General features: G+C 38.5%; 2 protein-coding genes across 2 annotated transcripts; one reads left to right on the plus strand and one right to left on the minus strand.

The window, feature by feature from the left end:
- Positions 1-2,097: 2,097 nt before the first annotated feature.
- Positions 2,098-16,066, plus strand: ZNF518B (zinc finger protein 518B). The gene is given in 3 exon segments (XM_030947343.1): positions 2,098-2,300; positions 9,205-10,960; positions 10,962-16,066. Coding segments are annotated over 2 exon segments (3,225 nt in total). The 5' UTR covers positions 2,098-2,300; positions 9,205-9,400; the 3' UTR covers positions 12,627-16,066.
- A 288-nt stretch (positions 16,067-16,354) lies between these two features.
- On the minus strand, positions 16,355-45,365 carry CLNK (cytokine dependent hematopoietic cell linker). Its single transcript, XM_030947435.1, has 16 exons — positions 45,323-45,365; positions 41,948-41,982; positions 39,343-39,505; positions 37,558-37,634; positions 37,218-37,263; positions 34,922-34,950; positions 34,563-34,582; positions 32,984-33,112; positions 30,076-30,103; positions 27,257-27,275; positions 26,120-26,183; positions 24,950-24,990; positions 22,421-22,554; positions 22,024-22,101; positions 21,737-21,892; positions 16,355-16,483 (listed from the first exon to the last, which is right to left on the minus strand). Exons 1-16 carry the CDS (start codon positions 45,345-45,347, stop codon positions 16,355-16,357), a joined length of 1,173 nt encoding a protein of 390 aa, XP_030803295.1. The 5' UTR covers positions 45,348-45,365.
- Positions 45,366-72,089: the final 26,724 nt, after the last annotated feature.

Consider the following 72,089-nt stretch of genomic DNA (forward strand, 5'->3'; position numbering starts at 1 on the left):
GCTTTATCTGTGTTGTCCATGGGTGTCCTTTATCTTTTGTGGACAGTTCTATGCTTCCAAGAAGCAAAGTCCTTATTTCCAGGGCTGGGCTGTCCTTTAGTTTGTTTTACTTGAGTATGAACAAACTCAAAGTTTACAACTCAAATTTTACTCTCCAGTAAAATTCCACTATCTCATTCCATTTCACTGTATCATGTGAACTAATACATGGTAACAAAGTGAATACATGTTCACATTACAAAGACTGATTGATTTAAAAGGTAGGGAAGTAAACTTTCATAACACTACATAATCACCTCTGCAGGATAGCTGACAGCAGTCAGTAATTGCAAATCGTCCCTGGTGGCTTTCATGGGATCCACACACGCAACTTCCAACTGTAACTCTGTAACTGCTCAAAATTTCAATGATCACTCATGATTTTTAGCCCTTTGTTTTATCAATAGCAATTTTTTTCTTTTTTTTTTTTTCCCAGATAGAAGCTTCCTTAGCTGTTTCTTTCATGTAGTTGAGAGTAAAGTACCTTTGATCGTCCTTTTTACCTTTCACTGAACCTTTTCCACTACTATTCTGTCTTTCCTGAGCTGAGGGAACTTAAAAACTCAAAGAGCTTTTAAAATGTGTTTAACCATAAATTTACACAGCAGCATTAAACTGTTTTGTTCTCTGCTTTTTTTTCAAATCTCAGCATAAGGCTTATTTTTATCAACTCGATTAAGCACTGAAGTGAGATTTTCACAGAATCTAAGGCCAAGATTTTGCTCCTGCACAGTACTAGTCAGCTTAGAGCTGATTTTTTATTTGAAGTCAGGATTGTTTTCTTCACTGTGCATCACCTTAATCTATCCAAAATCTAATCTGCCATTTTACTGTCTATTCAGCTGAACAATGTCCTTGCCAGATCTTTAGTGGGTTTTTGTCCTCAGGTCCCTCAATAGCTTGGTAGATCAGAAGGCTGTCACCTGAGTGCCCAGCTCCCTTTTCAAGTCACTTGTTTGTTGAGCAGGTCCAAGCAGAGATTGATCCAGCAGTGCACCCATCATCTCTATGCTACAAGGACCACACACTCCACCTTTACCCAGACATTCATGCCAAGACACTTGGTCTTAGGCCATTACAGTTTTGTTTCTTTAACAGTCTTTGTTAAAAACCTTCTAGAAATCCCAACAGGCTCTATCAGCCAGAAAACTTTCTTCACAAGTTCAAAGATATTCAGTAAAGTACAGGGTTCCAAAGTGGCATTGAGAATGCTTTCTTACACTGCTAATCAAAAGATTTAACAGACTCTTGAAGGCAAGATCTCACTTTGGAACGAAAACAATTATAATTGAGAGGATTCTTTCCCCCCAGACTTCCCTGTATATAGCTTTTCCTTTTCTTTTTTTGTGACCTGAAGAGCCTATCCCAAAATCCAAGATCCCTAAGGATGTATGTCCATGCCTAGACAAGATCAAGCACTCTCAAATGATTCCAGTAGAGAACAGATTGGAAAATGTGTCACAGCAACAGAGCTCAACTTTGAAGACATGTACCAAAAAACTTTATTCCAAAGACCTCATCTGGCAAGACTTTGGGCCCTGAGTCAGACATGGTTTGTTTTTAAAGTGCAGTGATTTGATAATGCAGTGACATCAAAGGTACTTTATAGGGCAATACGCAGTCAGTTAAATCCTCTTTTTCTCCCTCCAAATTTTGCTAAGAACACTTAATTTCAAAAGACATCTGGATTTCATAGGAAGGATATGAAAATATACAACCACGTCATTGCAGCACTTTACTGAGTGATGCCCGTGAAATGTGTGCCCACACCATACCCTAGCGAAACCCAACGGAATCGAAGGGATGTAGAGAGGCTATGGGGAACACAGCGCATCCTTTGGCCTGTTGTGTCAGCGTGGCCAGCGGGCACCAACCGGACCTGGCAGCCCCTCACAGGGCGCAGCGCGGGGCTCCCCGGGCTGTGCCCTCCGTGGGGCAGCGCCGGTGCCGCAGGGCCGGCCCGCGGGCAGGTGCCGGGCTCGGTAGAGCTCTACGCGCGGCAGGCGGGGCGCGCTGAGGTCAGTTCCGCCGCCGCGCGGGCGGGGGCCGGGCCGGGCCGGCGGCGGGGGGCTCGCTCGCCCTCCCTGCCGGAATGAGCGCCGCAGGGCGGGGCGGCAGCGGCCGCGCAGGACGCGGGGCGGCGCTGCGCTCCTCTTGTGTCCGGAGACAACGGCAGCGACAGCGACAGCGGCGGCGGCTGGCGGGGTCAGCGCCCAGGGACGCTGCCCTTCCTCCATCCCCCTCGTCCCGCTCCGAGCCAGGTAAGGCCCCGGGCCCGCGGCTCCCGCCGCCCTCCCTGCGCGGGGCCGCGGGGCCGGAGCGGGCGCGGCGCGCGGTGCTGCCCCTGCGGGCCGGCGGCGGCAGCGCGCGGCGGCGGCGGCGGGCGGAGGTTGCGCTCGGGCCCGCGCAGCGCCCGCCCCGCTCCGCATCCCCCGCGGCGCCGCGCTCCTCGGGCCGCCTCGGACAGCGAGCCGCCGGGGGAGGCCGACCTTCCGCGGAGAGCCGGCAGCACTGGTGCGTGGGTGGGCTGGATGACCAAGGAAAGGAGGTTTTTTGGTGCTCGCTGTCTCGTGGACGCCATCAGGCCGCTTTGGACTCGTCTGGACTAAAGCTGTTGTCCAGGTTTGTCGTCTTGGTCATCCTGAAGAAAAGGAGCTCTCGGGTTAGTAAATGTATTCATGAGCAAAATAGAACGTCCTGTGTTTTGTGTGCAGATAAGGTTCTTTTGAGTGTTTGGGCATAAGATTGGCTTAATTGAACCCCATATTGAATTTTGTTGCAAGACAGTCTATCATTGAAAAGTGTTACATTGGACACTTGAAGTAATTTAGGCGTATAAACCGATTTTCTTCTAAATAAATAATCCAGGGTTATCGTATATGTAGCCAAAATGTCCTGCAATCTACATTTAATTTAAAAAGTCTGCTTTACAGTTAAGAAGCCTAGTGGTGTTTTACAGGATTTTTCTAGCAGTCTGTTGTGCATTGTTACTGCAGTAGGTGGTTACAGTCAAGGCTCTTTTCTTGCACGTACAAACAGTATGTGGCTAATTTTATCAGGAATTAAATCTGTGGAAATCAATTTTAACATCTACATGAGTTCTTTGAGATGAGGGTGTGGAGGAATATGTGCTTTTAATGGGACTCTTCCCTCTCTTCTCCCATTTTCTTCAGTGCCATACTTCCTTGCTGTATTTCCTACAGGCCTTCGAGCTCAAGAGTAGGGTAATGCTTTATACCCAGTCAGTATGCTCTGGGTATGCAGAAAGACTTTGAAAATCGTTGTAAATCGTGTGAAATGATGAAATGAACAGCACAGATTTAAAAAAATTGATCATACATGTAATGATAAACAACTCTACAAACGTCTCTGAGCACTCTAGAATCCTGCTTTTGATACAGTAGTTATTTGGTAATGCCTTGTTTAGCTTTTTGCAGGAAGACCACCAAGCAGTTGAATGATGTGACAGAAATGTGTCTCTTTCAGATACAAATAAAGCTAGGCCTTGTTCCTAGAGCCGCAGGGAAGCAACCTCCATTTCAGTAGAATGCTGCATGGTACATACATGTACCTGCATCCATACAATGCCAAAAAACGTTAGTAGACAATTTTTCACTTATGCATTCAAAAAATAGTGATTTCCTTTCAATCGGTGTTTTGCATGACTTTGTAAGTAATAAACATTTTAAGTGTAATTGATTTTTTTCTGTAGAGTGAAAGAACTGTATATTTTCAATAAAAATGAGCTCTAAAAACTTGGTGCATGGTCCTTGCTCTTCTTAATTGTCTGCATTGTCATTCTTCATTCATTTTGCTTTGAAAAACCTCTTGTGAATTTCAGCTGAAAACCAAGAACTGTTACAACTGTGTGATTAGCTGTTATGGTGAGACAAAATGGCTTTTTAAGAAGAAATACTTGTAGACGAAATTTCTTTGGTGCATTTGAATTGTTTGTTTTTAATACAATATTAATTATTTTAATTAATGCAATATGTAATACTTGAGTGAAGCACTCTGGCTCTCTCCCAGTCATTAGGCCTAAAATTAGTGACTGGTAATTGGCAGCTGTGTAGTTGGGTCAGTAGAACAGTTAACTCTGCTGAACAGAGATAGTTGATGTTAAACAGTCAGTGTATATGTATGTGTATATATATATATAATTGCAAAATACAGGCAAGGTAATTTTAAACATGCATAGAGACTGAAATTTTTCACAGTGGCTCAAATTTTGTACACTGCATCCTCCTGATGCAGTGATGCACAGTGTCCTCCAATTCTGTTTAAACTTGTTTTTCTTAGGGATGACTTATACGGGCTTTTCAGTACCAAAGCACACCCTGATTATTGGCTGCAGTCTGTTATCTTTGTGCATGAGAGTTGTGTGCTTTGCTGAAGTAAGGGCTCATTTATTTGTTCACATAGGCTAAATGCATCCTGCTCATCACACCCTTTTCATTGATAGCAGCATGTAGTTTGAACTAAAGGAACCTAAAGCCTTGGAATGTACATATTCTTCTTTGAAATTATGAACAAATTTTTGATGTATTTGGAGTAAATAGAAATTTCCAGCCTGACAGTGGCCACATCCGTGGTTTGTAACCTACTGCAGTGCAAAAACCCTTGTACTGATTGAATTTGGCTTAGTCAGGCTGCAGAGGATGTTTCGTCCTATTTTCTTTTGTTTCAATGCATCTTTGTTTTTTAACCTTTATGTAGCTGGGATATCCAGAGTTTGGAATGCCTTCTAATTTCTGTGCATCTCTTAGTCTCTTGTATCTTGAGCAGCAAAGTTCAAGATATGATACTGTCATGTGAAGGGTGAAAATGTTTGTTTCATTGAATGTCTGACCTTTTAATGTCACTGAATTGCAGGTGTTTGGTAGGAGTGAATGGGAAAATTTGGTTTATCTTTCTTGTGATGTCTTTTTTCCATTTGCTTTTCTTTTTTTTTCCTCTCCAAATTACGTTCTCTATTTTTTTAATGTTTCCTAATTTGGGTACTTTGTTGTATTTCTTAATATATTCTTTTCTTTTTCTGAATTCATTCCTGTGAAGACAGTAAGTGGAATTGACTTTGACACTCTTAGTGTCTGTTATTTAATTTTTCACCCATCCCATTCCCATGTTTGCTATTGAGACTCTTTGTAGACTTCGAATTCTTCCATTAAGGATATTTTTGAGTTGATCTATGTGCAGTGCATATGATTATAACTCGAAAATTGATTATCTTTTAATTAAAACTTCTGAAACATGTTTCTGCCAATCCTTCAAATACCAAAACAAAATCTTTAGGGGAATTCCTCCCCCTCCCCACCTTTCCCAGTGGTATGGAGTGAATGTGTGTAATGTTCACCTCCCTGTGTACATTGATGATCTTGGCTTTCTGAAATAACTAGATTTTTTTTTTTAATACAGGCATGAAATTACAATATAATTTTGGGCTTGTTTATCCAAAATAAGTATAAATTGGAGCTGTTTGTATCAAAACCTTTGTTATTAACTGGTCAGTGTTCAGGGTACATGGTGAAAAACTAGCTAGGAAGACAGCAGAGATGTTACTTTGACATCAGCTGGTTATTCAGTTCTTTACCTTTTACTGGGTCTAGCTGGGATGGAATTAAATTTCTTGAAAGCAGCCTGTACAGTGCTGTGGCTAAAACAGTCTTGATAACACACAGGTGTTTTGGTTGTTGCTGAACAATGTTTGCACAATGTCAAGGTTTTCTTCCCCCCTGCCACTCTATGGAGTAGACATGGGGGTGGGCAAGAGACTGGGAGGGCACAAAGCTGTTCTTTGAATTACCTCTGTTAAATTTTTCTGGCATAGTCTTGGATTGAGAAGCCCAGAACTGTTAAATTGAAGTCTTCTGAAAATGTTGGACTGTGTTTCTTGTACTTTCTTGCCCTTTAAAGGTTGTGGATTCTTTTTCATGTTCTCCCATAAAGTGAAATCTACAGAGTTTAAAAAATACAAGAAAATTCTCTGGGTTTATACTTTTTTTTTTTTTTTTTTTTTGGTCAAGGATGTTGATGGCACAAATTCTCTATACTTTGCTTTCAGTTAGTTCACATAGAGGGCAGGTTCAGTATTAATGGATAGATGTTAAGAGCAGAAGAAGGCAAATACTGATATAGCTTCCCCGTTTCCTTTCAAATGCCATGTTACTTCTTTCTTAAAGCTGTATAGAAATGCATAAATCATCTTTGGTCTGGATCTTAAGCTTATCAAGAGCTCTTATCATCTTTCTCCTGAAACAAAACAGTGGATGTCCTGAACATAGGCCTACCACCACACTTGTGTGTCATCAGGTTAGTCTTAAGTCTAGAAAGTGGTAGTAGCCAAGGAAGGATGTTGCATCTGAACTACCACAAACATTTTGCCCTTCAGTCTTGTTTAGAATCAGGGTAATAGAGCACATAATGTTGTCCACACTAGAATTGCTTGAAGAAAATTCTCCAGATCATGATATAGCAATCAGGTATACTTTCCTCCTTCCTGCTAGGCTGCCATTGATTTGTTTTTCAAATTGTGTGTATTTTCACAGCTGTCTGCATTGCAATGAGACGAGATTACTACAGTTCTAGAACTACCCACTAAGGAGTTTTAGTGTACACCCATCCATCTGCTTAAGAGTGAAAAGCTTGGTATGTTGTCCCTAACCAGTTTTCTAACTTACTTTTGCTGATGTTTGTGGCTACATCAGAACACTTTGAAGAGCCCTATATTTAGGGCAGCATTGATATACTAGTTACAGATATTGATGGAGTATAAGGAAGATCATGGAATCACTGAGTGGTTTGTGTTGGAAGAGACCTAGTTCAACCTCCTGCTATGAGAAAGAATGCTTTCCACTAGACCAGATTGCTAAGGGCTCTATCCAGCCTGGCCTTGAACACTGCCAGGGATGGGGCATCCACAGCTTCTCTGCACAGCCTGTTCCAGTGCCTCACCACCCTCACAGTAATGAATGTCTTCCTAAGATCTAATTTAAATCTACCTTTCTTCAGCTTGAAGCCATTCCCTCTTGTCCTATCACTGCATGCCCTTGTGAAAAGTCTTTCTCCAGCCTTCTTGAAAGCCCCCTTTCAGTACTTGAAGGTGCTATAAGGTCACCTCTTTAAGCTGAACAACCCCAGCTCTCAGCCTGTCCTCATGGGAGAAGTGGTTCAGCCCTGTGATAAGCTTTGAATGGGTCCAGAGGAGAGGCACTGAACATCTTCCTTGTGTTGGGGGGCCCAAAGCTAGATGCAGCTGCAGTTCAGGTGGGGTCTCATGAGAGCAGAATGGGAGAATTGCCTCCCTCAATGTGCTGGCTACGCTGCTTTTGATGCAGTAGTATGGTTGCTTTCTGGGTTGTGAGCACATAAGATGCAGGAAAACCTTCTTGGATCAGATATTTAGTCCTGTCAAGCCACTGGGGAGATCACAGAATTGTTTAGACTGGAAAAGACCTACAAGATCATCAAGTCCAACCTGTAACCCAGCACTGCCACGCTAACCACTAAACTATATCCTTGAGTGCTCACTTTACATGTCTTTAAAATCCCCAGTAATGTTTACTCCATCCCCAGGAGGTAACTCCACCACTTCCATAGGTAATCTGTTCCAATTATTGACAACTCTTTCAATGAAAAATTTTTCTTAATATTCAATCTAAATGTGCTCTTGTGCAACTTGAAGCAATTTCCTCTCTTCCTGTCACTTGTTACCTGGGAGAAGAGGCTGACACCCACCTGGCTACAGCCTCCTTTCAGGTAGCTACAGAGAGCAGTAAGGTCTCCCCTGAGCCCCCTTTTCAATACCCCCAGCTCCCTCAGCCCCCCCTTCTAAGATTTACTCTCTGGACCTTTCACCAGCTCTGTTGCCCTTCTCTGGACTCGCTCAGGCACCTCAATGTCTTCCCAGTATCGTAGTTTAATTTCTTGATTACCATATGATTATTGTGATGGGAAGCTGCTTAAGTGAACTCAGCACTGTGCATTTGGACTCCAAATCAGGTCCTGATCTCTGTAGGTACACTTGGTGAGGATCTGGACTTCAGAAGCAGAACCCTTTTTTAGGGTGTATTGGACGAACAAGTAACCTCATGCAATTGAGTCTGTTCGTGATTGCAAGTGTGTGCAACAGTATAACTAATGATGTTAGAATAAGAAAGGTGTTGATTGGACTTCATGTATGTCTCAAAAGCCTAATTTGATTGTTTATTTTCTAAATAATAGTGGTTTCATAGTCTTGCCAAAAGCTTAAAGGCTGAGATCTTCTTCCTGTTAAATATAGTAGAGAGACAGAGTGCTGGAACCTGTGGGCCAAACATATTGCATGTGTTAATTTGGTGTTTTACAGTGATATTACTGATCTCCTTCTGCCTTATGTTGCATTGTTTATTTTGCTTGATTGACGTTCTGTTTTATCAGGATGAAGTGAATTATTTATATGCTTGTCCACATATATAGAAGTGATTACACTGTAATATTAATAGGAGAAAAAGTAATTAATTTTGCAGCCACAGATTGTTTTGACTTCATTGCTTTGAGAACATGTGAAGCATAAATCACATCTTGTTACAAATTAGTGTTCAAGACTGTTTGTATCTGAAACATTGGCACTGATTAGAAGAGAACTTCCTTCTGTATGTCAGGAATTTCCATGCTAGCTTAAAAATTCTTTTATTTAAAAACAGACTAGTAGTTCTGTGTTTCTAGTAACCGTCCTAGTCACATTCTGTTTCCCTGCTATTCATATGTGAATGGAACTTGCATGTTTCATGATATCTTGTCTTGAGTTGAGGGCTATATATGAACTGAAATCATACTCTGCTGCTCAGTTCTGTTATCAAGTATCTTGTTTGGCTTATAAATATGTTTCTTAAGTGTAAAATTTTTCATGACATGGGAGAAATACCATAAACTCTTCAGGTTTTGATACATAGCAGGTAATTACACAAATTTGGGAACGTTTTGAATGACAGCAAATGTTAAAGGATTATTTGATTTGGTATGTTTTAGAGTTATTGGTTGTATATACAGAATACAATCAGTGATATATTGAGAGTAAACTTGCACTCTAATTCAGCTGTAGTCCACTAATAGTTCAATTATTAGTTCATTGTATTTCAGTGATCATTGCATCTTAATTGACTTAATGTTTTGCTTTTTATTCTTTAGTGCTGCAAGCTGATCGCCTAAGAACATGGAATATAATATGGATGCAGATGCTTGAACATAATTTCTTCTGTACTCTGCAGATTGGTAGCTTGAATCATTGATTGATAAGAAATTATACACAGGACTAATACCAAGGAAATATTCTGTCTGTTCATGTTGGGTTTAATGAAAATGATGCAGAGTTGCTTCATCTGAAATGCAGTTGAAAAAAATGAGGGAAATTTTACCAAGATTGTACTCTGGCCAAATTAATGATAAAAATAATTCTTTAACTACATCCCCAAAGCAATCTGATGATAAAATAAATCTATCAAAAGGGGCAGATGACCAAAACTGCTGTTACCAAGGAACTGAGGCTGAGAACAATAAGTTGTCACTGATAAGCTGTATAAAGTGCAGAAATGTTCAGAAAATTTCAATGCAAGATATAGAGAAGCATAAGAAGCTTGAGTGGACTGAAGACAGAAATTTCATCTGCAAGAAGTGCAGTCATATTAAACCACCAGCTTTCGATTTTGTTCCTGAAGGTGCCAATGCTGCAGACTATGAAAAACATGAAAGAAAAACCCCAAGTAAAACCCAGAAAACGTTTAAGGTAAAAAATTTTCTGCCAGGCAAATACTACTGTGATAAATGCAGATTTTCAACAAAGGATCCTTTACAGTATAAAAAGCACGTAGGGCAACATGAGGAAATTAAGTTTCTTTGTTCCCACTGTAGTTATGTATCCTACACCAAAGGAGAATTCCAGAGACATTTGGTGAAGCACACTGGAACCTTTCCATATCAGTGTGAGTACTGTGAATATGGTGCTGTTAGACATGACTATATAGTTAAACATACGAGAAGAGTACATGAAGCACCCAGAAAACGCCTGTCAAATACTCTCTTGAACCACAAGCAAAAGAAGCAGAATCAAAGCACTTTATGTAAAAAGCAGAAATACAATAAAATTCCTTTCCAAAATGAACTTTCAAATTTGTCTTCAAATATGGTTTGTGAGATTCCAAGTAAAGCAACTAAAACAGTCTGCTCATCTCAAAATGTAGAATGTAGCATAAACACATCATCAGTCCAGGATAAGACAATATTGGAACCATCTGAAATGAGTGTATGCGAGAATCAAAGTGTGGAGGTTGAGGTTTATTCTCCAAAAACAGAGCCTTTACAACCTGGGATGCCTTTAACAGTAATTGCACCATCTGAACTTGTAGTTCCTTCCAACTGTTTAGCTCAGATAGTAGAGCTAAAAATAGTGAATGGAGCACAACAACTGGTTCTTAAACTAATTCCTATGAAAGAAGCAACTTACAAACCTGTGAACTGTGCAGAAGAGGAACTTGAGAATCAAGGTATAGAAGGATCTGAAGAAGTAAAGAAAACACCTTCAGTCTGTCAAAATGAGTTACTAACTATGGAAGTGAATGTAAACAAATTATCCAGTGTTAGTAACCAGCTTAATTTGGATAGTACATATGACAAGAATTCTGAATGTTTTTGTTCTTCTGATTCTCAGCTCTCAGCCTATAGCTCTGTATCTGTACAGAGGGAAGATACATCAAAATTATGCTTTCATTTGGTGAAAGGTATTGATGTCCATTCAGGTGTTATAGAACTTTGTTCTCAATCTCTGGTGAAGAACAGTGCTGAAAAAAAAAGTGATCTTAAATCCTCAAGGGGGAAAGTAGATGGAAAAAATAACTTACATAGTGATCTGTACTGTTATGAAGAAGGCAAAGATACATACCGTCCAAAATATCGCTTCTGTTTCTGAAGGTAAAAGTTCCAAGAATGTTTCAGTAGAAGCTGCTCAGGAGGGCAAAAAGTTTTCTGCTGTCCATAAAGAAAAGGATACATTGTCTGTGAAGAGGGTTGACCAAGAACATAGGAGTCTACCAGTCAGCTCTACTGAAGCACATATAGCTGGAAAGGGTTTTGATAAAAAATTTATTACATCTTCTGAAGGAGGAAAAAACTTCCACATTACTAAAACTCCAGCTTTTGAGGATATAACATCTGGCTTGAGCAAAGTAAAGAGAACTGAAACCATAAGCCAAAAGAGTAGTCATCTTCTGGAATCACTTGAACTACAGAAGATGGAAAATAAAGGCAGTCCTTTTGAAGGACCTGTTATTTCATCTGTATTTTCTCTTAGCTCTGGGACTGAAAATGTTCCAGAGGATGTCAGATGGGATGACACAACACACAGGAAGAAATCAGCAACATTGCTGTGTAGAAAGATTGCTCAACTCATGTCTGCTGCTGAACCTAACATGAAATCCATGCCCTTGAGATGTCAGGCTTCTAGTAAGAAGTTGCTTTTGCCTCAAGAAAGTTCAGGAAGCTGTGAGGGAGCTGTTTGTGCCACGGAAGTGGAACAACCTGCGACTTTGTCTGAAGCACATGGTGGAAGAAGTGTGATTAGTGAAGAACACAGTGAAGATCAGCTCCTTACATTTGCAAGAACTTCTAAAAACAGGGTAACTAAAAATTCCCATGTTGCTACCCCAGTGTTTATCCCCAAAGGGACAATGCTGAGAGTGCTGAATGCTACTAGCAGTCAAAGCTCATATGGAATAGAAAACAAGGGTGAAACATCAGCTCCTGTGCATCGCAATGAAATGTTTCTGCCTCGTCCAGTCCCCGTCAGTGTTTCTGAGGCACTCAGCAGTAATTTCCCATGTTTGCCTAATCAGAGTGAACCAAGTGCTGAGTCCCAAACTATATCACTCAGGCAACGACCAAAGCGAGAGGCAAGTGCTAAAAATAACAGCAAGCAAACTAGTGTAGCATTTCAGAAAAGCAGTGATGTGAGCAAGCAAAGCAAGCCTTATTCAAAAAGTCCCAAAAATAAGGCAAGACAAACAAGCTTCAGAGAACTTCCTAAGAGGAAAACAAGAGCTCAGTCAGAAACCACTTCAAGTTCTGATATGTCATACCTGTTGACAGCAAGGCGTCTTCGACTTCTTCCTCTGAAAACGAATCAGTTGATAAAATGCCCTCGTCGTAATCAGCCAGTTGTGGTATTAAACCATCCTGATGTTGATTCACCAGAGATAATTAATGTCATGAAGACTATCAACAAGTATAAAGGTCAGGTCCTGAAAGTAGTTCTGTCAGAAAGGACGAGTAGTTGTCTTGGTGTCAAACGTTATCGAAAGCGTCTTACTCTTCAGAATGCTGAGACAGGAAACCAAGCAAAAAAGCGGAGTATGCTAAAAATGAAGCTAAAAAAGACCCACAAAAACAACTACCAAGTGGTGGAAACTTCACCAGCTGAAGCACTTCGGTGTCTCTTTAAGTGTTGGTTTTGTGGGAGAGTATATATGGACCAAGAAGAATGGATAAGTCATGGACAGAGACACTTAATAGAGGCAACCAAGGGCTGGGATGTTCTTTCTCTTCAAGCAAAAAAACGTTAAGTGAGAGCCTAGGGGAGGTTCCCCTCTTGCTTTTAATGAGTGACACTAACTTGCTTGAAATGGAGGCTGGAAATAACTGCTTTATTTTGCCAAAAGTCCTCTGCTGTTAGCAAAGTGAAGGAGGAAGTAGAGGTACAGAGAGATAGAGAAGCTGATAGTGAGGATTAAGCACCACTTTGCACTCTTGTGATTGAAATTTGTATTGGTGGTCAGCTTCATCTGTTCCATAGGAGAAATTTGAAGAAGATTTGCTATGCAAACATCTTTCTAATTACCTTAGGATACTGTGCTGTACGTGGTTTGTGCTAGGTCTGTATGGATTAAAATCTTAGATGATGAGATCTTTGTTAAATTTACAGGATTTAGTTTGCTTTATTACAGCATGGTGTTTCAAAGATCGAGCACATCGGTATGGAAATGCACTTTTGGTCCTCCATGGACAGCAAGTGTAAGTCATAGGTTTTAGTGGCAAATTAAGCACTACACATAAAAAGTAAAATTTAAATGCAAGTGCTGTGTTTCAGTGAAATAAAAACATGTCTGCTGACTTCAGAGGAGGTACAGGGGTGTAAATGAAAAAAATCTGTGGAATCAGTTACTCCTGCCTAGGTCAGATAGCACAAAAAATTTAATTTAGTTTAGTACTGAGTCTTTACGTAGACTGTATTGTGTAGATGAGAGGGAGCAGAACACTGTGAGGATTCTGTGCCATCAAGCCAGAAATACCTTCAGGCTTGGGCTGATAGTGAAAAGCGCTTCTCTAAATGGCCTCAAGGCTGTTCTAAAATAGTATTAGCCAAACATAAACTCTATACCACCTTGTGTGTGATAGAAGCATTTACAGACTCAGTATTTGGTTAGAACTCTAGTTGGTGAGCTGATTTACTAGGGAGCTTGTTGAAGACTCTTCAAACTGAAAAGCCACATTGCACAGCTTTTACATGACAGTGTTGAACCAGATTTTCAGTGCAATCTTTCATCGTATTTAAGAATTTAGATGTTGTTACAATTTATTTTTTGTAGGCCTCAAATTCATACAAGCATGTGCCTAGTTACAGATTATGTCTGATACGTACTGACTTCAGTGCAGTGTAAACATTGCTCAGTTGCTTAAACACTTCTCTAAATCAGGGCCAAATGACAGCTTTTTAGTAAAAAAGAGGGATGGATGACACTGAAGTTACTGTTTCTGTATGTGAGCTGTGGATGTTTCTCTTGTCAATTTTAAATCATTTTAGAATCATATAGAATGAAGTATATTGAAGCACATACTTAACAATTAAAATAATGTGTTACAGTTTTAGAAATACGAAAATCAATACTGACTCTAATGCTGGATGTGTGTTCTATGTTTGAACTGGGACTTCTCTGGTAAACTGGTAGTCCCTAACTCTTTTCACTGATGGTGCATTTTTGTAAACAGTTTAGCTGGGAATATTTTTTTATATCCTCCAGCAGATTATACATTGTTTTGATAAAATATTTATCATATCTACATTAGAATGTAAATATTTTAAAACTACATCTGACTGAGGTTTACTTTCAAAACCACTTATTCCTTTCCCATAATTTTGCAATACAGTGTTAAAATCCTTCCGATAGCTGGTGCTTTAAGTCAGCTCTTTTCATCATGTACACATGGAAAATTTTTGTATCATTTGTATCAGACTAAACTATTCCACAGAACAAACTTTGTTTTTCCTGTTTTGTCAATAATAAGGAAATGACAGTTCTCATTTTGTATTCAAATGGAATTATATTTTTTTAGATGGGTACACTAGAGGGTTTTTTTCCCCAGTTCATATGCTTTGATGCCAAACCTAACAGTGCTATTTGCATTTTCAATGGTGAAAATAGTTTCCATTTTAAAATTATAGCATAACATATAAAATGAATACTGAAATGGTTAACATGAAAAACCCCATGGTTAGCATTCCTCCTTTGTTTTAATTCCTTCAATACAGGTTACTGGTTGAATTAACTTTGTTTCTGTAGAAGCTACCAAATTAATAGTTTTGAATTTGCTTTGTAAGAGTTGTCACTGGCAAAATCAGAACATTGCTCATGAAAACTGTACTGGGGGAAATGGAGAAAGTGTTGCTGCTCAGCTTTGTGGATTCTGGGTGGTTTAAGTACACTAGTAATGCTTGTCTTCTGTAAGCAAGTTTACTGTTTACTTCAGTAAACATCTGCAAAGCTCTGTATGTCACTGCCATAATCTGTTATCTAAATTTTTAAACCTTGGGGTTTTTATGGTTTTTAATTTAGATTTTTTTTTTTTTGTTTCAACATGAAAACCTTTTGTAAGTTAAATTGTATTGTGGTTATGAAATTCTTAAAGCAGATTATGTCATGCTTTTTGTTATGAACTCTGCTAAACTCTATTTTAGCAGCTTCTGTTTTGTTACTTTTTTTAGATAAAATTATGTCAGAATAATTTCCTTCAAGTTTAACAGTGTCATCAGGTTGAGAGAAATAATTTACAGTGGATGTTTTCTTCCCTTTTGACTCAGCATTGACAAATAAAAAGGTTGAAAGAAAATAACAATCAACTGCTGAATTTTTTTAGAGCTAGTTTTACCACCACACAGTACGTCATAAATTGGGTTGGAATGTTGTGGTTTTGGGCTTGAGTGGTTTTGTTCTTCTTGTTCATATTCTATAAGGATAAAGTAACCGAGGTTCTAAAGTAACTAGGTTATTGTAATATACCTTTTCTGGTATATTACAATAACCTAGTCAAACTTCTAGTGTGGTTAGGAAGGTTATCGATGCTGTGCAGAAAAATCCCTTCATGTACATGTGGAACTGTAGTTTGCCTTATACATACAGAATTTAGGTAGGCTTCCAAAACTCAAATTGTATGAATAAATATTTCTGTATTTTTTTCTGGAAAAACAATCACATTCTCATATTATTTGCTCATAAACACTAGAGCATGTTTTTTTGTTGGGTTTGAAGTACATCTACTCTTTCTACTTAAGATTTTTATCTCTACATTTGCATATGGTATGAATTCAAAGTGACTGTTTGCATAATGGTCTTACCATGTAAGTGTTTGATGGCTCAGGTATGGCATACAAGTATCTGCTACTTAAGCTGAAGAGTAAGTGCTCACTGAATAATAGAATTTACATAACTACAAGTAGCTTTAAAATCTCCAGTGCCTGTAAGCATCAACTGACACTAACTTCAGTGGCAGCTGAGCACAGCTTGCTGTTGAGCAAACATATGCGCACCACATGAAATTGTTAGACAGTGAGAGCTGTGACATGCAGTGTTTCATGTGTATTTTTAAAAGCAAGAATATTTATTTGATGACTGTGGTATACTTTATTAGGTTTTGCTACTTAGCAGAGTTTAAGTGACATTTAGGTAAGCAAGGGCAAGTTTCATTTTCATTTGAAGTTAGAAGACAGAGTGCAAGATAAGCAAATTGGTCAGTCATTTTCAAGGTATCAGGAGTCGGTCTCAACACCTTCCTGTGAATTAATATGTTGACATATTCTTTACTTGTATCCTCAAAGTGAAAATGCAACAATCAAAAAATGGAGTAGATCTGTAGGATGCTTCATTATATTATGGGGAGCTCCTTGCTCAAGAGGCGAATCGGATTTTTGAGATGTTTCAAGAAGTGTTCTATTTATATCTGTACGGATGAATCAGCAACAATGAGGCAGCAAAGGTCAGCCTGCCTTGAATGGATGTGTGAGGTAGCATTGTCCATATCAGCATGCCTTGAATGGATGTGTGAGGTAGCATTGTTCTCTGTGGTTTCCTGACTGATCCCTTCCGTCAATGAGTGTTATGGGAACGGATCTGTAGAAGTCAATGATCTCTTCCACGGAATTAAATTTCTGTGGGGGGAAAGATGGTAATCAGTGACTGAAAGTGAAGTTGCTAGATGGTTTAATCTATAACAGTAAAAGACTTGCAAATGACAATATTAAAAATAGGTAACATTTTGTGTGGAATTATGATTAGATGAAAGCAATTCTAAAAGGAAAAGCACTATATTTTGATCCTCATGTTTCTTTTTTGTGTCTCTGTCATGTGCAGGACAAAGCAACTAGCTCCTTAGGGCAAAAAGGGAGCATGTCTAAGCCCTGATAATGCAGTATCACCTATAAAAGGTTGTGATGCCAGATGTGATGATAGATATTGAAATGATGAAGCAACTATAAATTGTTACTAGTTTTCTTCCTGCCCCAAGTTACACTTAATAAGCAGTACATGATATTTTACACTGCAAGTTTCAATGTACCTTATTAAATGTACATTTTGTTTTCACGTTCAGTTTATTGAGAGAGTTTTTATAGAATCCCTTTCAAGTATGGAAGAAGAAGCATCTTGTTCTCTCACACCCAAAAAAATTACATTCTCCAGGCAACTCCTAAAGTGATAAAGGTCTGGTTCAAGGTTGCTGACCTGATCAAACAGTAAGAGAAAGCTACACAAGGTGTTTATTCTCATCTGCCCTAGTGGAAGAATCCCATTCCAATGATTAGCAGTCCTTCAGTTTAAAAGTTCTCTTCCCTGTGTGTACCTTCTAAGCTCTCATCACACCACAAAGCTGTCATCATATCAGTGTTTTCCTCTTGAGCTAGTCGTTGTACTTATTGGTATTAAACCACCAGAACTGCACACAGTAATGAAAGCTTACTTTGACATTAATACTCATCACCTATTTATATAACATTTGCTATAAGCATGGCTGGCTCTTCATTCTACATTTGGTGGTATCTCATGGTAGTGTCTATCACCCCACCTGATTGACACCTAGTTTATAACAAAAGAATCTGATTAAGGATGTGATTTGGGCAAACTGTTCCTGTATTAAGATGAAAATTGTTTGATTTCAAAGCTAGTAAGGTAATTTTTTCAAGTTTTGTTTTGATAATTTTTACATGTATGCATTTGTTTTACTTTGCTGTTTTGTCTTTGCTTATGTTCAAAGTCACTGTTGCTACTGAAAACTGAGGCAAAACTGTGGTCTGTATTTCATGCCTTATGAAAGTAATCCTTACTTTTTTAATTCTAAATTAACACTTCCAGCACCAGTTCTTTTCCTGTTTTTGAATGTTTTCTGCTGATTGGGAAGTCAGAAAGTCTACAATGATTGGTCATCTGCTTTGGAAATTTAATTAGGCTTCACTAGATTAATGCCACATTGTTCATTTTTCTAGCTCTTTGGTAATGGGTAAAAAATGTCTCAGAATTTTATGTCCTCAGCTCTTCTAACGGAACTCCACATTTTGTTAGGTGTAAAGACACCTAAAGACATAAAGATGAAGAAAATTCAGTATTCGATTAGTTTTCCTTCACTGTGTGAAGAGACTCAGCCCATCTCTGCTGTTGTAGGAATTTCCTATCTGCAGGTCTCCAGACTATTCTGGGGAGGTGGGAGTAGGATCTCAAGGGTTGCTTATGAAAGGTGTAGCTCTCAATTGTGTTGGGGAGGTGGTGTGACTCTGGGCTATGTTGCACATCCTGAATGAGACCTGTCATCCCTGAGTTGTCATTTAAGCTGTGGACAAGATGCTTATCTTGTAAACCTCTCTGAGCTGAAGGTACTGTTTGTTGTGCCACTTTTCCTGGCAGTAACTGTTGACATAACACTGTCACTGGGAGGAATGTGGAAGTGCTCCCTAATCTGCTGGGATGGGCCAGGCCAGTTTGGTGGCTGCTGAAGGTGGGTGCAGCTAATCCTTATGGCTCACATGGAAATGAATGGAGCGAAATGGTGTGACTGCTGTGACTTACAGTTTGAAGATGAAAGGTTATCTGCAAATGCAGTGCTGAGGATGGAGAAAGTATCTGTGGCTGGAACAGGGAGATCAGAGATAAACATCAGGCTCTGCTCTAAACTTCTGTGTAAACCAGGCACCAAGCTGAAGAGAAGCCTACTTCAGTCTTTCATTTTTACACATTTTTAACTGCATTGGAGTTAAGACTGATGCTACAGACATGCTAAAACCGTGTATTTTGCATGTGGCAGATCTAGTTTTGAAAAGGAGATAAAAATATGTAAACTGTGTCATGATCAGCTTTAAATATGAGCAAGGTTTGTATTTCATCATTTTCAAAAGAACTCTGCAGATGAAAAAAGCCAGTGTTACAGGGATCTCTGGATCTTTAATAGTGAAATTGTCTGGAGTAGAGGAAGGCAACAGCCAAGTAAAGGGTGCTCAGTTTTGAATGTAAGTTCCTAAATTCTGTGTATGTGTCATTTGGGGATCTGATCTTTATAGCTTTATGTAATTTGGCCTTTAGAAACCTCAATATGGTATATTAAATATGTAGGTGCAAACATCTGTGGCTATATTGCTAGCAAAAGATGTAGCTCCACTACGTGAGTAAGGGATTTTGGTTTTTTTACCCTTCTGTTTATATTAGAGTTTGTTACTAATTTAGCTGCATGGAACTTGAGTTACTTTTACCATAAAAATCTGATGATCAACCCCTTTTTTTCCCTCCTTATGACCTTACAGGGCTACATGAGAACTAATGATAAAAGCACTCATGAGAGTTAAATGAAATAAGTTTTAAAAAATAACTGTTAATTTAAAATCTTATTTGGTGATACAATATGTTAACAACTTGTAGGCTGTATAGTAAAAATCGGAAGTTGCAATAAGATATGGAAAACTTTGAATAATTATATTTCTGTGTGAGGAAAAATGTGTTTTTAATGGATGAAAATAGACTAATTCAAAAGTGAAAATACACTGCAAGACCAAACCTCTGAATAAAATCACCAACTGTGGAAAAATGTAATAGGTCTGCACATGTTCATTGGTGTTTAGTTTTCTTTCTCATTGGCTGGTGAAAAGGGAATATTCAGCTAATCTAGATGGAGCAGCAAGGTCTGGCTGCACTGCAAAATGTGGTGTAACAAACGGTATCCCTGCAGAGGGGCAAAGCAGAGTGCTCTGGAAAGCTTTGAATGGGTACTAAAAAATTTTAGCAATTTTCTGTAATTCACAGCCTTACAAAGTGTTGTCACTTTCTTTGGAAAAAACCCTTAGATAAGTGCAAAAATTGAGGTGAGAGTTTTCAAGAAAGAGCCCTTTTGAGGAACCCTATGAGACAGCCTGAGATGGAAGAAGCTCTTCTGAGCAATGTTGGTGCCACTGATTGTTCATTACTGCATATTTGCTTTGTGTCCTGTTCTATTTTTGTGTCTACTGCTGAGAATAATACGTAGGAGTGGAAGATTGCCATGTTTGTGATTCCCTGGCACAACACTTAGTTGACCAGCAAAGCAGTTCTGATTTTTTCTGTTGTGCTTGATCCCGGGGAAGATTTGAGTTAAAGAGAAAGAATCCTCAAAGAAGAAGGCATAAGGTAGGCAGTCATGGTTACAGATTTGGCCTGGTAGAGCCAAGTCTTGGATGTTCTGTGTGTTGTTAACTGGGTGTTTGGAATTCTTATTTTGGAGTTGTACTTTGCAATTTGACTAGTCAGTCCAGACCCACTGTTTAAGATATGTACTGTCTGTGCAGAAGTTGGAACAAACAACAAAGTCATATATTTTGGTATTTCCTGAGATGGGAGGAATTGTGTTCTCCTTCCTTTTAGTTCAGTAAAAATTGTTCATGTACTGTTCAAGTAATTTTCCAGTTACCTTAATTGTTAAAGGTGTTAACCTAATGAAAATTTAGTTCTGTGTCTTTATTCTCTAGTGAGAATACCCATATACTACATTATGCGGTAGTGTGCCTTATTTCTGTCATTGTGTCTGTTCTGAGCCTGTTTGTATTAGAGCCATTACAGGAAGACTAAACAATATCAGAACCATGGAAAACTAAACTTGCTTTCTCCTAAGTCATACTAAAATTCCAGGAAATCATCTGGGAGTTTCAGTTCAGAAATGTAGCCAGTGCTTTACAGAATGCTGATGGTCACTACAGCAGCACCAGGATGATGCAGTGCAGTTCTTGATTTGTGCAACCATTCAGCTTCCAAACTGTTTCACTGTGCTTGCATAATGAAGGAGTTTTTCCCCCCTTTATCATTAAACAAATGTCCCTGAAGAACAACTTGCCAGTAAACATTTTTCTCTTGTGAAAGCTTATGAATCCTATCCCATGTTTTCTAATAAAAATTCTAATATAAATTTTAGACCCATCAAATGTCTTAAATTAGCTCGGGTCATTTGTGATTTCAGGCTTTTTAACTATACAAAAGGTAAGTTCTGAAAAGTGTTGGCATTCATGAAAAGAGTATAATTGAAGATTCAGCTGCAGAGTTTTTGCTGGTTCACCTGAGTTGGATTTCTGTTAGTGATTTACATAGCTAATGACCCATAGGAGTTTGTTGCTTTGCTTTTTTGTTCTTCAGCTGAGCATTCATTAAGCTTTACGTTGTGTTTGTCTTTTTCTAAATCTTTTTTTGTTTGGTTCTTTTGTTTTGCAAGTATCAGATTTTTATAGGGTTGACTTTCAGTTTTAATGATTTTTTTTCTTGTGTGAAAGACTTGCAGATACAGTGGTTATTATTTAACCATATATATAGAATTAGAATTAGACTTTTATCATGACTGTAATTGAATTTAATTATGTAAAGAAGTGTTGCTCATCTAAAGGGATTTTCTAATTGAAATTTACCATATCTGAAAGACTGATTGCTAGGGACCCACATGATTTAATTGCTTCTGAATATCCATGACAACTGTTATCCTATTGCTTCATATCACCAGGTCCTGCTGTCAGATTATGTGGAGCCGTATATATTTGAAAATGCCTGCTTAAATTATCACGAGTTTAAAAATATGCTAAAATAATATGTATACCCAAAAAGGTAGAATTGCTCTTTCCTTTTTAGTTTGCAGGTGTTACTTACAATAGATAGAAGTATTGTAAGTACTTAGGAGATTTTAAAATTGATTAAAATATGAATTTCAGCATGGCATGCAAAATTTGGTATTAAATTATGTTGAAGCTGCTTGAAATTTGAAACATACTTAAAATGAGGGTACTGTAAAAGAAACTTTAATGAAACAGCAAGTTTGTTATGTGGGAGAGTTTGTAACTAATATTTAGCATTAAGAACTTGTGAAGTCTAACATAAAAGCCATGGGCTGTAACAGCAGATGGGATTTTACTTACACAGTCTCCTCTGAGCCCTGTTCCCAAGGCGTATTGTTGGCTTTCTTCCAGGAATCGTACTTTAATGTTGTATACTCTTCTTCCATAATAAACAACCAACACGTATGGTTCAGCCTTTGACTTCTTTGAACAATCTCTAACCAAGAATGTCTCATCCTGAATGATACAGATTTAAATTATGGATTTTATGGTTGGTTCACAACAAAACTTGTAAGCCATTGTGGGCAGCTTACAGAAATTTCCCCCCAGGAGTTCACATCCCATGTTCTGAGATAACTGGTACTTACAGTGTTTTTCTGTAACAGGATCTTCTCTGCTTTATGGCGATCATATTCTCCAACATACCACTCACATTTGTTTAAATCCTTAATTTAAAGATAGCATAATCGGTGTATAGAAATTAACAAAAACTGGCAGGAGACAAAACAGATTGTATCTAATCTGCATTTAAAGCATGTGTAGCACAGTATATAATGGTAATGCATCTATATTGAGAAGTCCTGTTAGGAAGTGTTAATCAAATTAGACATTTAAATTCTTATCCATGGTTTCAAGAGCTCATATTGGACTTTCTCAATGGTGCTGAACACCCACAGCTTTCAGAGGGAATCAGGGGTGGTGCCATGTAGTATGAATCCTGTTTCCTAAAGACTTGTATTTTTATGTAGCAAAGCTGGTCTTTACCTTTTCAGTGGATTTGGTAAGAGATTGCATTTTCTGTTCTGCAAGCAAATGTTTTGATTTGTTTTTGCATGCTGCATATGATGTAGGAGGTGGTGGCTTCTTCACTGTCAAATTATCTACACTTAATGTGGAACCTGTAAAAGTAAATTCAGAAGGAAAAAAGTTGCATTCTTAGAAGCTATAATTTAATTTTACACTATGTTTTACTTAGTAATTTTGAGAATAGCACTTTTAATTTAGAGTATTGTGATATTAACCTTGAAAATTTAGAGCTGTCTTAAGAGTGGTCTTATGCTAATGCAGCATCAATGATTTCAGATTAATGCCCCCAGAGATTTAACACATAAGATTCCTGATGGTTTTTAATTGACTTCAATCTGACAGGCTATTGTGGATATAGCAAAATAATAAACTGTAAATAAGACAGCAAATGCTAAATTAAATACTAAATATGGGACAAGGATAATGGTTCATTCTGTTCTACTTTCACCTTTTAAGCCCTTTTATTTTAGTTGGATCCCAGTTGCTGTTGGGTTGGATCATATTAAAGCTTCTCATTATTCCAGCTAGGATTGTTTCTACAAAGCTGTTGAAACCTCAGATGATTCAGAAGTTCTGCCATGCTGCTGAATTTCAGTTTTCTCTGTGACTTGTTTGAGTTAACACATTCAGGACCAAGGGGTGAGGTTGCTGTTGCATTAAGGAGAGGCTGTTGGTCTTTGGCTGTGTGTGCCTGTTCCATGCAGTGCTGCTGGCATAGGGGCCTGGAGTAGCTGAAATCCTTCTCCCACAGTAAATGTGATTTGCTGTCTTTACAAGCTAGACCCAGCTACCCAGGTCTCTGTGCAGCTAAGGAAGTGCACGGATTGGGTCAGGAACACAAGAAGTCCTGTAATACAGGAGGCTTGGGCTGACTGAGGATGCAGAAACAGGCTGAGAAAAGCAAGGGCTTCCTTTCAATGTAAAGATCTAATACAATTTTCAGATATGTGTCATGGAGAAAAATTGTTAACATAAAAACCACCATATTCTGCTGTATAACAGAAAACAGTTTTGTGTTTTAATGCAGTACTGGTGGAAGAAATTATCCAGTCTCCATTTTAAAAGTAAATGAGAAAAATGTGTTTATCAATGGCTTCCATCTTTTTCTTCTGGTTACTGTCACCAGAGACAGTGCTGTTTGTCAGGGTGGTATTTCATTGTGCTTTATCTGTTCATGCTTTATCAGTTTATTATTGTTATGCTGGTGTGTAGCATATAACAATATTAAATTTTACTAGGAAGACTTTCTTTTACACAGGGGAAGTGGTTTTCACTGCCTTTCACTGTTCTATTCATATTTGTACCGTGTTCTGATTTATAACTGCATTACTTTTGTTTTTAAACAAGATCACTGATAGCAGTAGACAAAGAGCCATGCTCTTCAGCAGGCAGTCAGTCTGTTCAGTAATGAAACCACTGTTCAAAGGGCCTGGCACCAGACATCAACCTTTTGTTTCTGCAATCACTTTGACTTGTCAAAATGTGACATATTCTTACTGTTCAGCTTATTGGATCATGATTTTAGCTTTTTTTTTTTTTGCATTGCATTTTTACTGGCTGGCATCCCCAGAATTTTTTTTAAAGAGAACCCACTGCTAGGACCGGAGTTGCTTTGTGGACCTGTGCTGTGTACTTTTTGCAAATTTATTTTTCTGGTGTGTCTTAAGGTGTGGGACAAGAAGGGTAAAATTAAAATTCTCTTGCAATGCTTATGGACCAAGTCTGGCTGAGATGGAGCTAACAACACCTTGTCAAGAAATAAGATTTAATAAAATTAATATTTGTTCTTGCAATATCCTTTAAGCCAAATATAGACTTTAAAGGCAATTACAGGGTAGCAGGGGAAAGGCTACTTGTTTGTTCTCTCCCTGTTGCTTGAGGAGGGCAAGGAATTGAGAGAGGAAAAAGGATACTCTGCTGTCCCAGAGAGCCTAAAGGAGCGAAAGCCCTGGTAAGGATGGTAGGAAGTGTCTGAAGTGGCAGCAGCAAACAGAGACCTAGATGAGCTTTATGGATTCTGTAAAGAAGGGTTTTTGGTAGGTGTCCAGAGGAGAGTGTGTGCAATTGCACCCCAGCACAAGAAGGAAGAGGCTCAATGGAGGGAGTCCCCCAGAATCTGGGAACTGGGGCCTATGAAGCAAAGCTGGGGGAGGTGGGCTTGGTTAGCCTGGCAGTGACCAAAGTTAATTTGAATCCTAGTTGATCTGAACACATAATGCAGTCCATATGTTCTTCCTGGTGGTATTTGCTTTTACCATAAGTTCGTGTTAAGCACTCATAGGTTCTTGGCAGAGCTTAGGGGTTTGTTTTTTTGATAAAAAAGGGCATCTGCAGAGGCAGTTACAGGAGAGTAAAAGTATGCTATGTAGTCAAGGAAGTGCATTGAAAATCCTCAGTGCAGACATACAAGCATAGCAACCTGAATCTGTTTCTTACTCTTCTTTTTCCATGTTTAGTTTGGCTTTCAAAGCAATCTCTGGTTCTTACCTGATCTGCAAATGTTTTTAGAGCTCCATGTACATTGAGGGCTAGGAAAAAGCAATGAATAAAAGTAATGTCAGAAAAATATTTCTTATGGTGGCAGTGTAAGAGTCAAATTAGAGACCAATGCATAGCTGTGCTTCCCCAGAACACCCCTTTCTCTTACTGATGGCCGCTTTGAGCCTTCCCAGGTTTTAGGTGCTAATTTTGTATTTAGTGTCTTTTGACAGATTTCCCTTGTTTTCATGAGCCACTTTTTCAAGTTGCATAGAGTTCTGGGGTTTTTTTATTCTCCATAAGAGTTCCATATTTTAACTGCATGTGTAGTAAAGCACAGTTGCTTTTGTTCACTGCTAATTTCAGCTGATGTTCCCAGTGCCTCTATAGGAAGACCCAGGAAGCAGTTCTTCCCTGCCTGTTCTGATTTTCTAGACTGCTCTTGAGTGGCTGGCCAGTTAGTATTTTGTTGTGTTATATTGGGAGAAATATGGACCAAATAACTTCTCATAAAATAAGCATAAGAAGAAAGACAATACTAGGGGTCACAAATATGGACATATTTCCTCCATACAATAATATCATCCCGGAGAAATGCCATTATTGTAAACAACTTTACGTGAGAGATTCTGTATTTGTCTAGGAAGGATGTTAAATCATTCATATACTTCCTATGCTGTCTCCTATATTTTTGGGTTTTGTTGCATATTTCAGTAGAGAAGAGATTACAGAGATTAAGAAAGGAAAGATTTGTATAGGTTAGAAAAACAAAGTAGGTCTAACTATGGAAGATTTCTGTGGAAGAATAATCAGCCTTTGGAAAGCCAGGTGTGTATCCTTTGTAAATAAAAATAGAAAATGAGGGGGAGAGGAAATTCTGAGGCTGGAGATAGGAGAACTTCTTTATACAATATATTTAACACCCTATCACAGAAATAGCAGCAGAAATGTAATACAGCAGCATGCTATTAAAGATAAAAATTGGCTGTGCAATTACAAAGGCTTGAAAGCAATTCCCAAAGGTGTTCTTGTCATACATCAGTGCAAAATACATCACTGCATGGCATCAGAAGGTGGTATCATTTTGCTGTTATTGCATAGTGAAGTACAGTTTTCTTGGGCAGAATGTTTAGTCCTTGAAGCATCCAGTACAAACCCATGAAATTCTTCTATTCCTACCTGGCTTCAGGAGAATGATGTTGTGCTTGAAAAGGTACTTCAGGTTTCTTTCCCAAACTTGTAACTGTTAGTAAAAAGGATAAGAACTCAGTATTTCCTCTTTGGTCTAACTGACAGCATCTAGCAACTACTGTGAAATAAATGAAGTAAATTCATACATGAGGGTGAGGCAGTTCAATAGAAAACCTTAAAGGGCTGTAATCAGTCTGGCTTGAATGAGTCAGCTAATGATTTCAGTGGGAAACATTTGGACTAGGACTGAATGTTACATGGGGGACATTACAGGATTTGCTGATGCCAAATATGGCTTCACATAATAGTAAATAATGTAGAATGTTGAACAAGAAGTATGTGGAGAGTTCATAAATCCTTTTTATAGGACAGGATAGGCATTGCATTTATTAATGCAGTCAATTCTATTTCTTGCTGAAAATCAGGAAATGGTGCCTTAATCCACAAAAGGAAAAGCCAGAGGAAATGATGAACTTATTAACACAAAGCAAACAGCATGAAAGCCATGTAACCTGTATTTATCTTCAAAGTATTTCGGAGCAATGTTGTTTGTCATGGACCTTTGTGCACGTGGACACAGTGAGTGGTTTGAGCCGTTTTTTCAATGCTGTATGTACATCTAAAGAATTGACATGTTTTTAAAACCATTGGAGGTTTCAAATTTTAAAAGAAAAAAATTAGCTTTAAAAGCCTAAAGCTTTTAAAAAACTTTATTTCAAAATTCTCACCCTCAAATAAGGGTACAGCAGCAAGATTGTCAGAAGGGTGATGACCTCTGTGCAGATCTCTTTTTAGGGAGACCTCAGTTTTAGGAGGTTTTTTTAGGCACTAGCACTCTTATTTTCCCCAAAACCCTAAAGACATTTGCTTAGGACAAATGTGTTACCCTGGCTCCCCAAATAGCTGTAGCTAAGGCCAAGTTAAATTTCCTTTTTTTCTGCTGCTCATCAGCAACTGTTGAGGTCTCTAACTCTCCATTCTTAGCAGATGTATACCTGGGGGATGTCTCTTGTTTCAGTTAGAATTTTAATGATAGAATATTTTCGTTTTGGAATATAAAGGAAAGACAACAAATTATTCATATTATTGGGACAACAAATAATTATCATATTATTGAATACTGACCTTGCTGTCTTCCAGGTGCCTGTATAAAATGATAACATAGTAAATATTTTTCTTTGGATTCGTAACTTGAATTTACCCCAACAGACCCAACTATCCACCAGTTTTAAATAATTTATAGACATTCAATCATTAATACCTGATCACTTTGTCAAAAACCTGGGCTGAATACTGATCTCAGTCTGCTAGCAACAATGAGAATTATACTTTTTAGGGGTGTAAGTGAACATGTGGTTTGCTGCAAAGATCACCATTTCATGATGACTACTGTGTATCAATTTAACTTACAATATGGTTTTCCTTCCTTGATCTTGGATTAAATTGAGATTGATTATGGTTGACTGGAGAGACACAAAGATTAAAATCAGTCACTTCTTTTTAGGCTCCTTAACTGACAGTACAATTATTTTACTGTCATGGCAGATATTTCATTCAAAATCACTGTGTGGAGAGTCTTAATCCAGCATATTATGTTATAATTAAGAATGATAGGTTTCTAAGGATTAGAGTTTGTCTCCTAAACTTTCACTGTATTTCTTTATTATTTTGATTCACCGATCAAAATGATGGTAATATCAATTATTTTGTTTGTTAATTTGATGCAACTAAGACTATAATGCATAAATATTAAAGAGAAAAATAAGTTTTTTTGGTAGATATTGCATTTTGAATCTTCCTTATAAGTTACTTCCCCAATAAGGTTTACCTATTACTTAGAAATTTTAAGTCTTAATCAGGCTGAACAAGACCTGGGCAGGTCCTAGCCCAAGCACCTGCTTAAAGCAGGGAGAACTGTGAGATGGGACCTGGGGTCTCAGAGCTTTAACCAGGTCTTGCAAACCTCCCAGAATGCAGATCTCACAGCCTCTCTGGGAAACCTCTTTCAATACCCTCATAATTAATTTTCCTTACTGAAACCTTCATTATTTCAAGATTGTTGCCTCTTGTACTTCCCCTGTGCACTCTGTGGTGCACCATGCTCTGCCTTTTTGACAAACATCTCTCAGACCCCGACTGGCAGCTGTTGGGTTCCCCCAGGGCTGTCCCCTCTCCAGGCAAGGGGCGCCCAGTCCCACCAGACTCATTTCACAGGTACTGCATGTCCTGGTGACCCTGTGCTGACCCTCCCTGCCCTGTCAGCCTCAGCCTTGAGCAGTACTGCAGGTGTTGTCGAGTGAGTGATGATAAAGGGAATAGTCCATTCCCTTGTTCTCTGGCAATGCTTCTGTTGACACAGCTTGATCTGCTCTTGGCCTTTATGGCTATCAAGGATACACCCGGGGCTCACGTCCAGCCTTCGGTCCCCAGGTCCTTCTGAGCTGAGCAGAGGGTTTATTTAGTTCATCCTTAGGTAGCATTTTGCCTTTGTCCTTTCCAATTTCAAGAGGCCCCTCAGTACCCTTTCCTGCAGCCTGTCTGGGTTGTGGTGAAGGGCAGTCCTTTGCTCAGACCTGCTCTTTGGTGTTTGAAACCCTGACAAGGGCACACTCTGTCTTCTCCAGGTCACACTGAAACTGTTTAGGCCTTCATATCTATAGGAATGGGAAGTGACCAAAAGGAAATTTTATCTTTTTCATGTCATGAGACACACAATATTTCTCCTTAAGATGTAACCAAACTAAGAGTCTGTTAAGAGCTGAAGTATTTGTGCAGCTGTACAGTGTCCAGCCAGAAATATTAATTACAGATGTAAGATATTTATTTTTCTTGGGAGTGTTTTCATATCTGGTTTGTAATGAGTCAGCATCCAGGAGAAGAAAAAGCTTCTTTTTTAAAAAATGGTGTCTTTCTTGCCAATATATCATTTTTTTAAGCAGTAAGTGTTGATTACAATATTGCTATCAAACCATGTTTTTGTCACCATCTTTCAAACTAAATCTTCTAACCAAGAGGAGTGAGGTTTGGGGCAGCCTCCCATTCAGAGATGTGGGGAAGGAAAACTCAATGGATTTAAGAGTTAGACAAGTCTGCAGATTTGTGCTTCAGCCTGCTGTGGAAGGAAACAGTTGGGATTAACTACTATAGATTCCTTTCTTCTGTTCCCTTTAATGAGAAAAAAATAAAACCAATTCAGTAGGAACACATTAGTGCAGGAACTAAAACATTCAGTGAGAAGCACAAAATGCTATAAGTGATAACCTCTTTCCAAATATTACAAACATCCTTTCACACTCTGCATGATTATAGGGACTGTATTTCTTAATAAGTTTTATAGGAAACCACTTGTCATAACTAAACTCCCCTATTTCCAAAACCTCTGTTTTACTTCATTGGTCTGAGTAGAACATGCGTGGGGAAGGAGAGGCCAAAGGGAGCTGGGGGATAGCACACACTGTTAAAACTGAATTTAAAATTTGTCCATTCTTGTTTCACATTGAAATTGGTCATCTTATATTTGAAGTATTTATATTACATTAAGGCTATTACACTCCTCTATTGACCTTATAATTTCAGTTTTCTGCTTGTAAAAATGTATGTGGATTCTCTTTTTGTCTGAAGGAGAGTGTCTCCCTCTTCACAGCCATCCACATCAGGCAGTTAGGAGAGATGCTTTATGTAGATAGTTGGACAGGGAGCTTTGCACTGTACCTATGTTTTCATTTCTGCAAACAAATTCAGAAACTGACCCCATTCAGGAAGTAGCAGTATTGAAATTGCAACACACATTAAAGATGGACACTTTTATGACACAAAGCTAATATGACTCTTACAGGTTTTTTTAACCTAATGGGCTAAAATAGTATTATTTGGAATAATAGTATTTTATTCTTGGAATGTGTTTGGCGTTTATGGTCCTAATACATACAAAGATGAATACTTACTGTATTTGATTTCCTAACACAAGAATGTCTGGAAAAGAAAGAATAATACACAAAACATTTAATTGTGATAAAATAAAAATCACTTTGAGTACATCATCACTGATGATTACATCTTGACAAGGGAAGGATTTTGCTACTGCTAGAGCAGTTCAGAGACTTGTTATTTTTTACATGAATTATCTTGGACCTCCTTAAAAAAAAGAATAGCATTCACTAAATTCATTATGGTAAAAGAAAACTTCGTTAAGGATTTATACTAGGAGGAGGGGAAAAAGAGAAGTAACAACTTCAGCACTTCCCATCTCATGCCAAAAAGTCTTATTACACACTTTAGAGACAGCTATAAATGGAAGTAAGTTCCTTAAAGACTGAAGACTTTAAAAAAATGAAACATTCACAGAGCTGAAATGGAAAGTGTAGAGGAAAGAAGGTGCAAAACAGGGAAAGATGAGTGCAGAATGTTCTTCATGGCCCCGATTAAATAGGTGTTAAGGTATTTTTCTGCCTTCTCCTGATATGCCTGATCAACAGAAATATCCTTTCCTGGGAAGGAAATATTCTCTTTCCAAAAAAAAAAAACGGACAAGGTATTGAGTCTGACAAATTCTGTTAGATGTTTTGGTTATGATGAAAGCTTATGGTAGCATGTATCTCCTAATAAAAGAGACAGGGTACCAGATTTTACAAGCTATTTAGCAACATAAGGTGTGAATAAGCATTTAGTAGTTTTTGGAAGGCTTTGAGATTTAGTCCCTGTTTAATCTGTCTCCTGGACTGAAAAAATATGACAGTGAGATATTTTGCTAAATCAGTCAGAAGACAAAAAGAAGATCTGGTATAGGAAACCCTGGGAGCTGTTTTTCAACAGTGACAAGGGCTCTCTTCCTCATGTCTGTGTTGAAAAAACTGATCAGCATGGAGGCCTGAGGCAAGAAATTTGGAAATTATCAGTATTGTTCAAGAAGGCTAGGAGAAAGGAGAGGAACTGTTTTGCTTTGGATAGTTGTTTTTGTGTTAGTTTCTTCAATTTGTCAGCTTGGTCTCCAGGGCCATTACTTAGTGTGTGAAAGCTCATAGTCAGGTCTCTGGGTGCATGGTAAAGTTCCGTGACATTAAAGATGTGCTTGCAGGGCTGGCCTCCACCTCCAAGGGGCATGGCCCTTGCATGGCCTGCTTACCACAGGCATATAGAAGTTTCAATCACATCAGAGCTTCTCATATACATTCCAGGACCTTGCACTTGCCTATTTTTTTATAAAGCTATTTTTTAGAGTGTATAAATAATGATGTGTTAAATTTTATAAGTCTTCCAATTTTTGTTGGAAAACAAGACTTGCACTCCTAAATCACATCTTTGGTTGGACAGCTTTGCTTTCAGTCTAGCAAAGGGCTGTAAGCTGTGGTGCCATAGTCCTTCCCTCTGCAGCTGATGGGTATGTTTTCTCCTTACAGAGCTGTAACTGGACTGAGGAGGGGTGAGAAATATTTTGAGTGAAGTGCTTGTGGGAAATTTGTCAAGTGCCTTCCCCAGATATTGTGTTATCTTATTCTGTTCCACTTCTGTTTTACACATGTAATAAAACCCCCCAGTACAACAGCCATGACATGTATTTATATTGCAGAATTTGGCTTTATGATAGGACCTTTTAAATCGAAGTGCTCTGCATGCTGATGTCTGCTGGCAGCATGGATTATAACATTTCTCAAAAAGCTTTCAATCTGTGCTGCCCTACCAAGGGAGGGGATCAGTCGTGGGATTTGGAACTTTGCAGCTCTGTGTCAGGTCTTGCATCTGAATATGAAGCTACTTCATATTAATAAAATGTCTTAGCAAATAGCATATTTTGGAACCTAAGCCATGAAAAAATTTAAGCACCACGCAGTAAAAAAACCACATTCCAATAACCCATAATTAGAGCTCACTCATTAAATACATACTTTAAGCCAAAGATTATTTTCTTGATTTGTAAGCTTATTTTCCCCCCAAAGGATTTGAAGTGACCTCTGTAAAATGAAGCAAAATTCCATCCTGATGAGCTGAAATTGAAATCATTTAAGGGAGGATGGACAAGATTGGCACAGCTTCTGGCTGCTATAGGAGTCATTTGAGCATCATAACCCCTGGATTTGTGTCATTCCTCTTCCCAGCATGAGTCCAACACTGTCCCCCGTTATGAATGTGAATTTTGGTCACACAGCTGGCACACATCTGCTGGTGTGGCAGTGAGCGGAGTGTGTTCCTGCTCATCTGGCCAGGTAGGTGTTGTGTGGAAAAAGCAACCAGACTCCTAACCTGGCATAAGCATGTGCTGGGTCATACAGCTGGGCACGAGTGTTTGTGCTTCAGGCGGCTCCTCCTCACTGCCATGTCAGGATGCTGAATGCCCACGGGCGTTGTGTGGCTGAGGAGTGCAAAATGGAAAGGGCAAGAAGTGATTTGTAGCTTGGATTCATTGGTCCCATGGGCTGAAGCCAGACTTCTGCCTACAGATGAGTCATTTCTTTTGCTGCATGTAATGTCTTTGGGATTTGGAGTGAGTTTCTGTATCTCTGGAGCAGTCAGTGTGTTTCCCCATCACTTGATTCATTAACTGTGCTAAGTAAATAGCATTTTTGTACTTAAAAGTGGTTGCAAGACCTCTAAATATTATTAAGGAAAAAAATCTTAAACAAAGTGTTCATGAAAGTTTTATCTGTTTTTCTACTCCTTTACCTTTATTTTGTCATTTCTTTTTTTAAAAAATATTCGGCATCACATTACACTAAATACCACTTCTCTCAATTATTCACAGCTGTCTAAAGAATAACTTTCTTGAGTAAAAGCAGAGGTGTGACAGAAGTAAAATTTTGTGGTTTGAGCAGGGAGAATGTTTTGATTCTCGGAATGAAGCTGAGGACTGCACTGTACCTTGTGACTTCTGCTGATATTGGAAAGGTGGGATCTCGGCTGAGCGTGTTCCTCTTGTGTAAGACCTGGCTGCTTATTCTTGGCTCTGGAGGAAGGGGCTGATACTGCTTTGGCAGCATCTTCAGAGGCCTAGAGAAGTCAAAAGAGACCTTGAAGAGCTATTAGGGAAAAAAGGAGGTGCAGGGACTGTGTTTTAAGCACAAGTTCTAGAAGTAAGAGACTGGAATTTTCTGAGAGTATTTCCATGTATTTGTGCTGAGCCAAGCTCAGATACAGGAGCTCTTCAGGGCCCTTCAACGGCAACAGTAATGTTGGATAATATTCTACATTTGTAAGACATTACTGCACTGTGCTGTGTGCCACTAAATACTGCTCTTGTGTGCCAAGTACAGCTCTGCAGTGTGGATATTTCCAGGTGGGTATGACTGTGTGTACGGCCCACTGAACACAATCCAGTTTCAGACACAGAGGAAAAAATGTTCTTCATCCCAGAAAACTCACAGGTACCATGGGCCTGGTGTTTTCTGAGAGATGTGGGCATGCCCTGTCTGTGCTCTGAGACCAGGCAGTGACAGCACAGCTCCAGCTGGAAGCTGGAAGCTCCACAGCTGGAGAGGTTGGCTGGAAAAAACTGGAGCTGCATCCAAGGTGCTGCCTTCAGTGGTGGGCTCCTGGGGAGGGAGCCTTGTGTATTTGCACAGTACATACCCAAATTAAGTGAAGTGAGAGAATTAAGAACCATTCTGGCCACTGTAATACAAACGGAAACAAATTTTTGAAATTTTATAGAAAAATGGATTGAAAATGCTCTTATTCCTGCATTAATATGGTTTTGAATTTGTGAAGTTTTACTGCCCTTTTATGCTATTTCATAGTTTTAGAGTCAAATCTAAATGTGTAATGCTAATCATATTTTAAAATTCTTTTTATCTTTTAGGGCAGTCAGTGTAGGCATGGAGGAATAAACTTGCCATTCCTAGATGACCTTTTGAAAGTATTTTTTAATTATAGCAGTTATTATTTGAGTTTGACCAAATCAAGAAGCGATTAATTTTTTATTTGTGGGCATATCATAGAAAAATATATTTGTGGAATAGAGCTTGGTCTATCTTCTGTGGGAGTAATGGAAATATTCCAGTTGATTTTCATACATGATTTAGATGTGTAGCAAAAAGAAAAAAAACAACAGCAAATTGATTTAAGTGAGAATGAAGTCAATGTTATCACAATGAACAGAGCCTAAGGCACCAATTCAATTGGTGGAATATTTTTTTCCCCAGCAATTTATACCTGGGTTGAACCAGATTCAATATTTCTAGGCTTTTGACTTGTCCGCAGGCACAGCCAAGTTGGTTTTGAAGATGCAGGCCTGAGCTCCTGCTATGAATGCTTAGAGCTCATGTTTTGTTCTCCCTAATTCCATATCAGAACCTGTTAAGTCCAAAGAGAGGCAGCAGTGAAAGGATGCTGGCTCACTTCCAGCCGCCTCATTACCATGAGCAGCACAGATGGATGTGAGCATTCATTAGCACTGGCTTCCCTGGGGAGCACAGGTAAGTGATCTCTGATGGGATCTTACCGTGGGGGAGGTGTTGGCTCCTGGAAAAGAGAGGAAACAAAATTCTCTGTAAGCTCTTTTCCCCTCACCTTAGTTTACCTGAGAGAAATGTGAAGAATTTAGATTAAGTAGACATGCCTGTGTCAAGAGTCAAAAGGGTTAATGTGCTCTACAGCACAAAACATCATTCTGTAACATGGCATTTTAAAATCACTGAGGAATAAAAGACATCCTCATGTGAATGCAAGTGAGTGAGGTAATGTAGACAGGAGTTCTCTTTTCTTTTGGCTAGTGCTAGCAAAATGGCAGCCTGCTTTTAAAAATCTATTAAATGGCAAAATAACCAGTAAAAAATTGAATTGATGAGAGATTCTGCTTACCTGGTATCCATGTGGTTTCATTCTTCCTCCTAAGAATAATTACAAATAATTCTTAGTAGAGTGCTACCCAATAATTCACAGATGAAGTTGCAGCTTTGTTCTGGTATTGTTGTTATTATTATGGGCAGTCCAACCCCATTCCTTGCCTTCCCCTGGCTCTACCTCTAGAACTCTGCTCTTGCTTTCAGAATGAAACATTTGAGGGTGATATTTATTCAGGTATTGTAAATTTAAATATTTTCCAGAGAGTTTATATGCATACATATATGCTTATTGAGTCGGGGATGCATTTTTTTGTCTGCTTCTATTTTTGTATGGAAATTTATAAAAATACTGAAAACCAATGAAATCAGTTCTATTTTTTCAAATATACCAAAATATGACTTATTATTTAATTAACATCTTACTACTAAAAAAAAATTAGTTTTGCTATATTGAAATTATTTTTCTAAGTTCTACATGCTGAAATCCTTATTATTTAATTAACATCTTACTACTAAAAAAATCTTTAGTTTTGCTATATTGAAATTATTTTTCTAAGTTCTACGTGCTGAAATCCTAAATAATGCAAGGCACATGCAACATATCTCAAGCTCTCCTTCAAATAAACCATAACAAATTGCTCTGAATAAAATAATGATACCTTAAATGTTTAACATTTCTAGAAAATACTGCTGGGAAAAAAGTCTTCTGTGCTATTTATGCCATCTTGTGGCAAGGCCACTTCATAGCACTGGGCATATGAAAAATGTTAGGATGTATGTAAGAACGGTGTAACTATTATGTAAAAATAATAGTGTTCTCTATAAGCACTGTTTACTCAAGAAGTACTAAAAATATGTATCAGTTGCATTCTCAAACACCAGAGTTTAATTTACCTTCCTGTACTGGCTTTGGCTCATCTTAACAGCAGCACACATCACATGGAGACATGTAAATCCAACCTACTAAATCCTGGTGGAATTCAAAGCTTTAGATAAACTGGCAAACTGTCCTTGCCTACTGATTTCTGCAGATTTTGAAGCTTGCTTACTCGAATTTATCTCAATTCAGCTTTTTTCCAGGCTACATGGGGATTTGCTCACGTGAATCAATCTAACCTTTCATTTGCAACCTATGTAGTGCTTACTTTCTCATCATCTGTAGGAATTAATTCTCTCTACATTTTGCATTACAGTCTGAAATAAGGGGGGGGGGGGAAGCAAATGCTCTTTTACATGGAATTCTTTGAGTTATTTTTCTGGCTGGTCAAATTATAATACTTTCTAAAAATCAGCTGTTACAGCAAACATAAAAGGGTCACATTTTCGTGGCTTGGCATTTGCAATTTTTGGACCATATTACCTTGTGGCTCAAAGATTTGAAAATGGTAAGATAAAAAATATAATTTCTTTTCAAAGATAATCATATATTTAATCCTTCGGTAGCTGACTTCATGAGGTACTGCTATATCCAAAGTAAATGAAATGTAAAAAAGTGTATAGAAACCTACTTTTTAAACAATCCTACAACTGAGTGAAACTGTGAATCAGAGGATTTTATATTTGGAGACTTCATTAGGTTCTTGAAGAATAAGATTGCCTTTCTCTGATTTCACCACAAGAAACAGAACAAAAATTAAAGGTACATTTTTGGCTCAAAATTAAAGGATTTTGAAGCAAATTTAGGGTTAAAGGTAAAGCAGCGGAGAAAAAAATATGCTACGTAATGTACCTCACCATTAGCATATTCTGAGTAGGTGAACATTGTCAGAAAACCTTTGTAAGTGGTCACCCTAGGGTGTAAATCCCTAGTGGGAATTGGTAAATTTGGTATTACTAGCTAAAAATAATTATTAGATTATATTTTACAAGATATTAATGGAAAAAGCCTGAGAAGGATAAGGAGTGAAAAAGAATTGTGTTATTAGAAGTAAAGCCCAGTGGGGATCTTGCATGCTTTTGGTGAAAAAGTTCAGGAGACATTGGCTTCTCCCTGCCCCTTATATCCTTACAACATAGCGAAAAGGAAAATCTGATTTTTAAACTGAAGGGCCTTTTTTCCTCCCCTTGTAGGAGCAGGCAACTCCTGAGATAAAATATATCTCCTTCTGTAAATAGTTACTTCAGTGTTAGATAGTTGAAAGAGTATTGCAAAATCTGCAGGATGATTGTTTTGGAAAGCAGCTGCTGTTCTGAAAACCATGTCTATTCTATCATGTGTAATCTCTGCCTACGTACAAAAGGTAATTATGGAAGTAGAAATTACTATTTCTGTTTGCAGAAATGGGTAGATTTTTTTTTTTTTTTCAGTATACCTCTTACATTTGGCACTGTTCTCCCCTCCGGATCAAATGTGTGAATCTGTTAATAAACCAAAAGAAAGATGTGATGTTAGCCATGATTGTTGAAGCTATGGCCAGTAGAAAGGGTGCTGTTCCTGGCTGGGATGCCTCTAAGTTTTAACCCAGCAGCCAAGGAGTGAAAGGAAGAGACGAGGGCATCCGTGCAAAGTGAAACAGGAACAGCTCACAGGAACTTGGGCTGCCTGGTGCAGATGAATGTGATGCGGCTAAGACTTTAAATAGACTGCGCTTTGGGGGATATTACAGAAAAGGGGAAATCTGGTTGTGAATAAGGTTTAGTATCTTTACTTACAGCTGAGTGTTGAGGGGGCTGATATGGGTTCTCACTTGTTGGGGAAGTGGTACCTGAAGGCCTTAAGCACCGTGTATCTGCAAAAGAGGAAGAAAAATCAAGCCTGAGTAATTCAGTAATATAATGTTTGAAGAAGGAGAGGTTTCAATGTTCAAAATGTGTTTTTCAGGTCAGGTCTCATCATTTATATAGTGCGTTTTTTTTTTCAGAACTTAACAACCATTATAGCAGCTATATTGACAACATGAGCGTGATCCTGGTAATAGCTTTATGGTTAATGTCTCCACTGTGGTTATAAATAAAAGCCTTCATAAGCTGGTAAACAGTTAAGGCAGACATTTGACCTTAACTGTGGTTAGATTACTGAATTTGTTTTTCATTTGAACCTTTGCTCTTGGCAATGCTGTCATGTTGTTCTGGTTTTGTGAGGGTTGTGGGGGTTTTATTCTCTAGGTAGTATTTTAATTTTTACTTTAGCTTTTGATAAAAAACTGCATCCGTGGCCATCAAAAAGGAATGCTCAGGTTGTATGCTAATATGTTTTTTTAGTCATTAATTTTACATCTCAAGGGCACTTGTATTTATCTAGAAAAGATGGCAAAAATTTTAGCATTAAATTTTATCCTTTTGAAAAATATTTTCAGTCCTTTCTTTGCTCTTGTATCTTGCCACATTATAGTTACTGGGCATCATACACAGGCAAAAAACAGTTTTTTGTTTAATGTGTTTTACCTTAAATCACAAAACAAAACCTATGTCTTTTGGCTAGCTCAGGGCAATCTTACATAAACAACATAAGATGCTGACTGCTAAATGAAAGTTTTTACTACTAACCAAGATAAAAACTGTATTTGGAATTCACTTCAGGTTTCCAAATAAAATGGACAAATTAGTCTTGGAACATAATGTAGAATATCTGGTTGTTCAGACTGATTGTGGTCCTTTCACACACTGATGAATTTACTCACTTTAAAAGCCATCTATTTGTTTGGACATCATACAAACTCCCACAAAAATGAGTAGAAAATGTGTTTGCTGAGTTTGATGTGAACTGGAGTGAGCTATCTGGTTTATGGTTCCCAGTCTTTCTCATCTAGGAATCCCCCCCATTTTTTAAAAACTGTTTAAAACCTCTAGAGTGTTTATGTTGGACTGGAGCAATGCGCAGCTAGGATGACATTTCACTTCCATAAATGGGATATTAATTGGCTCTGTATGTTTAGGCATTAAATGTGACTTAGAATATCTTTAGTAAACCAAAAGGTGATTAATGCAGCTACCTTAGAAAGTTAAGATTGCTTGAGAAATACACTCAAAGTAATTGCTTATTACTGCTATTTAAAGCATCAGAGAACTCCTTTAGAAAGGATACTACATTATCACCTGGAGGAAAGTTTAGTGTGTTCTTGAATATGTTTTCCATCTTAAAGGTTTCTAGGCTTAAATAGCTGTCAGATTTTCTGAAATGGCTGTGGGTTTGATCAGCCAGTTTTTTGCACATCATTCCCTGTGGAATGGGATAATAGAATTTATCCCGTGAAGGTAATATTGAAGTTAAAATGCAATGTGCAATTATTAATTTAGCATAATCCAATGAAAATCAGGGTAACTGTTGAATATGAAGAAGCAGACAAAGCTCTTCCCATGTTTCTACCTACCAGTGTTATTTTCCAGTTGAACCATTTAATTTAAAAAAAAAAGAAAATCTGGACAGGAAACTCCAGGTCTGTACTGTTCCTCTATAACTCTCGGTTTTGCTCAGTTTCCACAGACAGAAAATGTTACCTGCATATTCAGATTCTTGTAGAGGTTTGGCAGGAAGGATTCTCAAAGAATGAATGGCCTCCAGCACTGAAGAATTTACAGTCTCATACATATTGTCTTCCTCCTCAGATAGCTCAGAGGAAAGCTGGAAGTCACTCTTGCCCTTCATTGTCAAGTATTCACTCTGGATAGAAGAGGAGAAATACAGATAATACAAATAAATTTTAGTTCAAGATTGATTTCAGTGTGGAAATATATGATTGCCATAACCAGACATTTTGGTACATGGGAAATTTTCTGATGGAAACTGAAAGATTGGAAAATAGTTGAGGAAGTGGTTTGAGTGCCTAAATTTTTAATTTAGATTCATGAAGTAGCCATTTGGGAGACAGTTTAAATGGCCCTCTGAATTTTGCCTCTCTGCTCTTGAAAATATAATGTGAGTGTTTAATTTATGATCATTGCAGACATTTGAATCTGTATCTTTTATTATAGTATTATCCATGTGGTATTTGTATTGTACTGACTGTTTACATATGTTACTTACGAGAATATATTAACTAGCTCATCATAAATGTCACACTTCAAAATAAAAACATGCAGTGTTTTGGGGAATTTGTGCTAACAAATGTGCAGTCCAAGTGATTGTGATAGTGAGTATGTATTGAACAGTGGAGTCCATGGAAATATGGTGCTGACAGTGACTCAGGATGTCTCTGGATGTGTCTTTACACTTGTATAGGTTTGTTCAAGGTTGTGTTCTGGAGTGCTGCTCCACTCTTCATCTTCACTGTTTACTCACTGAAACATAACTGCTGGCTTCCTTCAGCACAGAGCCAATGCTGCTGCTGAGGAATCTCAACTGAGGGCACCCCATGCCTCTAGAAGTCACATTTAGTCACCAACAGTGTAGGTGCATCCATGCACTTGGGTCTTCTTTGATATCTCTTCTATTCTCAAATTTATTTTATTCTCAAATTTGTTCTCTGATGTTTGTTTTATTCTCATTACTAATGGGGAATCAATATCTTCCTGATGTATCTTCTACCCTTCTAGTTAACTGCCCTTTCAGTTCAAGATTTTTCTCTTGAGTGCTAGAATTGAAGCCAATTTGTTTTACTCTCCAAGGACACTAAATAAATTGATTACTATCCACTTTATTTCAGACTTATTATACTAATGCCTATAATTATATACTTTTTATTCTCCTTACTAAGCAAATATACTTTAAATCTTTCCTGGATGATCAACCATCTTAAAAGACTTTGAATCTCATATCCCCAGTGTTACTTTCCTGTGAGCACACTCCATGTTGTACGCATCTTTGTTACAACATGAGGCAGACCTTCCAGAAGTGTTCTTTACAGTACATTGCAGGGTGAGGTTTGTCTTTATCACAGTACATAAAAATGTCAGCACACCCTAGACAGACCCTGCAGGTACCTGGGTTTTCAGGTTCTTCTCTGCACCACTCTTTCCAGTCAATAGCAATACTGTCAGCTAGGCTGAAAGTGTCTATTTTTTCAATCAGTTGTGCAAGCACTTTCATCTAGATGAAATAATTTTCATCTAGACCAGGCATGTACTTGTGAAAATGTCTTCTGGGAAAAATCAGAGGCCTAATAAAAAGCAATATATATCACATTTACTGTTTTCTTTCTCATTATCGTAGTCATATTTCTGCTGAAAAAGAAATTACTTTTAGTTTGAGGAATTGGTGAGATGTTCTTTATATGACATTAACAATTCTTTACATAATCAGACCTATTATTTCCAAAAGATGCTTTCAGATAGACTTTGTTTAATAATCTTTCCAGGCCTAAATAAATCCTCAGGATTTGCTTTCTTTCTTGGAAGAAATGGTCGTTACCACTGTTCTTTTCCATAATTTTAGAAACTCGGGACTCTGGAGAATTCCCAAAGAGAATAAATTAATATCTCAGAAATTTCTTAAATAATTCTTTAAGTGTCTTAGCATAAGTAAATAATTTCCTGACCATTCTTTCCTTATTCTGTTCTGTGCTGGTTTTGCCTTCTATTTGGAATTAATACCATAAAACATCTGATTGTTATTTAACATTCTGTGAAATCTGAAGAAAAGTATTGATGGCATCAAACTTCTTTAGTCATCCTTTGTTTGTCCAACTTGCTTATTAAAACATAGACCTGTGTTTTATTTTCATTTTTTTGTGATTTAAAAGGTATTTTCACTCTTATACGCCTGAACTGAAACTCAAACCCAGATTTCAAATACAAATGGAAAGATATTGAAATGTTCTCTGTTTGCTTTTCAGCTTTCATGTGTATTGCTTACATATTTAATCTTGAGATTTATGACTTACATCCTTGTTCAGCTTGACTCCTGTTATTTTACCTGATCTTATGATAGAGGTGTATTTTAGATTCAGCCCATAAATGGAGAATTGGCAAGTGAGTCACTTCTCCAGTCTAGATCCCACTAAAAAAAGTTAAAAGTTCTCATCTATACTTTACAATTCTTATGCCTTATTTTGCATTAAGAACCAGTGATGATTGCATTTTTTGTTATTATTATAGCCAAGATGATATTAACATACATCAAGAAGTGAAAAAAAAGTAAATTTTAGGAAGAACATGTGGTACTTACAGAATTAAAGGTGTTAGCAGGAGTAGTTCTCTTTTCTGTATAAAATGGAGAAAAGCTGTCAGCAGGTCCCATTCTGTTGTAAATTATAACAGTAGCTAGTAACTTATAGAAAGGAATAAAAGTCTGCCAATTGCAGCTTTTAGAGTATTTATTTACAGTATTTTCGAGATATGGAAAAAAGGACATGAAGCAGGTCCACCCAGGAGTTTGTGGACCTGTACAATGCATGAGGAAGTAGCTGTGTGGAAATGGGATTCACAACCAAGAGCATGTCTAAGCCCGCCCACCAAAAACACCCAAAAAAGGATGTGCTTGAACTCCTGTCTCTCTCCTGAGTTTTGCTTCTTGGTGCAGAACTTTGAGATCACTGGGACTCCTGGTGTGGAAATCCTTCTGTGAATAGAAACGTGTTTTGTTCTCTTCGTAGCAGAAGAAAATCCCGAATCTGAGAACACTCCAGCTCTCAGGCTATAAACTGTTCTCAGTGGTGTTTGTCTGCCCATGAAGCTGCCCCAAGGTATAGCCAGGAGAACATGAGCTATAGGGCCAGAGAGCTGGTGAACAGAGACTCCCAACTTCTGCACTTAGCCTGATTTACACATTTAACCCAGTGACTCTCTAATGCAAAACAGCCATGGTATGACCTTGCCCAGTATGTGCTCTCATTCTGGACTGTTTCAATCCTTAGGCTGCCTGTAACCTCACAAATCTTGAATCTCTGGCTACATAATGACCTGATTTCAAAAGTAGAGCATGAAAGTCTTTCTATCACAATCAACCAATAACAAATAATTACCACATGTTGTAATGCTTAGAAAAAAAGGGATAATTGTGCACTGAAATACTTTCATGCTAAGGAGAGAGTTAAAACCAGAACTACTTCTTGTCCAGGGGTTGTACCCCATAGCTGAAGGGTATTAAGGACAGCCAGCATCCCAACCCTGCCTCACAGCTGTGTTTTGGAAGAAGCAAGTTTCTGCCTAAACACTCTCTCTGCATTTGTCACTCTGGTCCTGTGAGCCTGGAATTGCATATTTTTGTATACCCCAGCAGATGGCATTGAATGCTCATTTATTCAATATACGTAGTACTTTAATCTCTGCTTGCAGGATCATTCCTGGGCAACAGGGAAGGAGATTTATTCATGCAAGCTACTTGTCTGATTTTCTGTTTAGTTATATTGGTGCTAATCAGAAGTAAGCCCAGTTAAAGGTGATATCAGTATAATAATAAAAAAGGCAGTGTCTTAATTTGTAGCCTTTGTACTTCTGTTAATAAAAAGAGCATGGCTGATTTATCCTCAACAATAAAAAAGTGAGTTACAGCGGTAAACATCAATGCTATTGCCCATGCATTTCATGGCTTTATGCTAAAAAGGGACTGTTTGACACAAGCCTTTGGGGTGATGTATTGCTATCCAATATCAGTTTACAATTTATGTCCAGGCCAGTTTATCATCTCTTCTGTTCTGCATGAATCACTGAAGGTGGGATGGACTCCATCTGCCTTCTTTCTTCTTAGGCCTCCTTTGCACTGGGCCAGTGAAGGGAGCAGCACTGGTGCTGCTTTTCCATGGGTCTGCCCTCTACGTAAGGTAACTGCCCCAATATTTGCTCTGTGCTAGCTGAGGAGTTCAAACCAGTGAGAAACCACTCTTCTTCTTATTTAAGAATATAATTTTCATAATGAAGATGGTAGCTGCAGTCAGCTGGACCTTCTGGCATAATTTTTTTCACTGCAAGCTAAAGATTTAAAACTGGCACAGGCTAGAGTCTCCTCAAGCTATAGGGACTCATCATGTTTTATTCAGTCTGGAAATTTTTCATTGCTGTGCTTCATTGCCTGGGAAATTGAAAAATAGAGACTATCACTTATAATAACAGTAAGATGTCATATTTCTGTGGCATACATGTGGGTGTGTTTCTGCCAGTTTATAGAGAATGCCTGATGTCAAAGGACAAAATGGAAAAAAATATCTTCTCTTTAATTTTCAATGGAATAAAACAATGTGTGCATTTTGTGGCAACCTTAACGTTTCATGGTGACCTAAAAAAGTTTTGTTTAAAAGCGTGACAGGTTAGGAATTAGTACACAAAACTCCAACATCAAAAACATGACCCTTGAAGTGGGAAAGCAGAAGGTAAATGTGTTCCCATTGGCTTTTCTGAATCTGTGAATGCACTGTGGTTTTTTTAGTCCCTGTGGTGTTTCAGCCAGTGGCAGAAAGTGATAAAGAATTGTGGGCTGTGATTTAATAAACTCTGTGATCCTGCAAGGGTGTGTCCTAACCACTTCAGTACAAAAAACACCCTGAAGCTGGAAATGCTGAAAGGAAGAACTGTGTAGATGTTTTCAGGGTCACTTTTTTTACTGTCTTGCCCAAAATTATGATGCAAAGCCTTGTCCTGTTCAGGTATGCAGGCATCTTCCTAAAGCATATAGAGGGGCTAGACAAACAAGCTTCCTGAATAATACAGGTTTAATTGGAGTACCAAGTAAAAGATTAGGCAGGTTTCACTTCAGAGACGTGAAAAAGGCATGTGAATAAATACCAGTTATGGTGGGCATTTGGGCTAAGGCCAGCTATCCACAACAATAAAAGATTTGCAGTTAGATGATTGATTGCTGGGTTTTATTCTTCCCAGAACTTCTTTTTCCAGCCCTAAATCTAAATCTTCTATATTATATGGATATTGAATGCATTTAAGCAAACTTCACATAGCACTATAAACATATGGTACATCAAATAAATTTATCTGGCTAGTTGTGCCATCTAACTTTTTAGTCAGATAATTTTATATGCTTTGCATTAAATGTTCCAGCTCAGCTACAGTTGTGAACTGCAGTGTCATTTACAAAGAATTTAAGTAAATGAATTAATTGCTTTTGAAATTAATGTACTTTAAACACATGCTTGCTACTGATGATAGTCTGTCATGGAAACAAATTTAGAGATCCTATGTAATTGTCTTGTTGTTTTGGAACAGCAAACAGCAAAATGAGGAGAGACCTTCAAAGGTAGCAGCAGAGGGAAAAGTGAAAGTTCCCTCAGTTGCTTTCTAGAAGCCATCAGCCAAGCTAATGTTTTCAGTCTGCATCAAGAGAATAACTTATTCCTGGCTTTTTGCAGTGTATACCATCATAAAGCTAAATATTTTTTGGCACACAGGGTAAGTAAGCACCTTTTAGTTGTCTGCATTAGTAGGTATCCCCCTCGTGGATATCCATTACTTTTGATTTTTTCTACCAATTCATTTTAATTTTTATGATATTAAAATGTTCAGATCTATCACAGACTTTTACTGGCTCTGAATAAAAAACAGGCTACATAGATATGCTACAGTACTTCCTTTTTCAGCAGTGAAGGAATTTTACCTTTCCGATGTCTATTTGGATTCATTACTTCATGTATGTTTGGGCAAGATCTAAATACAGAAAAACAGAAAAAAAAATCCCCTTAAATATTAGAAATTTCCATTGTTCTGTGAAACGTCTCAAAGAGTCCAGTTTAAATTAATGAATGAAAGTTGCAAGGATAATATGTGCATTTGAGAAATGACTTTGCAGATTTGGAAATTCAACAATCTTGGGTCAAACCTTACATTTTATGTTCACTTACAGCTCCAAGTTTGTTGCAGAGAGCTTTACTCATTTTGCAAACATTCATTTTAGACATAAATATTGTAGCAGCCTTATTGATGCTTTACATATTCAGTGTATTATTGGAGGGATGAATTTCCTTGGGGAGATAAGAGCTAAAACTCTCTTTCCACATGCAGCTGTGCCACTCCACATGGCTCCCTTCCCATTCTGCCAAATAAGTATAACAGTTTGCCTAGACCTGATGTGGTATTCTTCCATCCTGTTATTCCTCTGCCAAGGAGAATATGTGAGATATACTGGGTGTGGAAGAACCACATAAGCCTTACTCTGCTGTTGGTTCTCTCACCCTGACCCTGTTTACCCACTGGACTGTAGCTAGACTGTCCCTGGCTTTTACCCAGACTGTAGCTATGTATCAGCCTGCCCAGCAACATTTGTGGATCATTGCAGTAGCAGTATTTAGTATTCAGAAGCCACATCAAAAGCTATTTTGCAATGAAGATTTGGCCAGGGATCATATTAAGACTGCATTAATGCATGCTCATTTTAGCTATACCTAAGCATCCACCCTTGGAATTGCCTAAAGTTTGGGAAATACCACCACAAATCTCAGAGTTTCAACTAGCCCACTCTTACAATTACAAAATAATTTAGATTAGCAGCAGCTTTTGAACACAGGGTGAAGCTGAATGGTTTCCTGCTCAGTGAGCAAGCTGTAAACCACACAAGAGTGTACTGGAGTGTGCGATTATAGCATGGACACATCAATAATAAAACTTTTATTTATATTACTTATCAGGGATTTAAAAAACAATTTATTTACTATTTTTTGGCAAAGCTGTTTTCCTGCTGTTTGAATCTGCTGGGTGATATTCTACTGTTTTCCTGTTGGCTCTGACAGAATTGAACAAAGTTTACTGTTAGAGAGCAACAGTAAGTGGGAAAGAAATGCAAGGGCAAGCAGAGCTCCAGAACTAATTTTCAAAACTTTTCAATGCACATATGTAAATTATTACCTTCTTCTCTATCTCAAACATTTTCATTCTCTGAATATTTTCCTGATTTTTTTTTTGTTTGTTTGTTTTCAGCGATTTGGAAAAAAGAGCAACAATTTCCTGGCAAGGGAATGAAAAGCTGGAAACTGAATTCCTGCGTCCACTGGTTTGGTTACATTAGAATAGGGTACTTATTGAATTCAACTGAATAGGAATTAAAACCCAGGGGCACTTATCCAAGATCTCTATTGCTGGTAAAATAGTTGCTAAACACCAGCGGTGTAGATACCAAAACAACAGAGCTCAGTTCTCTTGGCCTCTCTACTTCTGATTGCCCTTGAGCCTCTCTTAGAAACAGAACTGCTTATTTTACTCAGGTGAAATAATGCTGATTTATAAATCCTTGAAACAAAAACTGAGATGATTTCTACTTTTACCTTTTGACTACTGGACATTTCAGTGTTTTCAGCAAAAAGAGTTAGGATTATCTCACAAATAATTCCTGCAAATGAAAAGGCAGTTGTGTCCTTTTGGACATGAGTCTGACCCAAACTCATTTAAATTCATAGATCCTATAATCAATGCTGTCAAGTCAGGTTTCAGTTTTTCTTTACAAACATCCTCCAAAACCTATTTGAAACAAACCATCAAACAAACAACCAAACAAAAACCACCCACACACACACATTTTAATCAATGTTTAAATGCCCATTGCTAATGAATTTTTTTAACTGTCATGTTAGAGAGTTTATTATGGAAATACTAAAGGGCTTAAATGCAAAGATAAAATTTTAGAAGAAGGACAAGATATGTTTATTTTTCAGCTGTGGATTTAGCAGGAGAGGTGTGCCTGAGCAGTTGCTATAGCTATAGAGAATTTTGGATAAGTGGTTAAGTCTGTACTGTAGTGATATGTCTCTGGAGCATGTGGAATATGAACAGGTAACTGATTTCTGTCATCTCACTGCTCTTTATCATTCATGTATAATTTTTTGTCTTTTAAAAGAACAGTTTCATTCCTTGCAAAACTCTTCCTCCAGCTCCCCCAAGGCAGTCTGTATTACAAATGCAAAAGGCTGTTGCATGAGCATTATACACACAGTGAACATAATTTTTTTGCGTTTGAATTTACTTCATTCCTCCCTGCCCCTTCCTGTGGCAAATTTCCCAACATGCACCTGCAGAGTGACCTTCTGCAGGTTCTCCTTTGCCTGCAGCAGGGAGCTCCTTTAGCCTGTTTGGTAGTTTTTGTCTTTGTGTGAGATGCAGCACTGAGGTTTTACTGATATCTCTGTGAGTCCATCAAAACTACATACACATTACTGATGACTAGTAACATAAATGGCTCAGGATTTATCAGAAACTTCTCATGGCTGAGGCCATGAGGACATTTAGGACTTTCTGCATTTTCTATGTTAATAAAATCCTGAACTTGCTTAAAAAGAAGTATTTTTCACCGTTTTTTGATTTAGAATATTGGTATGCCATTTTTTAAATCCCCATGTCTAATTGTAGGTCCAAATCATCTTACCATCATGGAATTTTCTTCATTCTCTGGTCAACACTACAGCAACATTGTTTCCTCCTGCAAAAATGTGGGATTTTCTTCAATGCAATTTAGGACAATTTCCCCTCTTTGTACTTAAAATGTAGAATTTTGTTTAGCTGGGTATGTTATATAAGTTTTTCCATTTATGATACTCCTACCAGACTGACCAGATACAAAATCCTAAATTGTGTGCTTGTGATAGTGCAAACTAGTGGCACGGACAGAGCAGCAATACTCATTCCTCTCAAGATTCAAGTTACATTATGTATGGCCAGAAGAAATATTGGAGCAAAAAAGTGAGGATAGACTTCATTTTAGGCCATGATTGACTCATATTTAAATGCTGACCAATTGTTATGGAGCACCTAGAGAAACAGAAATTACATTTATATTAAAGTCAACTGAATTAATCTTGATTGTTTTGTTGCAATGTTATGATTGATTTATGTTGAATTGGTTGTATAAAAGTGTCTGTTTCAAAGATCTTATACTTTCTAAGAGACATGAAATTATTAAGTAAATTTCAAGACACTCCATTTGAAACTTTATTTATTTCACAGCATTTAAGGGGATTGCTACCAGAGTAAATTTTACTTGTTAGGAATAAAAGTTGGCTAAGTACAGATGATTAAAAGAGACATAAGTCCATTTCCTCTTATTTTGATTGTCTCTCTTTTTCTTGTGTTTCAACAGTGAAACAACAAGAAGAAAAGTAGTGATCATATTTACTAGCTCTCCTCTGACTGCAATACTTTACATGCAACACTGAAATATTGCCTGATGTTTTGTTCAATCAGTTGCTACATTGCAAAGGCTCTGCTGTATTCATGTCAAATCCTTCTTCATGACAGACTTTAAATTGCCTAATCTGGCCCAAAATATCCAGAATTGCTTAAACAACATTTTGGTTATTTGGTTTTATTGTTACTTATTTTTACAGTTATTTACATATTTATTTGGTTTTGCAGATATATTTGAGAGCTCCTATCACAGAACAGTCCTACTGTGACAGATGAGTCACAATTGTAAAATTAGTCTCTGTCCAAAGGATGCATAAACCAAGGGAAAATAGGTGGATGCAACTGAAAAATGGAGATAAAACAACAATCTGAAGGTAAAAGGAGTTTTTCTAGAAGGAATAAAAAATGAAGTATGCATCTCTGTGCTCCATGACTGTAGACATCTAAAGGGGGTCAGTCCCTAGTTTGAAAAACAGGCAGCTCTCAGGTCTGTGGAGAGAACACCACATTTTTATTTCATTTTTGCATTTCAATTATTACTATTGAAAGAGATCAATATTATATTTTATGGGCTACTTAATACAACAAAAGGATCACACTATTTAGCACTCTGATTATATCAATCCATGGCTTATAGCTATTTTCTAAACAAATTGTTGCCAGGGTGGCTATTAAGAGATGCTCTCATTCAGAAGCCATCCTGTTTCCTGAAACAGCTACTGAAGGTGGTATGTGCACCACACATGTCAGTGTGATTGGACTTTGGGGCACTTGGCAATCACAATGTCCTTCAGTTACATGGTGGTTTGAAAGTACTGTTCATTTTGTCTTCTGGTCACATCTATGTCTGTAGATGCTTTTACTTCATAGCAGGGTTTGGGTTGCTGTTAAGGTTTAGGTTTAGCCACCTCTGCTGGGGACCAGATTAAGCAAAACTGCAGTCACGAGGGAAGAAGTAACTTTGACCTTGTTTAAATCTAATAGTTAACATAGCCAAGAACTTCTAAGGAAGTGCATAGAAGAGAGTTCATTTTTGAAAATGATACCTGCAAGTAAGAGAGATTATGGACCTGGCTTGACTGGGCTAGGTCACTCTTGAAGATAAACTTGGATTTCAGGGCTGGCTGAGCACAGGTGTGCCTTTCTGTCTTGGGTGCCTGGTATATCCTGCCTGGCCTGAGATGCTGCTCAAGAGGGCTGTAGGTCTTTTTCAGATCTTGGATTGAACTTCTTTGGCTGGTGCCTGTCAATTTAGACACCTCAAAGGGTCTGAAATCTCAAGCTTGCTGAACAGGGAGCTGCCTCCAGCTAGCAAAGAGCAGCTGCCTGAAATGAGTCTTGGTGGCTGCTCAGGCTGCAGAGGAGGTGCAGCCAGTGCTTGCAGTACACAGCTGGGAGCATTGGAAAGACACTTTCCTCTGAGGAAGAATGAAGGATGGCTATCCACCATCTTTTGTATGAAATAATCCAGTAGTCAGAGAAGGTCTTTAGCTTTGTACTGTGACTGTTACTGGGTCTTGCTTAGATAACTGGTCTCCACTGAAAAGAAAAGAGGTGCAGGAACCCAGTGTGGCCTCCTGTGCCCCAGCTGGGCACCTGCACCCCTTGGATGTTCCCTTACAGTTTTCTGATGTGCTGATGAAGGAGGGGAGGTTTCCTGCACAGTGCCTGGGCAGGTGGTGAAGGCTTCTCACCAGAATACCCTGCACTCCTCATGCTGTGGGTGCTATCCACAAAGAGGGCTTGGATCTCCCAAAAGGTGAGCCCAGATATTCCTGTTCCTGAATGCTGCAACTGCATGCAGAAGGACAATAGGAGAGTTTTGGAGAGGCACAATTACCTCCCTAGGTATGTCAGATATTTTTTGCTGTAAAGGCTCTGGCTGGTATGGAGTTAATTGTGCTGAGAGCAGTCTGTTGGGTGCTGTACTGTGGATCTGTGGCCAGAGCAGTGTTGACAACAGACTCTGTTTTGGCTGTAGTTAGCAGTGCTTGCACTGCACCAAGGCTTTCTCTTTTTCCTGTTCTGCCCTCCCAGTGAGCAGGCTGGGCAGAGGCTGGAAGCGGACAAAGCTGGCACAGCTGACCCCAGCTAACCCCAGCGATATCCCACACTGCACAGCAAGTACTCAGCAAAAAAAACTCAAACAAGTGAGGTGTTTTTTTCTTTTTGGAAGACAGCCACTGCTCAGCGATTGCCTTCACACCACTTGTTTTGTTTCAGGCTTTTTTTTCTTGTTCTTTCCTTCACTTACTAAACCACGTCTGTCTCAACCCACAAGTTTCCTTATTTGCTTTCCATCTTTCCCCAGCCAGGGGCAGCCTGCTGCAGGCACAGCAGCAGGTAGGGATTACAGGAAAGGACGGAAGAGCCATTTGACCTTTCAGCTGATCACAGGGGGTCCAGGATCACAGACACTGGCATGTTAATATCATCCAGGTCCAAGAGAAAGGCCTGACCACTTTTATTATCCACTTTTATATAATCCCAACTACTGCCCTAAAATGGAGCTTTTTTTTTTCTTTTAATTTTTAAAGGTCAGTTTTATGAATCAGTAATAAGATCATCCATGGCAACATTGTACTCACTATTGTGACTTACAATAAATACTTCATAAAACAGATGCTCTTCTGATTACCACACTTAAGCTACTATAGTCCTCTGAGTGTGCCATGTTGGAGGACACTTGTTCTGTTCTTTTTACCTAAAGTAAATGCTAGGAACATAATAATAAATATTAAAGGCTCTATTGTGTTTGCAAAATTATGTAACTGACCACTTGCAAAACTAATTAGAATTTATGATTGACACAATTAATTTCTATTCTCTTCTTCCTAAAAGAGTGCTCTAGGTTTCCCTGGCAACCTTTAAAATGCTATATGTAAATACAGAAACCAATCTGCATGCCCTCAGTTCAGATAACCCTGCAGAAACACAAGCATTTTGAACAGCAATTAATTATTGTAATGGTTCGATTAAGATTTTAGAAATGTCAAATAGAAACAAGACACTGTAGTACCAAACTGCAGTAACAAGCTGCAAAGTGGCAACTCCTTTGCAAGAATCATATAAGCATAGAATCACTTGGATTGGAAGGGACCTTAAAGATTATCTAGTTCCAGCCAACCTGCTGTGGGCAGGGACAGCTTCCCCTAGACCAGGATGTCCAGGACCCCATCCAACCTGACCTTGAACACTTCCAAGATTGGGCATCCACAAATACTTAATGTATTTCAGTGCCTCACTACACTCACACTAAAAATTTTCTTCCTAATATCAAACCTAAACCTGCTCTCTTCAGTTTGAAGCCATTTTCCCTCATCCTGTTCCTACACGCCCCTGTAAAGAGTCTCTCTCCATTTTCCTTGTAGGCTCCCATCAGGCTGCAATTAGGCCAGCCTTGTCCCAGGCAGCAATCCCAAGCTCTCAGCCTTTTCTCATGGGAGAGGTTCTCCATCCCTCTGATCATCTTGGTGGCCTCCCCTGGGCTTGCTCCAGCAGGTCCATGTCCTTCCTGTGCTGGGGACTCCAGAACAGGGTGCAGTACTCTAGTTCCACAAACACAACTGTAGAAGACATTGTAACTGGCTTTATCAGGGAATGTTATGAATGCCCCTTCTCTATTACTGGTTAGTACAGGTATTCAAGGCTGACAGCTAGGATGCACAGAATACACTTTTTTTGTAATGCAGTGTCATCTCATGTGGAAGTGTTGTAATGAATCCTAGCCAGGTGACTTTGCCGTGGATGAGAGTAAAAGAGAACAAATGGTAAGCCACTGTGGCTGAAGTAAAGGTTGACTCTCTATTAAGGTATGTTTCAAGCCAAAAGCTTGCAATCTTCCAGGAGGGGAAAATATTTCACTCAGTCTCAATTGCAAATACTGACAGACGCTTCTCCTTTAAAGCCATTGCTGTTCTGAAACTGATATTTGGTCTTTGTTGTTGTGCATGGCACCACGCCTTGTAAAGAAATGCCAGGAAAAGATTCAGTGTTTGGCATGGTTTTCTTCCCACAACTTTTGTACTGATTAAGATAAAACATATTCACACAGCAGTGGAGCAGTATGGGTCATTTCAAGCCAAATGCAATATAATCTGAACCACATGGCAAAGATTTCTTGGGGAGGTGTGTCATGAAAACTTTGCCTCTGAATAAAGTGGTTAGAACAATGAGCCTGCCCCCTCCTTGCTTTACCCCTCCTCTATGTTTCCTTAATAGTATGCACTGCACAAGACAGTATTATTGCTTAATTCATAATATGGACTTGCTTAAGCACAGCATCTCTCACCTCAAGTCCATACATTTGAGACTAACCTACTTTTAAAGAATCTACAGCATATTGGAAGGGACTCAAAAGAATGATCCAGTTAAACTCCTGGACCGCAGGACAACCCAAATTTAGTCAGGTTCCTATAGTCTGATGTTGCATACAAATAAATATATTATACAAGAAAGGTCTTATAAAATCAGGCCTTGCTCTGCTAATTTACCAGCTGGCCTGTTACTTCTGAGTGCAGCTAGCTAACTTCCCATGTGAAAAATCATAAGAATGAAAGCAGTTAATACAGCAAGCTATTCTGGTAAGAAAACTGTTTGCACCTGTAATAAACAAGAAATCTATTCCATGGGAATCAGTGAAAAAAATATGTAAACTAACCAAATATAGAGAGATTTGACAGGCATATACCCTGGCCATTCACCAACCAATGAACTGAGTCATTGTTAGCCAGTTAGGTCTACACAGTGCTTTCTGATATTTCTTATAAATAGGAGATTTGTGAATAAAGAAAGGGATTTTTCTGCAAGAATAAACTGAGTCCCAGCTGCTTTATTGCAAAAGTCTAAACTACTGATAAATTGTCAGGCTGGCTGAAGTGATGCTGTCAGGCAACACAGGGGCTGTGGGTACCTGAAAGGTAACCACAGATATTTGGCACTTGGAAGAATGCTGCTGGGAGGCCTGGCTACCTGTAATTACTGTTTGTACTACTGTGCTTGCTTATGCCAAGCACTTTCTTATCTAAAATAACAGCTCTGCCATGACACAGCATAGAGCAGAGAGATTAGGCAAACAGTGGATTGAAATAGAAATGCTTATTAAGAATGAATAAAAATTGTCTCCAGTAAGTTTTGCTAAACTCATTGGAAATCATGTATTCTATGAAAAAATGAGTAAGACTACAAAAGAACAAAATCTATCATATGGACAGTGTTTTCACATTTTCCAGTCCTAGCAGGTAAATACTAAACTGAGTGGACATGACTGAGGGAATTCTTTATGCATGTAAAGTGGTTTATAGTAACATAATAACAGTAAAAAAAAGGATGCTTTTGAAGAACTGGTGGTTTGTGATCATAGAAATGGAAGTCACTGAATTAAAATGCTTCATCTGAATTTGTTCCTGGGATGATATTAACACTTTGTAGAGGTTTAGGGTTGCATCACTATGACTACACTAATTTTTGCATTCTCTGGCTTCTGTGCAAACCCTTGAGATATTTCATATCTAAATCATAGAGGATTTCTTCTGGAATGAAGAGCAAAGGTGTGAATAGGCAACAAATGTGTTTTAATTTTCATGAAGATCTTTGTAACAAAAGAAGTCTCAGAAGATACAAAAAAATAAAATTTGAAAACATGCCATTTAAAGATAATTCTACCTACAGTGTGTGTTTTCTGAATGTTCATATATATATTTTAAATTATTTTCTGTTTTGTCTCTCTCATAAGAAGTTCAGTTTTCAGACTTTTTCTGTGTTGGTACCTACCAAGTTATTTTTACTCTTTAAGTTTGTACAGCAGAATATATCACTGATCTCTGTACCTGCATCTTGTAATGAAGGGTGCAAATCCCTATTCACCTGGGGAAGTCAGAGGGAAAAATACTTAAATTTCTCACTAGTCCTTGAAATCTTGGAGTTACCACCTGCCAGACATTTTGGGGACTGCTTCATGTGAAAATGGAAGCTAAAGCCTTCTAGTTTTCCACTATTTCCACTCATCTAGGGAATACCCAGGAATCCCAGCCTCGGTAGTCAGAGAAGTTTATTATCTCCCTCTTCCATGGATGAGCAACATCCTGGGAGCAAACAAGAAGTCAGGCAGATGATGCTGTGTCTCAGGGGATGGGTGCCAGAGAACCTCAGGGGTGCTGTCATTACATGCATAGATCTTTCTAGCACATACCAGAGGCCAGAGTCTGGCAATCTGCCCCACAGCCCCAGGCAAACCTACTGTTTCAGCAGACACTGACTTAGAGTTAAGTGCCTGGATCAAAACTCCCTCCTTATTCCCATTATGTCGATGGCTTGCTGCTTCTCTACCACAGCAAATCATAAAACAACCTGAGCTTACCTACTGCATGTGACAGGCAAGTAACAAGGCAGAACTTGAAGAAAATGCCATTTCTGTTCTTCCTTGCTACCTGCTGTCAGGAAGGATCTAGCAGGTAAGCAGCTTTTAATTTAATTTCACTCTGAGTCAAGGTGGACTAATCTGCATATAAATGTAATAATGTAAGTCCTTGATCCCTCCCTCACAGACACAGAACACAGCCTAAAATATGACTCTTAATATCCAGGGAGAATAAAATTACCCTGCCCAAGGCTGGAGAGAAATATGTGTCTAATGAAAAGAGCAGGGTACGCTGAAGCACTGCACAGCTAAACCTATATCCACATTCTTACTATCTGTGCATCCAACAGTGTCATACTGCATTTACAGGTTGCCAATGAAATCCAGTTTAAGGGAGGATGAAAATGATTGCTCCAAGTGTTATCACAGGAATGGCTTCCGTGCTGTATTAGAGGTAAGTATAGTGGTAATTCTTCCAAGTAAAAATGAAAGCAAGAAAGTACCTTCAAAGCTGTTTATTTTTTTTTTTTAATAAGCATATTGATGGAGTTTTTGAATCATCAGCAAAACACAAACAAAAATAATTAATTTTATTAATTTTCATTTTTTAAATTACCTCATTGTATTTTTTTAGGAAAACAGCCGCTGGCATTTCCTAAACACAAATTTCTTCAGGAAGTACAACAAACCATAAGCCAGAGGTTACTGTAGGGGATTTCTGATTGGAAAACTATTTATTAACTACATGTAAATTTCATGATGTTTTGATGTCTTGATCTAGCAATCTGTAGAACTCACACTGAAAAATCAAATGTAAGAAAGGCTTAATTTGGGAGAAAGTGAAGAGACTTTGCTGAATAGATTATATTTACTTATTTAAACATTCATATCACTCAGACTGGGAGTCTTAAAATATAAATTACATGGCTGAATTAACCTGCTGTTGACTCAGTGTCAGCATTCATGTTTGAGAAGAGTAGCTTTTCTCTGGCTGTAGCTAAGTGCCTCTGAAAATGAAAAACCCACAAAAGTCCTCCTCTTCAGAACAATTCTCCCTTCCTCCCTCTCAATTATCCATCTTGGCATCAAAGCTTATGTTCCTGACCTGTCCTGCATTGCAAGTGGTGTCTGTTCCTGACTAATCCCAGACTAAGCGTCTCCTCACTTTTGGCCACATTTGTGACCCACTCTGGAGGTGCAAATGCTGCAGCAGTCACAGCTGCTCATGCTGCTGGCTACCCCAGCTCCTGGCTTCCTGGGACTTCTGTCCATTCCAGGTAAAATGTCAAGAAAGTGTGTGAAAAATATCTGCAAATAGAAACTTATGCTGGGAAAGTCAGTCAAATGAGAACTGATAGGCTCCACTGCAGGAAAAGAGGTACTTCACCAGTGTCTTTGGTGAAAGCTGAAAAGAGTTATGCTGTGTTTTAAAGTCAAACAATCCATTTACAACAAATGAAAGTTTCATTCAATATACATCCAAAATTACCATTGTTGGTATTCTTTCTCCCATTACAATATGGGACCAAACCTGGGGAAAGACAACTGGGAGAGTCAAAAGGAAGGCACCATTTATCCTCTTCTGCCTTGGCTATTACCACATCAGACTCAGAGGTTCTTCTGTCTGTATAATGTGTCAGCCTATGTCCTACTTTCAGCTAACCCACTAGCACAGTAAAAGTGCAGACTCTGCTGCTTGTCCCTGAAGGTGTTCCAAATGATACCAGCTGATTTTCTCTCGAGGCCAAGATCCCTGGTCCTGTACCCAGCTGGCCTTACTGTGATCATGTGCCCAAAGGGGTGGAAAAGTCCTGTGAAAGACTGGATAATTTTCCATCTAGTTCAACAGATTTGCTAAAGCTGACACTTTGGTCTCAGCTTCAAGCATAGTATTAGTAATATCTAAAACTCAGTAATGTCAATTACAACCAAAACCTCTTTGGAAGGGGGATCCACGTTCAGTATTTGCCCATGCTAAATTGACCATGGGCATATACACAAAACCCCATCTATTTTTCTGAAGGCAGAAGATTAGGTAAGCCCTTTGTCCTTGCTTTAGGTCAATCCGCAACTTATTCCTGTTCATGCCCAGAAGTAAAAAACTCAAGAAATCTATCTTCATTTTTCTTTTTTGCCATTGCTGTGCAAGCCATCAGGCAGCTAAATTAATTCACAGCTCTTATCCTAGCCTATACTTTTCTAGAAATAAACTGTGCCTTTTACTATATTTATTTATTTATTTATTCCCTGAGTGGAATTTAGCCTTAACTGTGCTTGAGTGAGACCTTTCATAGAACTAACCATCATGCTGCTGTGGTCAGCCCACATCCTAATTCTGTGGGGTTTATCTGACACAGTTTAAAGCTATCTCATAAATCTATGCCTTTAGCCTCAACCCCAATTCTGAAGCCAAAAGGTGTTTCACAGGCTCTTGTCACTACTCATCATTTGCTGCAGGACCCTGAGCACAGTAATAGTCCCTAAAGCTCTGAGCAGCCCACCCTGGGGCCATCGGCCCGGCCCATCACCCTGGCCCAGGATCCCATTCCAGTCCAAGGGGGCTGTCAGGCCCTACACAATGAATTCACAGAAATTCCAGGCTCCAGCTCAGCCAAGGCCATGCCAATGTCTGCCCATGGACCCCGCTGATTGATACTCCAACCCACAAAGGAATTCCAGCATGATTTTGGTCCTGCCCAGCAACAACGGTGCTGTCTGACCCTTACTACCCCCATCAGATAAGGTCAGAACCCTGACCAGCAAACTGACCTCCCATGTTAGCCTTGCCCCTGCCTCACTGCCATGAGTTTGTCTGATCTGGACCCTGGGCTGAATCTGGCTGTCACTGCCTGGCAAAGCCCTTGCTCTGACAGCTCTATCAATTCCCGTGACTCCTGGCTCTGCATCCCTTGGGACAGTTTTTATCCAAGCTCTACCAGTCCAATAAAATTTACCATGATATTTAATTCACTTCATGCTCATTTAATTCCCTTACCTCTGCCCCAGACACTAGTGTGTCTCAACAAACCATATCCATTTGTAGAGTCACTTTTGGTAATGTGCATTTGTTGTCCCTATGGGTCTCACTGTCATTCATCAACCATCTTCTCACTGCTTACTCTCTGAGAATTTTACACCATCTCTGATTCTGATAATTATAATACAGCCTCAAACCAACAGAAGTTCTTTGTCCATAGCAGCAGCAGCATTCACTTAACCTCAAATGCCTTTCAGAGACCTGTAATAAACCAGGTCTCGTTACTTTAGGCTCAAACTCCAGTCCTAGATCTGATTGTGTCCCACTTTTAAGTGCTTGTGTGAATTAAAAGGTAAAATTCTAGGCGCACAGTTATTGAAATAGAAATATTTAGCATGTAAAGAAAAGCAGATGGGAAGGAAATAATGTGTGTTCAGATCAAAACCATAGGAGCATCAGATGCTCTACCAGTTGCTGGAATGTTGACCTTAATAGAGCTGTGACAACTCTCACAAGCTGAGCTCTGCACCACAGGGCAGGGAGAGTCATAATGGCTTTGAACTGTATGTTTTCCACTTCTCCCTAATGCAGGCTACAGTTATGTCAGATATACATAAATTGCCCAGAATGAGGAATTAGAATAAAAAAGAATATTGCATTGGAGAGGAAAAAAAAAGGATAATAAGAATTACAAGCATGTTTTTGCTTTGATAGAGTAAAATAAAAATTAATATTTTGTAAAAATGTATTATAATTTTTGCCTAATTCCCCAGTCACAGACCATCTAGAAAATGGTCTGGCATTTTCCAACATCTTGCAGAGATGCATTACTTTAAAACTTTCACCATAAACTGGAAAATCCAACATATTTTGATAATAACAGATGGTTATGAAGTGAATATGGAGCTGTATGTCACTCCTGGGGCTTTATGGCTATTCAGAAGTCACTTGAATTATATGCTCATGGTTAATAACATCAGCAGAGCCACTCCAGTTAATTACAGCACTATAGGTACTCCATGCTTCTCCATTATACTTTAAGTTGCAGTAAGAAAAGGGCAACCATATAATCCCTCCAAAGACATTGTACTGCCCTTGTTAAAAGACTGAAAAAGCTTCATAGCTGCAGACAAAATGTAAACCCCAGTATGGAACAAGAGATGCTCTTTAATGTCTCTTGCACAGAGCAGCTGAATTGACAGTAATTCCAGCCTGGCCAGATAGCAAACATTGTATTGCTTCTCATCGTGGGCTAATAAAATGGAATGTTCCCTCTTGCCTAGAGAAGGGAGGGAGGAAATGGGAGGTGTAATGAATATGCAGAAAGGATTCTCAGGAAGCTTCGAGCTGTCTCCAGTTTAATTTCACTTTTGTTCCTGATTTCATCTCATTCTCTACATTTTTGTCCTTTACATTTCATTTTGAAGGAGAGGAAACACATAAACAAAGCCAAATACACAAGAATGCTTTGTGTATGAAATAATTCAGACAAAGCGAAATAAAGTTATTTCACCAAGAAAATCTTAAGGATTTTTTAAAGAGATCTTTTTGCCAGTAAGGCTGTAAATTATTGACTTAGATTTTTCATTAAAAATAAAAGGGCAAACTCTTCAAAGTACGCTTCAATTCAGATGAAATAAATGCCATGACTAAAAATGGAATTGATAGCCTCCAAAAAGCCAGTTCTTAACGTACTTTTCCAGTCCTATTGGCTCAATACACTCTGTAGATCCTTTCTTTAGGCTCCAAACTCAGGAGATGGAGAATGACAGAACCACATTATCTGTGGGTCAGGGATAAGAGGAGGGGGGTGTGTTTGTGGATTAATCTAGGAAATACTATTGAAACATGTATCAGTGGGATTTCTTTTAAGCAGTATTCTGAAATTTGTGCTCTAGCCCAGCGTGAGCCAAACTTCCCCTTGGGTACAGTGCCTCTGTGATGAGGAGCCTGTTCTCACCTGCTTTGCCACTCTTACAGGGTGGCAAAAGCTGCGCTCTCACTCTTGGCTCTTCCTTCGCATGCCAAGCTGTGTGCTTGAAATGTTTCAGTTATTTCAGAACAAAGTCTGGGAAATAATGCCATCTTTCCACGTAGTAGCACTGGCCTTTTTGGAGCTTGAACATTGTACTTGGCTAGGGTATGGAATCATCCCTCAGTATATGGCATAAATATTTCAGAGGCCTTGACTGATCATAGGAAAGTTCTACCTAGATGTGCTAATAAAGGCAAGTCTTACTTTCAGCGCCTTACCAAACTACAGGAGGTATATGTCTGATCCTTTGAAAGGGATAACCTCTGAAAAATGTAAATAATTCACAAATTCTAAAATGTCTCCTTCATCTAAATAATATTTTTGAGCGTAGCTGTATTTAAAATTGCAAATTAGTGTTATAGATGTCTTCCAATTTATTAAAATGTATACATTGATAAAACTGATGATGAAAAACTTTGGATCATAAAATCTAGCATATGTTGAAGCTGGCATCTTAATTCTAACTCTAGTACCAGCTGTGGAATCTATGCCTTTGAAGCACTCACAGCTGGGGTTGAAGCTCCTCTCTGCAGACAAAGAAATACACTGTCTTAAAACACTGGCTTTAAATTTGCTGTAGCTTAGCTGGAACTTGACTTGAAGAGTTGTTTCTCAATGCAGAGAGACATCTTTGTATCTACTTTAGAGGCAGGTGATGCCACATCTTCAGTCTCAGATGTAGTTAAAACCCAATCCCACAGCAAAAGTAAGCCACCAGCTTTAAAACAGAAGTTGAAATTCAGTTTATAGCTGTGTTTCACTTAGACACAAAGACCCTGGCTTAAATCTGAGCCCCTTTCCCATGCAAAATGTCATCTAATCAATTGCAATATTTCTAATGTACCTATGGCCCTCCTATTTGAATTCATATGCCTGCAGCTCAGCAGGATTTTTTTCCAGAACAAGCAGAAAATAAGATCTCTGGGTTCAAGCTCCTTGGTTTAGCACAGCAGGGCATTCTCTGCTGAGCTGCCCCTACCTGTGAGCACTTCAAAGGAGCAGTCACAGCAGGGGCTGTGGCTGACACCAGAAGCGCTGGTTTGATCTAACATGGGAGATTTCACCAGTCTTCAGGCTCGAGGGCAACTTGTTCATTTAAAAAATGTATTTTAAAGTGATATATTGCATGGCTGTTATTAGACCTTGAAGAGAGTAATCGCAGCTGTGTGTTCCTTCCCTCTGGTCAGCTTTGTGAGAAAATGAAGTGAAAAAACAGAAAGGAGGATGAGTGCACTGTTCCAGAAACCCTCTGTTAACCCCATTTCTGTAGTGCACTGCAAGAGCAAGAGTATGTGGAAGGGTGAACCACAAAGGTTGTTTGTGCTCTTTGATGTTGTTTATGACGTACAAAGAGAGTTCCGTTTGAGATATTATTTTCATTTGTTGTCTTAATTAAAAATATCAGGAATAATGGGTTATGTCTTTGCTTTTTGTACCAGAGGACTGACTGCAGCAAGGTTTTGAGAGGTTTTGGGAATACCTTTTTATTTTTCTTATGATAGGAGAGAAAACATGTGCATCACTTATTTTGTATTATTTTACTGACTGTAACTCTGATATCATAAATGCTAAGTGACTTTGTGCATATGGGAATTTTTCCACCAAAGTTGTACTGGCAGGTCCACAGCCATGTGTTTTGCTGCCAGCTGAAGGAGCTACAGTAGTTCATTCAGTGATTAATACATTTCTGTATTTACAGAATGTGTGTCATGGTGTAAATTAGCACATGACCATTCTTTTGGATTTTGTTTAGCATTCAAAATTATAGACCCACACTGGGTGAGTCCTGCCACTTATCAGTCATGGAATCATAGAATATCCAATGTTGGAAGGGACCCACAAGGATCACAGTTTAAAAAACAAGGGTAAGCTGGGATGGAGAGCTGTCTAGCTACGTATTTGACATCTATACAAAGTATATATAAACCTGTCAGTACCTCAGAAATGGTTCTTAATTTTCTAATTTGTATTTGCCCTTTCTTGTTTGTAAGTCCAGTGCCCTATGAAAGTCTAACTTAAAAATGAAGCGTATTTTTTGTGATAGCTGAGTATTAATGAAGCCTCATTTAGCTAAACCCAAGCACTCCCTTTCCCCGTCTGAAGAAGAAAAATATCTGCAAGTGCAGCATAGGTATCATTTTTCAGACAGAATTACCTGATATTGGGTATTGTACACAAACCTTTTTTTTTTTTTTTTGTAAGGAGCTGACCAGCTGATCAGCTGGTCACCTTGTTACCTGCCAGAACACAAATTTGTACTAGGTTTTATGTCAGTGCTCCTACACACACACAAATTCAACTTCATGCATAAAACCTGCCTCCATATCTTTAATTTAGTTACCAGAGGGACTTCAGTCAAGGTGAATCTGCTAGAGCTACTTTTGACCTGAGAGCCTTTTGTGTTCATGGAGGTAAATCCTCCAAGATTGCTTTCATCAAGCAGTGAGCTGCTGTTGGTATGTTACTCTCCATAGTGAGCTGTCTAGTTTAAGCTGAATTAGGTGTTTCTTTACAAGTCATGGTAGCTGTAGGATGTTTCTGCAGTGACATTTTCTTGGTGTCAGGGGTGCCTAAAAATAACCATAAGAGAAAATGAAGCAGATGCTGAGCTTTTTTACAGAAAATAAGACTTTTTCACAGATCCTTATAATTCCTGTTAGGGTGGTAGGCACAAGCTGCAGGTCCCTTGTTCTCTGTAGAAATGTTGTGAGGTGATTCTGTGTGATGAATCCAAGTTGGGATGAAAGAGTGCCATACCTTAAAAGATTTCAGTAACCCCACCCTCTACCCAAACTATGATCTCTTGCTGCTGCCAAAAATAACAACTTCTGAAGTATAGCTTCTGTTGTAGCCTCTGTGACATGCAAAACCTGAGGGTTTTGCAAACCTTTAAGCAGGAAATTACATGGCCTCCTTTATGTTCCCTGTGAATTTGAGTTCTTCCCTCAAGCCAGCAGATGGAAAAAGTGAAATGTGGTTGTGCCCCTGGAAGAAAACTGCAAATTAGCAAAATTCAATACTTGAAGCAAAATTATTGTTCCCCAAACTGCACAGTCCCTGCACCAATCACAGGGTGCATTGCCCTGTCAAGCCCCACTCTGGGAATGTCAGGGACATTAAAGTAAGTACAGAATGTGATAACATCCTTTTTGACATGATGTTGGAAGAATGGGAAAAGAATAGGAAAAAAGAGCTGCAGCATAGTATGATGTGCATATACATGTATGATTCTATTGAAAACTGCCTGAATATCCAAGCCTGAAGGATTGTGATCAGTGGCACAAATTCCAGCTGGAGGCCAGTTACTAGTGGTGTACCCCAGGGGCTGATACTGGGGCCAGTACTGTTCAATATCTTCATTACTGATCCATGTGACAGAGTGCAGCTTCAGCAAGCTTTCAGGAGATGGAAAACTGAGAGGAGATGTTGATACAGCACTCAGTTGTATTGTCATTCAGAGGGACCTGGACAGGATGGAGAAATGGCCAGAGAGGAAACTCACAGAGCTCAAGAAAAGAAATTCAAACTTCTGTGTATAGGAAGAAACAACTCCATCGACCAATCCATGCTGAGGCTGGAAAGCAGCTTGGAGGACCCAGGGTCCTGGTGGACATCAAGTTGAGCATGAGGCAGTAAAGAAGGCAAGATGCATCCTCAGTGTTGTCAGCAAGGCTGAGGATGGTGACTCTGCACCAGTGCAGCCTCCTGCTGAGAATGGAATTTGGGGCTGACCAGTAAAAGAAAAAGATGGACTTGCTGGAGTGGGTCCAGTAAAGAACCATGATGATGATCAAAGGACCAGACTATCTCTCATGCCAAGACAGCCTGAGAGAGCTGGTACTGTTCCCTCTGGAAAAGAGAAGGCTTGGGAGGATCTTATCAGTGTTCATAAAATCCTGACAGGAAGGAGTAAAGAGGAAGCCAAGCTTTTCTCTGTAGTGTGCAGTGGCAGAACAAGAGGCAATGGACACAGACTAAAATACAGGAAATTCTGTTTAAATGCAAGAAAAGATGTCCTTGTTTTGAGGGTGGTCAAACACTGGCACAGTTTTCTTATAGTCTCTATCCATGAGGATATTTAGAACTCAACTGGACACAACCCTAGACAAGCTGTTCTAGCTGATCCTGCTTGAGCAGGGAGGCTGGACAAGGTAGCCTCCAGAGGTACTTCTGAGGTACTTCAGAGGTACTTTCCAACCTCAACCATGCTATGATTCGTTCACTTAAATATTACATCAAATTAAAGCTTTCCAAGTGTCAAAAATACAATTTTGTGTTAGTAATCATAGAATCTGTTAAAGGAATTAAACTGTGTTTAAAGGAAGGCCTTGTGGGGTGGGCTTCCATCACTTGGGAGCACTGAAGGAAATGTGGAAAAACCCATGGAGAAGAGGCATGCGGAAAGACAGTCAAAGGGTAGAGCATGAGAAATATAAAGGAGAAAGAAGGTAAAGCTTTTAAGTCTGAGACACAAGGATCTAAAACAAAAGACTGATTTGGGGAGTTATTTCCTTTGTCAATTTTAGTAATTGCTTTCAATTACCTGAGACGTTCTGATATAAAACCCACATTCCCAGCAGCATATGAATTGCTTTGTTCCTTATAACTGAATTGGTTTGCAGCAAATGGAATATATTTCAGTGCTGAATATTTCCTTTCTGTGCGTGCTGGTGAATCCTGATGCAACACATGCACTCCCAGGCAGCTGGTATGAGTCAGTGTGCTTTAGATGTTTGCTACAGAGGAGAAGAGGGTGGGGATGGCTAAGTGCAGCAAATGGACAGTAATTTTGTGATGCTACCCAGAAGCAAAGCCACCCTAAAATGAAGATAAAGGGATTGCATCCATGGTACAGTGTTGCAACAGCAGTGTAAGTGGTGAAAGTGAGGTAACCTGAGCAGAAGTTCAGGTACTCATTATAGGTAAAAGACAAGATGCCTCATAGGAGAAGAAAGATGGGTCAGCTTGTTAGACAATTAGATCTCCTTTGGGGAAAATATCTCAAAGCAAACACAGAAGTTGCTTTTAGTCTTTGCCCCTCATTTCTGTCTTAATATTTTTGCAAGAAGCAGACATAAATTTGGAGAAGTATGCAAGAGAAAAAAATAAAAACACATGAAGAAAGTGAAAAGTTATTGAGTCCATCTCCCAGATGAGTTGTTAATTTTGGATACTTATACACGAGAAGTATTTTTAGGGATAAAGTGATACAGTAATAATTTTAAAGTCCACTTATTACCCATGGAAAAAATCCATTGGCTCCAGATCATTAAAAATATATTCTGAAGCCACCCACTAATATATGACTCTGGAACTGCTCTGAAAAACTTTGTGTTCAAAGGCCCCAGTTGAAAAGAAACACAGGAGGCAGTGTTTCACAGGGAAGGACATCCAAGTAGGATTTGGAAAGCTTGCAGTCCTTGCTAGGATGTGCTACTGAGTCTCTATATGAGCTTGGATCTGGTCATGCATTCAATGTATTTTAACTGGTTTCAAAATCAAGCCTTACCTTTTCGCCCTACTAGAGGTCCCTACAGCTGAGTCTAGAGTCCCACATCCGTTTTTCTCAGGTATTGGAAGATCCTTAGTTGCGCGTGTGAAATTTGTTTGATATTTCCCTTCCTCCCACGCATCCCCCCAATGGATGACTTGCATGGGGCTGATGGCTCTTTAGCCTTCTTTAAAAACCCTGAAATGCCCTCCCAGAAAGACAGCTGAGGTTTATATACTCAATCTTTAGAGGTTTATACTCAGTTTATATAGAGGCAGGTACAGTGGAATTAAAGTCACCCTTCAGAAATCATCCTGGAGAGGTGATTTGAGAACCAGGAGATAAAAGTAGGACATGGCAGTTTCAGAAAGGATAAAAGTAGAAGGCAGTAACAGATTAAAAGATGTGGAAAGACTGTGACTGATGCCATGTAACCCTCAGCATGAGTGAAGCATAAAATTAACAGCAATAATCAATAGCTGAATGCAATAACAGCCAAGTATTGAGTGGCAAAGAAAGGCTGGCAAACATTCAGGTACAGTACTTACTTCTTCATCATTCTTGAGTCAGGGAAATGCACATATTCAAAAGAGTCTGTGATGAAAAAAATAGACATACTGTTTATTTAGAGACTTAAAAATCTAGATGTATTCGTTTTCAGTACTTTTGCAGCTTTTTTTTTCAGAAGAATTTTTGCTAAACTAGAAATAGGCTTATCTTGAATGATCCTCTATTCTAAGGAGAAAATGCTTCAATTTTGGCAGGTGTTAATCTGCAGGTGTTTGAAGATATGATGATGACTGTGATCATGTTTTTAAAAGTGGCCTTAATGATATCTCCATTTGTACATGGACAAATTTTCATTTATTGCACACATTGTTCTTCCATTACTGTCTGTGCAGTCATTAATGGAATTTGTACATACAGATCTGCATTTATATTGGAATTTGTGAAGTGAAATTTAAATTTTAAAAACCAAGCATAAATTTGGAAAAGTATCTCTGAAAACTAAATCTAAACATTATGGGTCTGTGAAACTCCTTGGTCACAAAAGAGGGAAATAAAATACTTATGTATATACACGAACAAACACACACACCTACAGTTTTCAAAAGTTCATTTTAACATTTTGTTGAAGAAATCTAGAATTCTAAAAGCTGTTTCAAAGTTGTCAGCTCTTGTATTGCCAAGACTTTTAAGCTGATGACTCAATCAATTTTCCAATTGTCTGCTTGTCTCTGCCTGATATTTCCTAATAGATGCCTCAGCAGTCACATAATTTAGACATAAAAATGAAATTTATAACTTTTCCATTTACTCTGTCTCTATCACTGTCCACTGCCATTACTTTCTCTCAGCTTAATAACTGCAGTGAGAGTAAAAAACAGTCTTATTGTGCTTTCCTAATGTGCAGCAACTTGTCAAATGCCAGGGACTTGCAACTGTATGTATATCAACTGTTTCTGAGTTTTCTATTATCCTCACCCTATTTTACATTTTCTTTTTAAATTAGCCATACATTTACAGACAAAAATTCTTAAGCTTTCTATTTACCCATGAGTGTGCACATTCAGTTTATTTTAAAATGCTTTAACCCAGTTTTAGCTGTCGCTGAATCATATTGGTAGTGAACCAAACTGTTTTATTTTTCTACCGTTAATTTTCTCCTGCTGTTCTGTATGGATTGTATTTATTCTGTGGTTTTGGTATTCTTGGTAGATTTCTAGAGCAGGTTGTTCTTCTCTGAACTCACAATAATGGGTTTGTGATAATGGAAATTGCCAATGACGACATGTGAATTACAGTGTTGGTTTGCAGCGTTGGTAAAGCAGATCTGAGAAAAAGAATTCCTTAATTACTTTTTAAAATTAAGAATGAATTAAAATTTTGGAATATGTGCAAGAAACAGCACTTTTCCCTAAAAAACTTCTTTTAAAAAAGTTCACCAAAGAGTGCAGACTTCTGCTGCCACATACTACAAGAATGAAAGCTATTTTTCCTGCCTTAATTATTGAAGATTATGCTTCAAACATCTGAAAAGTCCTTTGTATTCTGAAAAAACCTACCTGAAAATTTGCTATCGAATGTGTGATCGCTTTTGAGGCAGTTTGGCCAGCATTTTCTTTGTGTCTTTGCACTTGTTGAACTTATTTCAAAGTATTCAAAGATGGCATGAGCCAAACTGTGAACTACTAATAACTCACAGTATTGCAAATGAGTGTGTTTTTATGAATTTAATAATTACATAGTTATACAATAATCCCTTTTTTGGAAAATTTATAGGCATTTTGACAGATACTGGATCTTAAAATACAAGATCTAAGAGGGGAAACAAAAGAGAAAATTCACATTTAAAAACACTTATTTTTCTAAAGCTTGCTTTGAGAGTATTAAAAGACTGAAGTTGTCATTAGGTGGGAAGAAAAATGTAGTAGGGAGAAAACTTTGAATACATTGGCAGATTCAACTGAGAACCCTATTTAGCTGAATCACAGAAATAACTCCTTATTTCTTATAACTTAATCAAGCTGGAAATCAGGCAGAGTGCAGAAAGAGCACTGCACTAAGTTTCTCTACACAGGTGTTGTGATAAGTGACTTTTCTGGCAGTTTACACCTACTGAATTTGGATGTCTGCCTTTACTGTGGGTATGGGGGCCTTTGGAAATGAAATCCTTGGAATGAATACGACTAGTAAAATTACCAACCACGCCTGTTATTGATTAAGAAAAGGTTTTGCAACTGTTTAAACTAGCAAGCTTGGCCCAGGTGTAAATGTAGATGTTCCATGGATGAACAGAGAAGCGACAACAAATAGTAATTGTATGTCTGCTCTTCATCAGCAACACAAAGTCTTTTGCAGACAAGAGAAATGCTGGGGATTCGTGATGAGCTTTGCACTGCCATTCTCCCTCTGCCCACCAAACACAGGAACACAAGGACATGCAGCACATTGTGCAGGAGTCAAGGAGATTGGCTGTTTCTTTTGGCTAAAACCCTGTGGTACAGAGGCCCCTTGCCAAGCAAACTGAAGCAGGGCACATGCCAGTCATGCCCCTGTCCTTAAAGGACCATCTTAGTCAAAATAACAACAACAACAAAAAATCCAGTCCCCCATAAACTAGGCTCAGAAGGAGTGCTTCTATGCAACTTAAAAAGAAGTAAGAAAAATAACAGGCCCCAGGCCACCAAGAGTTTCTAAAAAGCGTAACTGAGGGTAATGAGAAAATGAGAATTAGCTTTTATGTGCTGTCTGAAAAATTGACTAGTCAACATATGAAGCACAGTTAAAAATTCAGCCAAGCACTACTTGCCAAGAACAATAAAAAATAATCAAAACATTTCAATTATACTTACTTAAATGAAACTTCAAAATGAAAGTCAGGGAAAAGCGAAGATGTGTAGCTTTGCTTTTGGTTTAGCTCTGTTGCACAAAAGGCAGCAGATTTCCTGGGGCTTTTACTTTCAGAAGAGGGATGTGCAGTGCAAACAAATTTCAGGGCCCTGCAGGAAATTTCATGAGTCGTTTGTCCAAACATCAGACTGGAGCAAATCAGAGGAACCTGCATTATCCTTGGGGTGACCCAGTATATTAAAGAGCTGAGCATTTTAAAATGTTTCATTTTATAACTGAGAAGGCCTCTGTCTGTTCATTTGGATAGTTAGTGCAAGTTTGTTCTATTAATATCTTGCCAGACAGTACATCCTTGTTAGTGCTTTAGAGTTTTCTGCCCCTGTTATTTGACTAGGAAAAAAATATACAGGCTCTTCGGGACATTTACATTTTCTTTAAAAACTCCAAACAAACCCAAACCCAACAGGAAATAACCAAAACCAAACCTACATGGAGTTGATGAAAAAAAAAAAAAAGATGTTTTCTTACAATCAAATGTGAGTTACAAACAAGTAACTTGCTTCTGAAACTGAAAATGGGATATAGCCTTCTAAAATAATTTAGACACATTTGAAAACTGGATTTGAAAATCCTACTGACAGCATAGCCAGACTCCTTGTCAAGTACTTCTGAAGGAAGAACTGAAGATTTTGGTTTTCACTTCTGTATATCATTAACTCAACCTATAAATAGCTAAAATTTTCTGCCAGGGCCCAGATCTTCATGCTGAGGCTGACTCTATGGAGACATTGTGTAAACTTCTCACTGGGTATTTCTTGCTTATTTGGCCATCTGTATTCTCACATTAATGATTAATGGAAATGGGTAGGAGTTGCCACAGACACTACCATATTTCTGGTTCAGAAAAATGAGACTACAGTTAAGGTGTGGGAATTCTTGGGAAGTTTAATTTTTATGCCGCTCAATCTCATTTTGAAGCACTTTATAGCACCAGGCCAATTGTATTTGGTACAATAGAAACAGTGGTAGAGACTGACGTAGTCATTTTACCAGCAAGTGAAAAGCAGTTGTCAAAAGGCATTGTCAAAATTTTTTGCAAAGGCTGTCTTTACAGCAACAACAAGCAGTTACATGTAGGAGGAAGTACTTATTTGTCCGATTTAAATGAACACAATCTGGCTTCACTAATTCGTTTCTGGCAATAATTAGCATGTTGCTCAATTTATTTTAATAGCACGTTAATTTGATTCCTGATTTTGCCAGAAATGCAACCAGAAGCTTCACAGTAACAAAATATATCTCTAATAGAAGCTGCCAAAGCTTTCTGTTAAGACAGTTATTAAGGAAACTGTTTGCATCGGTTTATTAAGTGTAACTTTGTAATGCAGTTCTAATATCTAAATTTCACCCAGAAACAGAAATTAGTAATGCACAAAAAAATGCAGTGGAATTAGGCAAAAAAAATACAGTTGCTTTATAGGGGCTATAGATTTTCTTAATTTAGAAGAAAACTGTTAAATAAGGCAGGCTCAAGGCAAAAGCCACCACCAAGGTGTCAGGCTATTTCTAGGACCCTCATCCCATGATGACATTCACAGGTTTCAAGATATAGTAGGCATCTGCTGGAGAAAAAACAGACTGTGGAACACAAGCTAATCCCTCAGATAAAACTCTTCAGCAGAAAGCCTTTTAAAAGCAGAAGAGTATAGGAAGAATCAAAGGCAACTCACAGAGCTCTTCCTTCACAGAGTGCGGGTTTGGAGCTAGCACAATGCCCAGGTGGTTTCCCCTGTAAAACAAATTTATGCAGCTTTGCTAAATGCTCCACAAAGCTGTCTGAAGATCAGAGGCACTGGTAGGTTGAAATGGCGCAAGTGGACAAATATTCTGTGGGGTTTTGGTGAGTTTCCTGTGGACGGCCACAACAGCCCTGGCACCAATCAGCTCTGTGAGATAGTCATCCTTTCCTCTCAAAGAATCTGCCTCAAAGTCAACTAAGACAACATGCTCTCTCATTCTCATCTGCCTTAAGCCATATTCAGCAGCTCTGTCTGTGTGGCAATAGCTATTTCAAATGTTAACACACAGAAAATTTTTTTTCAATAGGCAGCTACTTAATTTTAATGGGGAAAAATGTATCTCCTGATTTTAAATTTTCTCAGCTTCTAAAGCTTTTTAAAGAGCTTACATAATATTTCAAGGTATGTTTGACTATTTTCATTATCTATTCCTTAAAACGAAATTAATATTTTTGGAACAATGTCCTTATTACATCATGGTTTCAAGAGATTTCAGTAAATCTTTGTGCCTATGTATAGGACTACTTTGGAGAACATGAAGAATGTGTTTTCCTTGTATTTTAAAACATGAGATCTATATGTAAATAGAAAATATGCACGAGGTTTCTAAAGATATACTTCATTAAATATTTTTTCCTACTGAAAATAACATTTTGTAAAAAATGTCAGTGTTGCTGTGGGAAAAAAATGTATATCCTGAAAACATCAGTCTATAGTGTACAGGAATGGTCCAAGCACAAGAACAACACAATATTGTCCAAGTGCAAGAACATTGGCAGCATTTTAGAGAGCCCAGAAACTAGAATGCATGGGGCACTAACAGTATAGCCCCAATAAATCTTTTTGATAGACTTTATGAAACAAATGCCTCTATTGTAAGCTTACTCCCCTTCCAATGGATTATATACTGGCTTATTGTGTTTCTCAGGAAAAAATAAGTGTATTTTAGCTGAAAATATGCTTTCCATGCAAGAAATCAGTCAAAAATAGAATAGATATTTCCAATTCTCAATCAAATCAGCCTATAACCCACAAACCAATTGATACTTTTTCTGTGTTTGCAAAGCATGCTATATTTTTATTTGGGATTTTTAATGCAAACATTTGAAGCTGTAACATTGAGAGTACTCTGTGCATAACTAAAATATTATCATTAAAATATTGTATGGAACCACCATTGTGGTAAATGAACACATTTATAATTATTGTCTGTAAAACTGCAGAGTGCCAGTTTAGCATAA

The sequence above is a fragment of the Camarhynchus parvulus genome, chromosome 4 (assembly GCF_901933205.1).
Source record: "Camarhynchus parvulus chromosome 4, STF_HiC, whole genome shotgun sequence".
Taxonomy (NCBI): domain Eukaryota; kingdom Metazoa; phylum Chordata; class Aves; order Passeriformes; family Thraupidae; genus Camarhynchus; species Camarhynchus parvulus.

What these genes read in the sequence shown, in the direction of transcription:
- CLNK (XM_030947435.1), bottom strand. Translation starts at nt 45,347, where the DNA reads ATGAATCCAAATAGACATCGGAAAG. An exon ending in AGCCCCCTCAACACTCAGCT is followed by an intron (nt 37,264 to 37,557) that starts GTAAGTAAAGAT and finishes GTTTATTAACAG; the next exon opens with ATTCACACATTTGATCCGGA. An exon ending in CAGGGCTCAGAGGAGACTGT is followed by an intron (nt 16,484 to 21,736) that starts GTAAGTAAAATC and finishes TTCCCCCCACAG; the next exon opens with AAATTTAATTCCGTGGAAGA.